General features: G+C 41.2%; 1 protein-coding gene across 1 annotated transcript; it reads left to right on the top strand.

Moving 5' to 3' along the window:
• Positions 1-18,679: 18,679 nt before the first annotated feature.
• tmem101 (transmembrane protein 101) lies at positions 18,680-54,232 on the top strand (the record flags this gene model as incomplete). Its single annotated transcript, XM_084330104.1, has 4 exons — positions 18,680-18,810; positions 30,009-30,189; positions 32,672-32,818; positions 51,718-54,232. The coding sequence occupies 4 exons, from the start codon at positions 18,680-18,682 to the stop codon at positions 52,024-52,026; spliced, it is 768 nt and encodes a 255-aa protein (XP_084186230.1). The 3' UTR covers positions 52,027-54,232.
• Positions 54,233-72,089: the final 17,857 nt, after the last annotated feature.

The raw sequence follows: 72,089 nt of genomic DNA, 5'->3' as shown, positions 1-72,089 counted from the left end.
GCTGTACTGTACTGTACCCATTCTGCAATCTGTTAATAAACTTTTCAATCAATCAATCAACATTTACACCAGGTGTTGCAGAGCCAAGGCTAATAGAATAGTCAAAGACTCTAGCCACCCACTCTAGCCTCTTTGCAATTCTGCGGTCAGGCAAGCACTACCGGAGTCTCATGGCCAGTACAGAGAGACTCAAAAGGAGCTTCTATCCCCAGGACATCAGGATGCTCAATGACTCTATGCAACACTAACACTAACTTTGTTAAAAGATGTGCTCATTTGTTACCACTAAATTCTATCAAACAGGTAATTCAAGCTCTGGTTTTGTCAAATCTTGACTATTGTCCTGCAGTATGGTCGAATGTAACGACGAATAAACTGAAAAAATTGCAAATGGTACAAAACAAAGCAGCACGTATAGCGCTTCGCTGTGAGTACAGAACTAATGTTGCAGCGATGCACAGTTGTTTAACTTGGTTACTTGTCAAACATAAACTACTCTGCTCACTCCTTGTATTCACTAGGAATATTCTTGTTACAAAGATCCCCTCAATTTTATATAACAATTTATCTATAAGTCTTGACAGACACAACCATTCCACCAGACATGCTTCTGCACGAAGTTTTACACTTCTAAAAGTGAGGTCGAATGCAATGAAGCGAACTGTCATGTTCCGTGGTATGCAGGAATGGAACTCTCTTCCCAGACATGTTAAGCAGGAGAATTGTGAGGATTGGTTCTTTCCCCACCACAGGCTTCTTAAGGTACTGTGATGATTGGTCCGTTCCCCGCCACACGCTCCGTTCCTTTAAGGTACTGTGAGGATTCTGTGATGATTGGTCAGTTGCCGAACGCACACTTCTAAGTCAAGTATCAATTACCATCACGCACCTGATGTGTGTTCTAATCAGCGCCCCAGAGGCTTCATATACTCTGACCTTCTGTCATTCGATGCCGGGTCGTTTTGTGTACTACTGTTCTGGAATACAACTGCATATACCTGCTTTCCCCGTCGCTGTTCCTGTCTACTTTCTCTCCAGGACCTTTTGTGGAGAACCGCTGTGGAGAACCTGGTTCCCCTGTTGGAGCTGCGCCTCATTTTCTGGCCGCTTTACGCGTTGCGCTTTGGTGAGTTTTTGGAAACAGTTCCTTTTGGATTATCAGTTTTTTGTGTGTTTGGTTAACACTGAAGAAATACCGTTTTTGTTTTGTACTGGACTCAGCTAATTTTGTGTGTTAGGATAACACTGAAGAATTCCGTTTTGTTTTGCACTGGACTCAGCTATTTTGTGTGTTAGAATAACACTGAAGAATACCGTGTTGTTTTTCACTGGACTCAGCTAACTTGTGTGTGGTACACCGAAGATCAAGTCCCTTGTGATTTATACTGGACTCAGTCACCTCTCTGCCTCTGTGTGTTCGTTGGGCTGTTTCTGATATCTCTCTCTCTCCATTTTTCCACCGTGAGTGAAAGCTGGGAGTATCTGCAGAGCCGCTACAACGTCACATACCAAATTCCCGTTTGTTTGATTACTGTACCTCATCCATCTTTTGACTCTGTAAATAAATACGCCCTAGCATTTGGCTAACTCTGAACTTCCTGTCTGTGCCGTTGCGTTTGAGGTTGGTTACAAACCATAACAAGAATAGTAAATGTCGTTTCAAAATCGTGGTAAAACAACATTTTCAACCAAAGAATTTGACATTCCCTAATGGATAGTGTGCACGTAAATGAAAATGTATGTGTCTGATAAAGAGATAGGTATATATAGATGAAAAGGCATGTGTCTGATAGGGATATATTATTAAAAGATTGTATAATTGGCTGATATGAACATAGATAATGTATGTAAAAGCTAAATGGTATATTATGCTGTATTGTATTATGAATTAATTATGAGTAGGTATTATTGTATTGTATTATGAATTCATAAGGCGTATATATTGTTGTATTGTATTATGAATTTGATTAGGGTTTTTATTGTTGTTTTAATTGTCTGTATGACATGTGAATGTTGTGAGTGTATAAGTCTGTAACTGTATTTTACGTGTTATGGACCCCAGGAAGAATAGCCCCAGCACTGCTGTGGCTAATGAATCCAAATAAACTTAAACTTAAATAAACTTAAACTAACCCATCCATTTACATTTATTGCACTCACCTTTAACATTCACTTTAAACACTTTTTAACACTACACCATATTTTTTATCTATTTATTACTAAAAGTTTTGCACTACATCCCTACCTCATTTTTGCATTTTGTACTTAATTTTGTACTTTAGGTTGTACTTTAGTTTGTATATTGTATATTTTGTATAGTGGTGGTATAGTGTTTGGGCTTTATTCTTTTTACTTTTTTACTGTATGAAGCACATTTTCAGGGGCTCATACAGAACCAAGCATTTCACTGTAATGTACATGTACCTTATATGTGACAAATAAAACAAAACTTGAACTTGAAACTTGATGACGTAAGAAAATCCAACAATACCACAAGACAACCCAGGTCAAAGCTTTATGCAGCTATTCGTGTTTAATTACAAATTGACAAACATACATGATGATATTATTATTATTAGTATTATTATTAATAATAATAATTACAACAACAACAACAACAACAACAACAACAACAACAACAACAACAACAACAACAACAGGTATTTAATCTGGTGATGTTAATAGGATCACCTCTTGTATGTAGAGCAACGTTATCCTAGCCCTCCTGTCTCCCCACAAGGATTCTACCGGAATGATTATTTATAAAAAATAGTGTGAATCTTCCCTGGATGTTACACTGCAGCTGCTCCTTGTCTCCATTGGTGTGTATTATGTTATAGTACAGCTTCTCCTTGTCTCCATTGGTGTGTATTATGTTACAGTGCAGATACTCCTTGTCTACATTGGTGTGTATTATGTTACAGTACAGCTTCTCCTTGTCTCCATTGGTGTGTATTATGTTATAGTGCAGCTACTCCTTGTCTCCATTGGTGTGTATTATGTTATAGTACAGCTTCTCCTTGTCTCCATTGGTGTGTATTATGTTATAGTGCAGCTGCCCCTTGTCTCCATTGGTGTGTATTATGTTACAGTGCAGCTACTCCTTGTCTACATTGGTGTGTATTATGTTACAGTGCAGCTACTCCTTGTCTCCATTGGTGTGTATTATGTTATAGAACAGCCGCCCTTGTCTCCATTGGTGTGTGTTATGTTATAGAACAGCCGCCCTTGTCTCCCTTGTATGGGTTCTTTTCATCGGACACGCCCTTGATCAGAGGATCATCTGCTTCCAGGCCTTGGACAAAAGAGACGGTTTCCTCGCAGTTTGTTTTAGTCTGGACAGGGGGGGGGGGGGGGGGGGTACAAAAAGAACATTTAGAAAGTATCATGGTATTTCTCAAAATGTATCATGGTATTTCTAACAACGCAGTCAGAGGAAATCTAAAACCATTCAATAATAATAATAATAATAATAAATCATTACATTTTATATAGTGCTTTTCTTAGACTCAAAGCGCTCCCCACAATGTGGGGTGGAAATTGCCTCCTTCACCACCACTGGTAGCACCCAACATTGGGCTACGCAGGCTCAATGGCTGCCATACACTGGCACCAAGCACACATCACACATACACAATGGCTGAACGGCTCAGGAGACAGGGATTGATGTCAGCCAATTAAGGGGAAGGGATGATTAGGTGGCCTTGATGTCAGAGAACTGATTGGGAATTTGGCCAGGAACGTACATTCTACACGTACAGGATACAAGATGTTTAAGTTGCATCAAAGAAAGATAGATATTACAATATATAACAGACACTGTGCAGATATCTTTCTTTGATGTAATTTCCCAAAAGATCCTCACAGCATTTCCCTAAAAAGAAGCATGGTATTTTCAAATCATTGTCCACTTTTCGGTCTCTACCATCATAGCTAACCAAAGAAATGATGGGAATGCCATCTGTATCATGGTAAAAACTGGATTATATTTTGGTATTATTTAAGCACAAAAGTGGTACCGTGACAATACGTGACTTTTACTATGGCGGTACCGTGGTAAAGGATTCATACAATGGCCTGTACCTACATGGTAAAACTGGAATGACCATCAAACAGTGTTAATTTAGTCAACAAAAATGATGACTAAATACGGTCATCAACAAAGCTTTTTCCCCTGACGACGAGACGAGACGTCATGTTAATGGAAATCATGTGACGCTAACGTGACTAAATGATTCATGCAATGTCGTTGATTAAAAACGACGACACAAAATGTAGTTTACAAAATAAAATCGACTTCAACGTCAACACTCTGTTTACTTGCTAGCTAACAGGAACTCGTTTGCAGACAGGAAAGTAACAAACATAATTGTCTGTGCGGAACCCTTAACCCCAACACATCGTTCCGTGGGTGAATTATGTTGATTCACCACAATAGAACACATTAAATAGCATACATAAGTCTAACCAGCTAGCACTAACGTTAGCTTTTTTTTGTTTAGAAAAAGCTCACGCCAACTTATGAGACTGTAACTGAGTGGTGAGACTAAACAAAAAAGACAAAATCGAAACTAAACAAAAAAGACTAAAACTAAAATGCTCAGACCTGTAGTTGACTAAAACTTGACTAAACGAAAAATAGATAAAGGTGACTAAATATGATGAAAACGAAAAAGAGCATTTGAGACATGACTAAGACTAAAACAAAAATAAAAAATAGCTGATGAAATTAACACTGCATCAAACAACAGTGAATTGTGAGTAACTGAAGTATATCAGAGTGCACGTCACTACTTTCTTCAAAAAAGAGAAGTGATCAAAATATATTCTACTCTACTCTGTTCTGTCATATTCAACCCCAAAGTATCGTGGTGGTTTGATGGTAATGTCTGTTTTACCATGGTGGTACCAGCCATTGTATGAATCATTTACTGTATAATCCAATACAAATCTGGTATAATCCAATTTCAACCACAATACAGATGGTAATACCATATCATGGTATTTCCGTCATTTCTTTTTGGGTTGCCGCCATCGTCATGGTGACCGGAATATGATGAAGATAGCGTGCTTTTTCCCCCTGGGAGGAATGAATGAATGAAAACTTTATTTAACAGATTGCAGAATGGGTACAATACAGTACGGCTCAATACACACAATTGTTAAGGGGATGCAGACCAGAGAAAGACGTTTGTCTTGTTTACATCAGGGTCCCCCATTTTCAATTCATCAGGACATTTATGACATACACAACATACATGACATTTATGGCATAGGGACATACAGGTATTTAGTACTGATAAATTTGTGACATAAACGGTATTCAAATATACAGTACTGTTACCCATAGATCCTAACAGAGTATATACATATGATGGGGAGGGGACTGTACATTAGGAGGGGGTGGGTGGGTGGGAGAGAAATATACATACGGTGGGGTGGAGACTGTACATTTGGAGGGGGTGGGTGGGCGGGGAGGGAATATATACATGCGGTGGGGAGGAGACTGTCTATTAGGAGGTGGAGGGCGGTTTGGGCATTTACGGTGGCCAGTTTCGAATTGCAGCCTCCCGTAGGTGCTCTTTAAGAGCGGTTTTGAATGTGGGTAGGGATTCACATTCCTTTACAGCTTTGGGTAGGGCGTTCCACATTGATGTGGCATAATTGCGAAACGTGTTTAGTCCCTTGTTTGAGCCGAATCTGGGTTTAACATGATTTGTTGAGCTTCCTCTGGTGTAGTGGTTGTGGTATTCACTGACCTTTGGGAAGTATTTTGACATGTACATGGGTACCTTAGTCGTATAGTGTATCTTGTAGACCAGGCCCATTGCCAGTTGCTGTACTCTGTCGTCTGTCGTCTAAGCCATCCTAGGTTGTCAAAGTGGGCAGGGGTGAGGTGGGTTCTGGGGGTAAAGTCAAGTAGTAGTCTGACCAGTTTGTTTTGTGATGTTTGTAATCTTGTTTTTAGCGCCTTTGAAGTGCTGGCAGAAAAACGACCCACTGATTCGAGCGATGGGAGAGAGAGAGAGGGAGAGAGAGAGAGAGACTCACTGCTGTGCGAGTGATGGGAAGCTCCTTCCTTAGCTGCTCCGCTTCCATTTGTAGGATTTGTAGATCTGACATATCCCTCGCCATATTGCCTGCAGGGGGAGGAGAGAGAGAGAGAAAGAAGGAAGAGAGAGATGAGAGAGATAGAGAGAGAAAGGAGGATATAAAGGAGTGAAGGAGAGAGAGAGTGGAAGAAATATCAGATAGGATGATAGTCAAAGTGCCTCCAGACGGTATCTCCATAGTACAGAATATCTCTCACAATGACACAGAAAAGAAAAGTGTGCCGTCAGTCAAATTATATATACAGTATATATGCCATACAACAAGGTATGGTGGTATATTTACATGATACAGTATGTTGGTCACTATGCTGATGGTAGTGGTGATAACAGGATAGGAACACCACAATATTACCATCAGTATCATGGTTTAGACTGGATTCTTGTATTATTTAAGTGCAAAATGTATAGCATATGACATGTACCTTGGTGTGCTATTTATTTATACAATGGCCCTGGTACCATGGTAAAACTGAAATTATAGATATATTTATTAGTATTATTATTTAGTTCAGACTCAGATCGCTCTGGGCCGTCCTGTATCCCTGCAACCTCTCCCTTCATCTCAATTGTTCTCTCCATTGACATTTCCCACAATTCGTTCAGTAACAAATGATTTAAACTAAAATACTTTTTCGAAACACAAAGCGAACACTATAAGACAGTTGAAATCAAAACAGTGCTTACCTGTTGAATGGTGGGACGGCCAACAATGATAGAAATGTGTCGTCGGCTCCTCAGGGGTTCATGTGCTGTGTGGTGTTTCCTCTGGGTTGATCAGGGCTGTTCTGACTGCTGGCTTGGATCCCTCTGCTCCTGTCTGATCCCTGCTGCTGGCTTTAGGGGAGAAGGTCTGATGTCACCAATCCTCCTTTGATCTGATTAAACAATCAACGGCCATAAACCCCATAGGACTGGAGGAGACAATAGTACGTTAGGTCAGTGTTAGCTCTATGGGGTCATGGCTAGATGGGGGTCATCTCACTCCATTCCTCTTTAAATACCTTGGAGGAGACCTTCAACATCAGAATGACTCCTCCAAGAGAGACCTTCCATCCATTGCAGTGGTTTTGAGTGTAAATGGTATTTTCGAATTTGCTTCATAGCAAGTTCATCACACACACAAAGACTGGACATTGGCCCGATTTAACGTTTTATTTTTGTATTTTATTTTTTGGTTTCACACTCGTCTTTTATTGCAAATGTCTGATGATGCTGTTTCATCTCTTATCCTTTAGTTGTTTTGTTTGTCTTTGGTTGTTCTTAACAAAGACCCCCCCCCCCCTAAAAACAGAAGGATGCCTGTTCAAGACCCTAAAAACAGAGGGATGCCTGTTCAAGACCCTAAAAACAGAGGGATGCCTGTTAAAGACCCTAAAAACAGAAGGATGCCTGTTCAAGACCCTAAAAACAGAGGGATGCCTGTTAAAGACCCTAAAAACAGAAGGATGCCTGTTCAAGACCCTAAAAACAGAGGGATGTCTGTTCATGACCCTGAAAACAGATGGATGCCTGTTCATGACCCTAAAACAGAGGGATGCCTGTTCATGACCCTAAAAACAGAGGGATGCCTGTTCAAGACCCTAAAAACAGAGGGATGCCTGTTCAAGACCCTAAAAACAGAAGGATGCCTGTTCATGACCCTAAACTCACTAATCGGCATCAGTGGTGTAGTGGCTAGAAGGTCCAGGGTTCGATTCCCGCTTGGGGACCAGGTTTCTGCGATGGCATGTACCCAGGTGGGGTATCTCCCAGGCCCAAGTTTGCATGTTCTCCCCGTGCTCGCAAGGGTTCCCCCCTGATAAGAGAAACCCCAATGGAAAAACATGCACAACAGATCGCTGACGCTGTCGCATCCCTGACGAAGACGGGCAGGAGCACTTGTATTGGTCCCCGGGCGTGGTACCTCGCAGACGCCCTGTCTGCTCCTGGCTGCCCTTGGGGGGAAGGACGACGGGATGGGTTAAGCGCAGAGCTCAATCGCATCAGCGACCCTGAGAAAGACAATGCATGTGTGTGTGTGTATTCCTGTGTGTGTGTGCCGCCCATTGCATGTCCCATGTTGTTGCATGCCAAATAAAGACGTCTCTAAAGAGGTCCTGCATTATAAAAACAGAAGGAAGCCTGTTCATGACCCTAAAAACAGAAGGATGCCTGTTCATGACTCTAAAAACAGAAGGAAGCCTGTTCATGACTCTAAAAACAGAAGGAAGCCTGTTCATGACCCTAAAAACAGAAGGATGCCTGTTCATGACCCCCAACATAGTCAAGCATAGACAGAATGGTGAACTTTTACACAAAATAATGACTTTTATTTCCCCTTTTCAGGATATTTGACTCGATTTATCATTTGAGGAGGAGCTTTAAACTTCAAATATTCATTAATTAACTAGAAAGAAAATCGGATCTGTACCAAAACATTATAAACACGATGATGTGTTTGTACATGGAGGGTCCTGATGAGCCCCAGGGCAGGTTAAGCCCCAGGGCAGGTTGAGCCCCAGGGCAGGGTGAGCCCCAGAGCAGGGTGAGCCCCAGGGCAGGGTGAGCCCCAGGGCAGGGTGAGAAGAACCACTGACGTGGAGCCCCAGGGCAGGGTGAGCCCCAGGGCAGGTTGAGCCCCAGGGCAGGGTGAGCCCCAGGGCAGGTTGAGCCCCAGGGAAGGGTGAGCCCCAGGGCAAGGTGAGAAGAACCACTGACGTGGAGCCGCACACCTCACGTCCCACTCAGCCCTGCTGAGGCTTAGTCTGTAACAGGCTATGGCTAGTGATCCCTGGATAAGCTGTCAACGAGATCACCACCGGTCTGGTTTATCTCATCATGTAAGAACCAGGCTAGAATGTCGAGTGAAGTGCAGACGGTATAGACACAGGGGAGCAGATGATGTGGGAAAATAAATAATAATAAAAATAAGGAAAAAGCGCTTACTCAACTCAATGGAGCAGGCAAAAGGCAGGCAGGTAGAGGAGACACGGCACAGAGAGAATACTATATTATGATCTATTATATGACGGGGCAGATGATGTGACACCAGTGGGAAAAACAACACTATTGTACAGTATACATGCAATAGTTCAAGTTCAAGTATATTTGTCACATCTAATCATACTAGACTACAGTGCAGTGAAATACCACCTGGGTGACGAGAAAAAAGAAAGACATAGTAATGAATAATAGTGATAATAATAACGTATAATAAAACCGATAGGACATACAGACCCTCATCTGCACCTTTCTTTACACAGTTTATTTTTCTTGTATGTTTATATTCAGATTTAATTGTATTAACTATATTTATGTATTTATTCTATTACCCTGCTCATACCTGTACCTCCCCTCCCCAGTGCTGCTATGATGCTAGAATTTCCCCCAAGGGGATTCATAAAGGAATATCTTATCTAATAATAATAGTAATGGTAATAATAAAAATTATAAAAATGTGTATAAGAAATTACCAATATCAAGGATTTAGTCATTTATATAGTGTGCAAATGAATGCAGATGCCCTGCAAACTAGTCACATTTTCTTTTTATCCCAAATGAGGGCACATAAGTGAATGATTTCTGAGTGGTTTTGTGTGTCTATCACCATTTTCACTCTCCATGAGTTTGTAGCTATGCAAACAGACATTGTAGTGATTATTCAGAGTCCTTAGCTATCCTATCCTTAGACTTGGGATAGCTGTCCATAAACTGAACAGGCCTCGGTTTTCAGTTTTCTTTACAGTGGAGTTATGGCAGCTCTTGATATCATGATTAGGGTTCAGTTTCCTTTACAATGGAATCATGGCGGTTCTGTGATAGGTAATTATAGTGATATTGTAATTATAGTGATTAGGGTCAACTAATCAGACTTTTTATAGTTTTCTTCTCTGATTTCCTGCTAAACAAATGATGATATTTGATATATACAAAATACACATGTCTTTAATAAACAAGAACGATGATAGTATGGGTAAATGGACTGCATTTATATAGCACTTTTGTCCAAAGCGCTTTACAATTTATGTCTCACATTCACACACTGACGTCAGAGGTGCCAATTGGCTCATCAGGAGCAGATAAGGGTTACAGTAAGTGTCTTGATCAAGGACACTTCGACACGTTGCCAGTAGCCAAAAAAGTAGCCAAAATCGAACATGGAACCTTCTGATTACCAGACGGCCGCTCTACCTCCTGAGCCACAGTCGCTCAGGCTATATGTGTATTAGACCTACTGCTCCACTTAATGAGATGATTAAATTAACGAATAGGATTAGGGAGGTTCTATCAGTTCATCATTACCGCTCTCAATAGCTTCCTCGGCCAGATTAGAAGCTTTTTGGCAACCATTCAGGAACGCCCTCACCTTATGTTCTTCTCTTCTCTTCTCTTCTCTTCTCTTCTCTTCTCTTCTCTTCTCTTCTCTTCTCTTCTCTTCTCTTCTCTTCTCTTCTCTTCTCTTCTTTCTTTCTTTCTTTCTTTCTTTCTTTCTTTCTTTCTTTCTTTCTTTCTTTCTTTCTTTCTTTCTTTCTTTCTTTCTTTCTTTCTTTCTTTCTTTCTTTCTTTCTTTCTTTCTTTCTTTCTTTCTTTCTTTCTTTCTTTCTTTCTTTTAAGAATTAAGATTGTATATCTAAAATGTTGTCTAGGTTTGAGAAGAAATGACTGGATTTAACTAAATCTGACCTACTTTTTGAGCTTCTATCCAAAGTGCTTTACAAATTAAGTCTCACATTCATCCATTCACTGACACATTCACACACAAGGCCCTGCTCTACCTCCTGAGCCACTGTCCCATCCCCTTTCCCCTTCTTGAACCTTCCCAGATTCTCTCCTCTATGCTTCTGAATGTATACTTTTCTAACCTATTCTACTGTTGTTCTTCCTTTGCAGTCTTGCTTTCATAATAATAATAATAATAACACTTTGATTGCCTAAGGCTAAATTCATGATATACCATCCCTTGCCAGCTCTATTTGTCTATGGAGAAGTTCCCCTTCTTTGCAGGGCTATAACTTTTTAAATTCTATTGCTAAATTGCCATTATTAGGGCCCATTCAATGTCCTATATGTATTGTTCAGGGTGTATGAACGTTAAACTTTTTCATTCACATATTCATACTAAAATATGATCTAAAGTATAAGTATGTTTTCATCTCTTTCTGCAGCTTTCTCCAGAACGTGATGTATAGCCCCAAATGCATTATATTGATGATCAAATACAGTTTGATAGCAATCGGCGCGATATAAAAAAATCCAACGGACTTCTGGAAGTTACTACACGTCATCTGATGTTGACCGAATGGGCGAGGGGGCGTTTATAATTCCGTGGGCAGCGTTATACCATTCATCTAATGTGGGTCAAATGTTCATCATAGCAGTTAGTGTCGAACACGGTAATATTACACGCTAAAACTCACCCCAGTCTCCGCGGGCCGTTGGGCGATCAGCGTGGGGTAGACAGTTTTCCATTATGGGATGTCGAAATACCCGGTCCATTTCCAGGTTGTATAATACTATATTCGTCCAAATCATGTTGTTTATCGAGTTATTTGCAACCGATCGATGTCCAGTGTATCAAGATGGAGTCCCGGGACCTATAGCGAGTGCCCGGAAGTAATATGGGTGATCAGCACTTCATCCACATAACTTCCTGTTTGGCGCTTCTGCCGATCGGCCACCAGATGGCGCTCTTGAACCGCTAGAGGATTGAGAGGAGCTCAGAACTGTGTGTGAAGGCTGCGGATGGAAAATATGATTCCGATCACAGATTTTTGAAATATTGATATTAAAGACGAGTTACGGCGTCCTCTGCAACTTGAGCATGGCGGGGAAGGACGCCTAAACACGTTTTCGGCACTTAAAGTGATAATAATAATAATAATAATAATAATAATAATAATAATAATAATAATAATAATAATAATAATAATAATAATAATAATAATAATAATAATAATAATAATAATAATAATAATAATAATAATAATAATAATAATAATAATAATAATAATAAAATAATAACAATAATAATAATAATAATAATAATAATACAAATAATAAACTTTATTTGTATAGCACCCTTCATACATGTCATAATCTGCCCTTTGGACTCAGGAATTCTTTGAACAATAAACATTACCCTCTGGCACCACCTTTCGAACATTACCCTCTGGCACCACCTTGTGGTTTATCGGGGAGTGAACTCCTCCTGTCTACTGTGACCTCAGTCCTTGTGTTGTTTTGTTTACAATGTTTAATTCCTGCCTGGCTCAAGACCCTGCCTATTAGTATGTGTCCCTATTATCCCTGTTAGTCTAGTGTCCTTGTATTAGTGTCTAGTCCCCCCTTGTTGTTTTGTTACTTCATGTTCCTGTCTAGTCCTATCTTCCCCGTGTTGTTATGTTACATTGTATTGGAACCTGGTATTAGTGTCTAGTTTGTTCCCTCTGTATATTCATGCTCCTGTGTGTGTGTTGTCCACTCTATTCCCCGGTCTGGTTTAATGTTGGTGTCACTGTTAATGTCAGCAGGTGTGTCGTGTTAGTAATCAGTGTGATTAGTCCTCCTATATATTCTGTGCTGTCCTGTTACTTCCCTGTCGGTTTGTAAACGTATCTTGTGTCGTCCGTTGTTGTCAGAACATTATTATTATCATTATACCATTGTGGTTGTGATTTCAAGCAGCACCCTTCCGTGCTCTTCACGTTTAAACCCTTTGTTGTATATTCATTATCTGCCAGCTTAGGCTGTGGTACGTTTGTTGTTTTGTTGTTGTAGTTTTACTGTAAAGAGCGAACTTCGAAAAGACATGTTTCGGGGAGTAGAGACCTGCGAGAGTAACACCCCTGCACAAAAAAGGCAATAAATTAGACCCAGGCAACTACCGCCCTGTTTCTATCCTTACCTCCATCTCGAAAGTCATGGAAAAAAATGTATACGAACAGGTCGAAAAATACCTCGCGGGAAAAAAATCTAATCTACGAATTCCAATCTGGCTTCAGAACATCCCACTCCACTGACACATGCCTTCTCTATTTAAACGACCACATCAAACAAGAGGTGGACGCAGGCAAATACTGCGGCATGGTCATGCTGGACCTACAAAAGGCCTTCGACACTGTCAATCACACCATTCTGATTGACAAGCTAAAAGCAATTGGTTTTGATAGTCTATCTAGTGAGCTGGATGCAATCCTACCTGGAGGGGAGAGAGCAGATGGTGGAGGTAAACGGTACCCTATCCCCCCCCCCTCACAGTAAGCTGTGGTGTTCCACAATGAAGCATACTAGGTCCGCTACTGTTCCTAATTTCTGCAAATGACATGTCGTCAGCTTGTGACTGCAACTTGTTCCTGTTTGCGGACGACTCAGCCCTGCTGGTCTCTGACAAGAACAAGTTACAGGTTGAAAAAACCCTCAGCTCAGAACTAGGCAAAATCTGCATATGGCTCGCTGATAACAAACTATCATTACACATGGGCAAAACAGAGTCCATTCTCTTTGGTTCAAATAACAAACTCAGCAAGACCGACGGCTTCTCAGTTACAGTGGGTGACTGACAATATTGTCAAAAGGAAAGAAGATATTACCTACCTGGGTTCCATCCTAGAGGCAAATCTTTCCTGTGACAAAATGGCATCCAATGTAATAAAAAAAGTCAACCAACGAACTCGATTCTTGTACCGGATCTCCTCACTGGTAAACAAGAATACCCTGAAGACTCTGGCAGGAGCACTCATTCAAGGGTACTACAACTATGCTTGCACCTCATGGTACCAAAGCACCTCAAAGGCGCTAAAAACAAAATTACAAACATCTCAAAACGGGTCAGACTACTGCTTGACCTTACTCCTAGAACCCACCTCACCCCTGCCCACTTTGACAACCTAGGATGGCTTAGAGTAGACGACAGAGTACAGCAACTTGCAATGGTCCTGGTCTACAAGATACAATACACGACCAAGGTACCCATGTACATGTCAAAATACTTCCCAAAGGTCAGTGAATACCACGATCACAACACCAGAGGGAGCTCCACAAATCATGTTAAACCCAGATTCGGCTCAAACAAGGGACTAAACACGTTAAGCAATTATGCCACATCAATGTGGAACGCCCTATCCAAAGCTGTAAAGGAATGTGAATCACTACCCACTTTCAAAAACACTCTCAAAAAACACCTACGGGAGACTGCAATTCGAAACTGGCCCCTGTAAATGTCCTAACACAACCCCCTCCAATGTACAGTAAATTACCAAGTATGGTCTTGTCAATATTCCAATGTACAGTTTTGCTTGTACAGTTGTACAGTGTCCCCCACCCACCCTCCCCCCCACTCCTACCCACCCCCCCCCCCCCACCTCCAATGTACAGTCCTCCCCCCCCCCCACCTACCCAACCTCCTCCAATGAACAGTTTCTACGTCAAATGTATATACTATTATTTTTTTCTTTTCGTATCACAAACAGTACTGTATTTGCAAATCTGGTATGTCATAAATGTATAGATGTAGCAGTACTGTCTATCTGTATGTCATGTATGTCATATATGTTACGATTAATTGAAAATGGGGGACCCTGATGTAAACAAGACGAAAGTCTTTCTCTGGTCTGCATCCCCTTAACAATTGTATGTATTGAGCTGTACTGTACTGTACCCATTCTGCAATCTGTTAATAAAGTTTTCAATCAATCAATCAATCAATCAATCAATCAAGTATTAATTTGTTGAAAATGAGTATAATATGGGACCTTTAAACATCTAGAATTGTAGAGAGAAAATGTAGATGGAACATGACAGTCATTAAATTTTCTTTGCAATTCGATGTCATGGGATTGTGTTTTCCTCACTTTGAGTGTTCATAACTCAAAACGCATAGATAGAATAATAAATCTGTCCCAGTGACGCTTGTGATAATTCACTTTCCGCTGTAGATGGCACTGTTGCACTGTATTACTGTTTGACAGAAGCGAGGCACACATTTTTTATTTCATTAATATTTCAGTGCAGTAAATATACAGCAGAAAGAGAGACATTTATGTTGAAATTATCATCATAATAATAATAATAATAATAATAATAATAATAATAATAATAATAATAATAATAATAATAATAATAATAATAATAATAATAATAATAATAATAATAATAATAATAAACGTTATTTGTATAGCACCGTTCATACAAGAAGTGCTTCACAGCAGTACAAGAGACATATAGGCATAAAATGAGCACAAAATGGGCAGATCAAGAGCAATGCATAAAGTCCAGACATTAAATTAGGCATATAATAAGCATAAAATAGACAGCAGCTAAATAGACAAGGTCAAGATAAGGCATAGAACATTAAATCACATACTTTTTCACATCAGGAGAATAGGGATGACATAAGTGAATGTGAAGCTTTTGTTTAGTTAACCATCAGGGAATGTTTTATATAATTATTTAATGACCTCTGACAAGTCCATGATCTCCAGTAAAGGGGTGATAGCATGCGGGTTAAGTGATCATTATATGATTTTCTGTACCCGCAAAAAGCTAAAACAGAAGGCCGGCTGTCACAAAACAGTCACATCTAGAGACCTCAAAACTTACTCTAGAGAGGCCTTTAACCTAGAACTGGGGAGCTTGGACTGGTCAGATGAGCTCAGTGGTACACAGGTTGAAGAAACATGGCTTGGATTCAAAACCAAATTCACAGCAATACTCAACAACATGGCACCGATAAGAACCACCAGGGTTAAAAATCGCGCTGAGGCATGGATGCACACTGAAATACTGGCCGCTATGAAAACCAGAGACAAAAAATGCTCTGAACTTCATAAAAGTCAGACAAAGCTTTCCAAAAGCTCAAACAGTGAACTCCAAGCCCACGTGGTTGAACTAAAAATCCAAAGAAACAGACTAAGAAATGACGTAAACATCATGATCAGAACCGCAAAAAGAAATTTCATCAACGACAAAACGGAGGAAAACAAAAACAAACCCCGCGAACTTTGGAAATTACTCAATAATCAACTAGGCTGCAGTAAAAAACTTAAAACCAGATTCTCAAACATAAACATAAAGACGGACAACACGCTCATCACAGACAAGCTGGATGTAGCCAATTACTTAAACATCTTCTTCACAAACATAGCCACAACACTGGTAAACAAACTACCCTCCCACTCAGGGCATTATGGGGTAGAACACATAGTAGCATACTACAAAAACCTAGGGGTCCACAAAGACGACTTCAAACTTGAAATGGTAACAACCGATGAGGTACTCAAAAAATTTAGCGCCCTCCAACCTAACAAGGCCACTGGCCATGACAACATCCCCTCCAAATTCCTCAGAGACGCAGCAGCCGCCATCACCCCAGTCATCACACACATAATAAACCTCTCTATAAGACAGGGGCACGTCCCCAAGGACTTCAAAATTGCGAGAGTGACCCCTCTACACAAAAAGGGCAGCAAATTAGACCCAGGCAACTACCGCCCTGTTTCTATTCTTACCTCCATCTCGAAAGTCATGGAGAAAATAGTCTACGAACAGGTCGAAAAGTACCTGGCGGAAAAAAACCTAATCTACGAATTCCAATCTGGCTTCAGAACGTCCCACTCCGCTGACACATGCCTCCTCTATTTGAACGACCACATCAAACAAGAGGTGGACGCTGGCAAATACTGCGGCATGGTCATGCTGGACCTACAAAAGGCCTTCGACACTGTCAATCACTCCATTCTAATGGACAAGCTAAAAGCAATTGGTTTTGATAGCCTATCAGTGAGCTGGATGCAATCCTACCTGGAGGGGAGAGAACAGATGGTAGAGGTAAACGGTACTCTATCCCCCCCCCTCACAGTGAGCTGTGGTGTTCCACAAGGAAGCATACTAGGACCGCTACTCTTCCTAATTTATGCAAATGACATGTCGTCAGCCTGTGACTGCAACTTGTTCCTGTTTGCGGACGACTCAGCCCTGCTGGTCTCTGACAAGAACAAATTGCAGGTTGAAAAAACCCTCAGCACGGAACTAGGCAAAATCTGCATATGGCTCGCTGATAACAAACTATCATTACACATGGGCAAAACAGAGTCCATTCTCTTCGGTTCAAATAACAAACTCAGCAAGACCGACGGTTTCTCAGTTACAGTGGGTGACAATATTGTCACAAGGAAAGACGAAATTACCTACCTGGGTTCCATCCTAGAGGCAAATCTTTCCTGTGACAAAATGGCATCCAATGTAATAAAAAAAGTCAACCAACGAACTAGATTCTTGTACCGGATCTCCTCTCTGGTAAACAAGAATACCCTGAAGACTCTGGCAGGAGCACTCATTCAAGGGTACTATGACTATGCGTGCACCTCATGGTACCAAAGCACCTCAAAGGCGCTTAAAACAAAATTACAAACATCACAAAACAAACTGGTCAGACTACTACTTGACCTGAACCCCAGAACCCACCTCACCCCTGCCCACTTTGCCAACCTAGGATGGCTTAGAGTAGACGACAGAGTACAGCAACTTGCAATGGGCCTGGTCTACAAGATACACTATACGACCGGGGTGCCCATGTACATGTCAAAATACTTCCCAAAGGTCAGTGAATACCACAACCACTACACCAGAGGAAGCTCAACAAATCATGTTAAACCCAGATTCGGCTCAAACAAGGGACTAAACACGTTCCGCAATTATGCCACAACAATGTGGAACGCCCTACCCAAAGCTGTAAAGGAATGTGAATCCCTGCCCACATTCAAAACCGCCCTTAAAGAGCACCTACGGGAGGCTGCAATTCGAAACTGGCCACCGTAAATGCCCAAAACCCCCACCACCTCCTAATAGACAGTCTCCTCCCCACCGCATGTATATATTCCCTCCCCGCCGTATGTATATTTCCCTCCCACCCACCCACCCCCTCCTAATGTACAGTCCCCTCCCCATCATATGTATATACTCTGTCAGGATCTAGGGGTAACAGTACTGTATATTTGAATACCGCCTATGTCACAAATGTATCAGTACTAAATACCTATATGTCCCTATGCCATAAATGTCATGTATGTTGTGTATGTCATAAATGTCTATATGAATTGAAAATGGGGGACCCTGATGGAAACAAGACAAACGTCTTTCTCAGGTCTGCATCCCCTTAACAATTGTATGTATTGAGCCGTACTGTATTGTACCCATTCTGCAATCTGTTAAATAAAGTTTTCATTCATTCATTCATTCATTCATTCATCTCTTTAGATATATATATATATTTGTTTTCAATAATAATAATAATAATAATAAATAGAATACACCAAATCCTACTCACTAATTATGTATCTGGCATGTGTATATTTTATTCATCATATTATTAAATGTATTTCATCTCATAGTTTTCTTTTGTTTCCTTATTTATTGGGTATAGAAAACGCAGAAGCACACTCCAACACAGTAGGTGGCGGTAATGTAACGTATTAGATGCCAACCGCCGAAAGAGAAGAAAATAAAATAAGACCAATTAAAACGAAGAAGAAGAAGAACTGTTGGCGTCGGTTGGTCGACGCGGCACGTCGCCAGACAGCAGTGCAGTCATCATGGCGGCCCCCAGTAGGAAGCAGGTACTGAGGTTCATCTGCCAATTCGGGGCGTTTATTTTGACCCGGTTCGGTTTCTGGAACTGCTTCAGCATGTTGATGTTGTTTGCTGAGCGAGCGGATGCGAAAAGGTAAGAAGAGCAACGATGGAAGATAAAAAATAAAATAAAAAGAGAGAACACGAAGGAGACTTGGAAGTGCTAACAGGGGGCTTGGCCTACTCACTTTAAACTAACGTAGTAGAGCTGTATTATGTACAGTTGCAATGGAAGTTTTAACACCGAACGTTACCAGTGATATCATTCTCCACAGGTGGACTGTATTGTAGTGACCCGGTGCTGGAAACGTAGCTGTTGGCCCCTAGTTTGAATGTTGGGAAATGATTCAAATGAAGCTACCTGGGGGCGGGCACTGCAGTTGAACACAAAGACTCATGGGGATGTTAACCCTTTCACTGTCGTGTGGCAGTGAAATAGTTAACCTGCTGTCGCGAGCCAGTGAAAGGGTTAACCCTCTGTGTGTTGTCGCAGTGAAAGGGTTAACCGTTTTGGTAATGCGGCAGTGAAAGGGTTAATGTTCCAGGTTGAATCCTTGTTTTAGTGATGCTGTCTTCATGTTTTGATTGTCCTGAATTGAATTTGAATTGAAAATGGGGGACCCTGATGGAAACAAGACGAAAGTCTTTCTCTGGTCTGCATCCCCTTAACAATTGTGTGTATTGAGCCGGCCCGTACTGTATTGTACCCATTCTGCAATCTGTTAAATAAAGTTTTCATTCATTCATTCTGGTTATGCTATCTGTTAACCCAGTGTATGGCAGGATTTGTGTTGTATACAACAGTTTAACTCTTAAAAAAAAATGTAATGTATCTGTTGATTCCTGTTCACGTATTCTTTTTACTGTGAATAAACAAGTATTTCCTGAAGTCGTGAGATGTAAGGGGCACAGGATTTGCATATACATTGAGATGTCTGCCTCACGACTCATTATTCCACGCCAGCTCGCCACATTAAGAACAAAATATGTTCTAATTAATCCTCAAATGATTATTCGTTCATTTGTATTGAATCCAACGTTAGGCAGCGGTGCAGCTGCTAGCAAGGCGTCCAGTCTCGGATGCCACAGGCTTTGTTGCTACATATGGATTTGTTTTAACTTGGAAGGTTATGTGTGGTCTGTAATTATGGCGGAGGAGTGAGCTACTCTGTAATTTATCAGGTGGACTCGCCCGAAACTTGATGCAATCCTGTAAGTTTGTCGAGCTGTGTGTGTGAGTGATTTCACTGAGTTGGGGCGAGGAGACATGGGCAGGGCATACTGTGACCCTCGCCCTGCGACCAATTAGCTTTTTTCATACCTTTATCATGTCTGTGTGAGTTGAGCTAAAGAGGTTTTATCCCCTTTACCTCCAGAAAAAAATATGCTTATGTTCAGGCAACACTGTGGTGTGAAATTAGAATTGTAGTTTCTGAAACAGTTAGTAACTAGGGGTGAGAAATATCGACACCAGTGGCAGGTGGTTTTAGCTCCATCAAGCCTTATTGAATCAAATACAATGTAATTATCAAGTTTCTTTATTAGTTGTCATACAGAAGTACAGAATACTTGTATACAAAATGCTTCTTTCTGTTACGCTCCAGAGACTGTGCTAGACAAAAATAGATAAGTATAAAATAAGTATAGCAAGTATAAAATAGAAGTCAAGTACGTAGACACAAGTGTTCAGTATACAATGTTCAATGCAGAGTAGAAGTAACCATAGTTACCATACAATATACTATACAATATAATAATATACAATATACTATACAGTGCTAAGCAGAAATGGGATGAGGTACAATTTACAGTAAGGTGTAATGAGGTATGGGTTGTAGTGCAAATTCTTTACCAATAAATATAAAGTGTGTTTAGGTGTTCTAAAGTGGGTGCTGCAGTGAGTTGTTTGTTTAAAGTGAGTGTGTGGATGTGTGTGCTGTGAGTGCATTTGATGGTTGTTACATAGTGTTATTGTTCGTTGAGCATCCTGATGGCCTGGGGATAGAAGCTTCTTCTGAGTCTCTCTGTGCTTGCCATGAGACTCCGGTATCGCTTGCCTGACCGCAGCAGTTCAAAGAGGCAGTTGTTTGGGTGGCTGGAGTCTTTGATAATTCTCTTAGCCTTACCCATGCACCGCTTGTTGTAAATGTCCTGGAGAGTGGGAAGCCCCCCTCCAATTGTGCGTTCGGCTGAATGGGCCACTCTCTGTAGTCTGCTACGGTCTTGTGCGGTGCTATTCCCAAACCAGGAGGTGATATTGCCAGTCAGGATGCTCTCTATTGTACATGAGTAGAAGTTCTTAAGGATCTTCTGACTGACTTGGAACTTCCTTAGGCGCCTGAGGAAGTAGAGGCGTTGCCGTGCCTTCTTTACAACACTGTCAATGTGTCAAGATTCACATCACCATGTGAATCTAAATTAAATCGGATAGTCAGTGCTCTACTGATAACTACCATTTGGGTAAACCTGTATTATTATTAATAATATTTACTCTGGAAAGGTTAACAGATAGATCTCTGCTGTCAGAAGTCGCATAGTACTGTTTTCCCCCAGTGTTGAACTTCTTAATTCTGTAATGTTGGGGCTGTGTCCCATCCAGGTCATATCCAAATCTAGATACTTTCTAGACCTAAGCACAAACTCTGTGTGCAAACCCAGAACATTTTTGGAAAGCGGTACATTTAAGCAAAAACAAAACTACCCTGCCTTGCCTCCACATATTGATTATGGTGGCTGTTTGTTTTCTGATCAAAATGAGATATGCCTTGCATTCAACAAACCTTTTGCTCTTGCAAAATCAGAAAAAAACAAAAAAAAACAATAGCGGCCAGGGTGTAATGATCATGATGAATGTGTGTAAACTATGCACCGTGCTTCTCAGTTTGAAATCCATCCTTTCTCTCCTGGTGATGTTCTTGAGGCATTATGGTCCATTGATTCCAGGTGTTCTGCTGACGAGGATGGATTAGATGCTATTTTTTTTATTTTCTAAAAGTAGCCTCCCCAGTTAGGTTACTGAGCAGTTGGCACATTTATTTCATACTTCTATTTCAACTGGTATATTTCATTGTATTTGGAAATAGGACCACGTGACTCCTCTTCATGGGTGGTGATGGAGGTTATTTAAAAATAATTTACCACCCAATGTCCAACCTACCAAGTTTCTATATACACAAGATTCAAGTCTTTTCTCTCAACTCACTCTGTTTTAAGTCTACACCAATCTGGATTTAGAGCTTATTACAGCACTATTTCAGCTGTTACATTAGTTACAAATTACATTATATCTGCATTAAATGATAAAAAGCACTGTGCTGCCCTTTTTGTGGATCTGTCAAAAGTATTTGACACAGTTCATCATTATTTGCTCTTACTAAAATGGTGAAATATCGTTATAGGTAGAAACGGCAGTTGTGTCTGGTTTTAGGATTATTTGTTCGTCCGAAAATGCCAAATCAGAGTTTGCGCAGATGCATTTTAATTTTCATATATAAGATATTGTCTCCTCGTTGAGAGGTTGTCAGACCCATCAATATGCACACAACACAATTGTGTATTGTATAGCATACGGCTGGCCACGGAGGACCTGCAGCTTTCTTTGAACACCCTCCAAAAAGCTGGATTTTTGCATAGAAGCAACGCTACTTTCCCTTCTGGTCTGTAGAAAAGGATTGTTGAATCAACTTTCCTGGCAATTTTAGACCATGGGGATGTAATATACTACAGACACGCTGCTGCCTCCACACACTCGGGCCCAAGGACTCTGTTCATCACTCAACTCTGATGCAGTTGCTACAACACTCGCCATGTGTTTTCTAATATAAGGTTTGTTGGTCTTCTCTGGTTGAGAGGCGCAGTAATCATTGTTATCTGTATATTTATAAATAAAGCCCTACTCTGTATATTACCCCTTATATCTCATCTATGCTGCTCTGGAACACTGGCCCACTCTTTATTTAATTTTTTATGATCTTTTTCCCCCTTCTTTTTCCGTTTTTCTCCCCTCCCAATGTTAGTCGTTATGCCAATTCCCAATCCCTTTCCTGGTCGTTGCGCACTCTACCCCCTACCGGCGGTCTGGGAGGGCGGGCTTGGCGATATGGCCAAAAATGATATCGATAACAATATCATATCACTCGATATCGATAATTATAAGTTAAGTATTAAGTATAAAAAATTTAAAAAATAAAAATGTAAACAACAGATGTATGTACATTTTGCAGCAATTCTTTGTCGTTGCCGCCATCTTTAGTGTTACAGCCCCTCACACTCCAGTTCTCAGGCTACAGCTGGTTTGAAAGTAAACCGGCTTCTCTGCCAGTTTCTTTTCTATCTTTTGCCGCTTTTTTGGTGGACAAACCACCGCACATGTGCACCGTGACTCGTGACTGGAGACTAGCTCTGCTAGCACACATAGCCTACTGTGTACAGACGGTTTCAAACTGTATTTTAAATTAGAAAGCAAACTAAATAAATGGACAAGAGAAAAATAAATCTCAATTTGGTCAGTATTGTCATTTGGACAAGCAAAGCCATAAAGCCATTACTTTAAGTTGCAGGCAAGAAAGACAAGTCTGTCCACTGTCTCTGATTTTAAAACTGCCCTTTTGCAGGTAAAAAAAAAATTGTTATATCGCCCAGCCCTAGCCGGAGACTATCACATGCTTCCTCCGACACATGTGTACCCAGCCCACCACTTCTTTTCATCTGGCAGCGCGGACTCTCACTGGGAGAGTAACATGTGGAAGGTCACACTACCTCCGTCCAGATCCTTCCCTCGCTGTGCAGGCGCCCCGACCAAACTGTATAGTCGGCGGTCGCTGTTTACAACGACCCGGACCCACCCACCGGCTTCCCTCCCGCTGACTCTGCCAATCGAGCCAGTATGACGGCCGGCCAAGCCGGAGGCAACGCTGACAGCCGGATTCGATACCAGTGTCTCTTGCGTTGGTGACGAGCGCTTAGTCCGCTGTGCCAACCAGCCTCAAACACTGGTCCTGATACAAGATCTCCTTTGCAAGTTGTTGTAGGAACGGTTTGGAAGAGGGAGGTAAAGGGGTTTTAGATTGTGTGTTGTGAAGTTTAGACTTCAGAGAGGGAGAGTAAAGTACAGAAAAAAGGTACCGTTGGGTACCGGTGTCGATTCCCAGGTAAAAAGAAAAAATGTCAGGCTTGGTGTCCCGAACAGACCCACGTGTAGGCCAGATGCAAGCCGCATTTTACAATAAACCTCTGTGGGGCTGCTTAAAAAAAAATATTATTATAACTGCAAATTTAATCGCAATTGCAATATCTGTCCGAAAAATCGCAATTCGATTATTTCCCAAAATCGTGCAGCCCTAGTGTATAGGAACGAAACGCCCTATAATATGCGTCTGGGCCTATAACTCGCGTTTTGGGAATTACTGTTCTACACTCCAAAAACATACTTATATTCACGACGGTACTAACACGACAATGTATGAATGGAAAAATATAACGTTCCCACATCCGGAACGATAGATAACCGATGTTGAATGGGCCATAGTAATGTCGATATAGCTATAATATTTAAAAAGTTATAGCCCTGCAAAGAAGGTGAGCGACTCCATAGGCTTACAGCACTGGCAGAGAGTGGTATAAGATGGGCAAACTGCGTGGCACAGAATGTGTTAACGAGCTCCAGTGATTGTCTAGTTCCTCAGGAACACTGGTCCACTCTTAACGAGCTCCAGTGATTGTCTAGTTCCTCAGGAACACTGGTCCACTCTTAACGAGCTCCAGTGATTGTCTAGTTCCTCAGGAACACTGGTCCACTCTTAACGAGCTCCAGTGATGGTCTAGTAGTTCCTCAGGAACACTGGTCCACTCTTAACGAGCTCCAGTGATGGTCTAGTTCCTCAGGAACACTGGTCCACTCTTAACGAGCTCCAGTGATGGTCTAGTTCCTCAGGAACACTGGTCCACTCTTAACGAGCTCCAGTGATTGTCTAGTTCCTCAGGAACACTGGTCCACTTTTAACGAGCTCCAGTGATCGTCTAGTTCAGGGGTAGGCAACCGCGTGCCTGCATAGGCACGCGGGGGCATTTTCATAGGCACAGGGGGCAGCATTAAAAAAAAAATTATATATATATATATATTTTTTTTTTAATAAATATTATAGTGAAATATTTTGCTCTTTTTACTACCACATATTTAATTGAGACCCTTTATTTGTTTATTATTTCAATTTAGCTGGAAATACATTGCTACATCATTCAGTAACATTTGCAGAGCCTTATAACAAAAACATTATTACGGTCACCATTGTGACCAGTGGGATTAATCAACACATTTTATAATTAATTTTTCTATTTCATTGAACATTGCACATGTTAAAAGTAGTGCTGTCAGGCGATTAAAAAAATTAATCTAATTAATTACAGGATTTGTAATTAATTAATCTAATTAATCGCATTTTAATCGCATAACCATTTTATGCCTGATATTCTATATTATATAATCATATTTCAAATTGCATGTGTCCGGATGGCAGAATTCAGTACTGTATCTACAAAACCTTCTGTTTAATCATCTTCCATCTATTAATTTGCTTAGATTTTTCAGGTCTGGTCAATTTGAGCATGGTGTTATTCACAGTCAAAGATACAAAAAAATGTATTGATATTCTCATTTGGTTCATTACAATTTACTCAAAATAAAATTTTCTTTCAATCAATCACCGCGCAGATTGATTGATTGAATGAAAATGTTATTAACAGATTGCAGAATGGGTACAATACAGTACGGCACACAATTGTTAAGGGGATGCAGACCAGGGAATCCATTCTTTGTGGATCTAGCCCACAGTATTTCTGACACTGGGAATACATTCCCTGAGATAGATCTCCCTAGAATCAGATACCAAGAACATGCAAATGGACCATATTAAAAAATAAAAAAAGTCTGTAAATGTGTATTCTACATTATTATGGAATGAATGAGATACAAAAAAAATATTATATTAAAAAAAAAAAAAAAAAAAAACTTTTTTTTTTGTAATTAATTTTGAGTTAATTTTCATAACGCGATAATTTGCTGTGTAATTAATTAATCTAATTAACGCGATAAACTGACAGCCCTAGTTAAAAGCCTTTTTTTTTTTTTACTCAAAATGTGAGTATTACCAAGTCAACTTCTTAAAACAATGACAATAAACATAGTTTTATTAGGTTGAAATAATGTGGTTGTGTACTTATTTTTCTGTTAACTTATGGATTGAAAACTGAACCTTAATGCACAGTAACTGAACTCAATATTTGTAAGTTCTGGTAACTTATTATTCTTATCTTTTTTTACAGTGTAGTCTTGCGATCAATCAAAACTTATTTACACGATATACCTCACATTAGGGCTGGGCGATATGGCCAAAAACGTTATCGCGAGAAAATTATAAAATTATTTTCATATAACTCGATATCGATAATTATCGTCGATATAATGTCTGTCAAGTTTAATTAACTTCTTATGCCCGGCGGCGATGGACGGGCTATTAATAGCATAGATATATATAATAGACTTGTTTTGCTGCTGCGAATGTTGATGTCGTCATCAGTCCGCGCACGTTAGCAGTTAGCCGACAAGCGGAGTATCTCATGACAGACAATGTACTAAATATTACCCTAAAATACTCTCTTCCGCCCCAATATATTGAAACGACGTCCACTGTATACCCCACACTACTATAAACGTGGCCTCAGAATTCACGACACACACATACTCGGCACGTAATTATATAAAATAGTGCCGCGCAAGCTAGTTATCCTAGCCAGCCTGTTGTGTCTAAGCGGTGTATTCCATGACAATGTAATAAATATTACCCTAAAATACTCTCTTCCGCCCCAATATATTGAAACGACGTCCACTGTATACCCCACACTACTATAAACGTGGCCTCAGAATTCACGACACACACATACTCGGCACGTAATTATATAAAATAGTGCCGCGCAAGCTAGTTATCCTAGCCAGCCTGTTGTGTCTAAGCGGTGTATTCCATGACAATGTAATAAATATTACCCTAAAATACTCTCTTCCGCCCCAATATATTGAAACGACGTCCACTGTATACCCCACACTACTATAAACGTGGCCTCAGAATTCACGCCACACACATACTCGGCGCGTAAATATATAAAATAGTGCCGTGCAAGCTAGTTATCCTAGCCAGCCTTGTTTACTACTAGAGTCCTACCTCTCTACCCAGAGGTGCACCGCGGGTCTCCTTCACTGTCGGCCATCTCCTTCACTGATTGGTTGTTAGTTCGTGTGCTGATATCCAAGCTTGGAAAATCGATATCGAAACTTTGCGACCACGTTTCATGTTTATTTCGAGGAAATAATTTATTGCAATAGTTATCGTTATCATTTTATCGCCCAGCCCTACCTCACATTCACCCTCCATTCACATCCTGGTGTTCTCCTGGTGTTCTCCATTAGGCCTGTAGGTGGAGCTATGACAGCACACGTATAGTACACACACCGATGGTGTGTGATGTGTCCAAAAATGAATGGGCAAATGTGAGTGAAATGGTCGCACTGTATGCAGCTGTTTGTCTGCATTGCATCCCCCCCCCCCCAACTCAGATTTAGGGTTGATACAACCATCATAATAATATTGTTAACACTTTAATCGCCATGGGTTAAATTCATAATTTACCATCCCTCGCCAGCTCTATTTGTCTATGGAGAAGTTCCCCTTCTTTGCAGGGCTATAACTTTTTAAATTCTATTGCTAAATTGCCATTATTATGGCCCATTCAATGTCCTATATGTATTGTTCAGGGTGTAGCAACGTTAAACTTTTTCATTCACATATTTATACTAAAATATGGTCTAAAGTATAAGTATGTTATCGTTAGGGATGGGTACCGAATTCGGTACTTTTGAGGTACCGAACCGAAACACGTCGGTACTACCGAGTATCGAATCAAGTGAGAAACCGAAAAAAAAATAAAAAAAAAATAAAAGAAAATATTTTTTATTAATTTTTTTTTTTTTTACCTTTTTTTTTTTTTTTACCTTTTTTCTTTTCATGTCAACGTTCACACGCACAATATATGCTTACCTAGGATTTGACTTGATTCAACAACAAAGCAGTCGGAGCAATGACAAGCCGAAAACTGTCGAAATTGTAGTTATTTGAAGTTTGGATTTTTTTTTACGACTGAGGTAGGTAAATAAAATTTCGACAGTTTTCGGCTTGTCATTGCTCCGACTGCTTTGTTGTTGAATCAAGTCAAATCCTAGGTAAGCATATATTGTGCGTGTGAACGTTGACATGAAAAAAAAAAAGTAAAAAAAAAAAGTAAAAAAAAAAAATTAATAAAAAATATTTTTTTTTATTTTTATTTTATTTTTTTTTAAGTACCGAAAAAAGGTACCGTTGGGTACCGGTATCGATTCACAGGTACCGGTACCGGTACCGGTATCGGTTCAAATGTGAAAGGTACCCATCCCTAGTTATCGTTTTCTGCAGCTTTCTTCAGAACGTGATTTATAGCCCTAAATGCATTATATTGATGATCAAATACAGTTTGGTAGGAATCTGTGCGAGATAAAAAAAAATTTCAACTGGACGTGGTTCTAGAAGTTTCTACGCATCATCTGATGATGACCGGATGGGCGGGGGATCGTTTATAATTCCGTGGGCAGCGTTAGATGATTCATCTAGTGTGGGTCATATGTTCATCAGATCAGTTAGTATAGAAGACGTTAGAATATAACGCTGAATCTTACCGTGGCTTCCTCGCGCCGCTGGCAGATGAGCGTGGAACAGAATTTTTTCTATTATGGGATGGAGAAATGCCCGATCCATTTCCAGGTTGTATAATAGTATATACGTCCAAATCATGTTGTTTTTTCGAGTTATTTGCACCGATCGATGTTCACTGTGTCAATACGGAGTCTCTCTAACGATAGCGAGTGCCTGGACCACATATGGATGAGCACTACCGATTCAAAGGTTAATTTCCGGCTGGCGATCGGCCACCAGATGGCGCTCTTGAACCGCTAGAGAGTTGAGTGGATCTTTGCAGTGTGTCTCAGGGCTCCGGAAAGGAAATATGATTTCGGTGACAGATTTTTTAAATATTGACATCAAAGACGAGTTACGGCGTCTTCGGCAGAATGAGCATGGCTAGGAATGACGTGTAAACTCGTCCACGGCGATCATAGTGTTAATAATAACAATAACAATAATGATGTAATAATGTAAAAATTATCATTAAAAAGACCTGATTATGAGAAAAAAAAATACGATTCATGGAATATTGTTGAGGCACACTAGTTACAACTATATTTCAAACAGGCACTCCATGTCAAAAAGGTTGCTGACCCCTGGTCTAGTTCTTCAGGTTCTTCTAGAACTAATCTTGGAAGGACTGCTTTTTGTATTGACAATATATATATGCTACAATGTGACCTAAAACTGAGTAATCTTGTCTCTTTTGGACGGTTTAGATTCTTAATTAATAACCATCCTACTTCGACTTCTAATTGCTTTCTCTGGTGTGATATTGCATATTGAGCAGTATTTATTTTTGACGCTGTGTTTGTGACTTAGTTTGTGTTTTTAAATTCATTGTGTGTTTTGTAATCTCATAGGCCATATACACTCTGAGGCTCTGAGCCATTGCAAATTTGGGTTTCCCTCAACGACTCCAGAGTTTAAATAAAGTATAAATAAATAAATATTCACACAACCACCCACACAGAACAGATCTTGGAATTAGATTTTCAGTACTAATGCACCGATCCGACTTTTTCAGTCCCAATACAGATACCTGGGCTTTTGGTATATAGGCCGATACCGAGTACCGATCCGATACCCATTGTTCAATTAATAAACTGTATGCCTGATGCCTCACTGTGTGGAAGAGACTGGGATCATTCTTTTGTGCAAGGCAACATCAGGCTTGACATAAAACATTACTTTCCTAACTTAGTGAAACAAAATGTAACATGATTAATCCAATACAATCCAACTTTATTTGTATAGCAATAGCACATTTAAAAACAACATGGTTGACCAAAGTGCTTCACAGTAAAAACCATAATATAGATAATATACATTTTTTTATTGTCTCCGATACCCGATCTAGCTATTTTAGTAATCGGGGGCCGATATCAATATCGAATCGGTGCATCCCTATAATTTTCAGGTTCTTGATGCCATTGACCACGCAGGGTGGGAAGGAATCCCAACCTGAGCATGTCATAAAGAGCAAAATGGCTTGCCGTGTGATGATGACCATGGTGAATTGTGGTTCCAGGAAGCCGGACATCCCGGTGCCCTATCTGTACGTGGACATGGGAGCGGCGGTGCTGTGTGCCAGCTTCATGTCCTTCGGGGTGAAGAGGAGGTGGTTCGCGACGGCCGCCGCCGTGCAGCTGGCCCTCAGCACCTACGCACAGTATGTCGGTGAACAGGTGCATTATGGGGACTGGCTGAAGGTGAGTAGGACGACAGTGGGGATTGTTGTTTTTTGAATGAGGTGGGTGGGCAATTAACACTTTGGTTGCCTAAGGTTAAATTCATGATATACCATAGATTGCCAGCGCTATTTGTCTATGGAGAAAGTCCCCTTCTTTGCAGGGCTATAACTTTTTAAATTCTATTGCTACATTGCCATTATTAGGGCCCATTCAAAGTCCTATATGTATTGTTCATTGTGTAGCAACGTTAAACTTTTTCATTCACATATTCATAGTAAAGTATGGTCTAATGTATAAGTATGTTTTCATCTCTTTCTGCAGCTTTCTCCAGAATGTGATCTATAGCCCCAAATACATTATATTGATGATGCAATACAGTTTTATGGCAATCAGCGCGATATAAAAAATTACAACTAGACGTACTTCTAGAAGTTACTACACGTCATCTGATGTTGACCGGATGGGCTAGGGGCCGTTTATAATTCCGTGGGCAGCGTTATACCAATCATCTAATGTGGGTCAAATGTTGATAATAGCAGTTAGTATCGAAGACTGTAACGTTACACGCTGAAACTCACCCCAGTCTCCGCGCGCCGTTGGGCGATCATCGTAGAGTTGAAATCTTATCATTATGGGATGTAAATTTACCCGGTCCATCTCCAGCTTGTATAATGGTATATACGTCCAAATCATGTTGTTTATCGAGTTATTGGCAATCGATCACTGTGTAGCGTGACGAGCCAGAGTCGCGGGACCTATAGCGAGCACCCGGAAGTACTACGGACGTAGCACAACCTCTATGCCACTTCCTGTTAAAGCGATTGCGCCGATCTGCCACCAGATGGCGCTCCTGAACCGCCAGAGAGCTCAGTGGGTCCTGCTGGTGGATCTCAGGCCAGCGGAGGGGACATATGAATCCGATCGCAGATTTTTGAAATATTGATATAAGGACGCTGTACAGCGTCCCCCGGCAACTTGAGCATGGCCAGCAATGACGTCAAAACACGTTTCATGGCAGTCAAAGTGTTAAAGCTGTCCCCGAAACCTGTGTTTGGGATTCGAACTTCGTCAGGGTTTTTCGAACGGACGTTCGAACCTTCGTTTTTAATAATAAATAATAATAATAATAAAATAAATAAAAAATCCTCAATTTGAATAAAGTGATTAATCTGATTAAATTTGTATTTTTTTCTTTTATTAAATCAACTTTCTTTAATGAATATAACTCATCAGTTTTTTTTAATACTATAATATTAGTGTAGCCTAATCTTTATCTGCAACTTAAACCCCATTGGTTTAAACAGAATGAATAGACTCATAAAAGTAAAACATATATATATTTTTTTTTATAAAAAATGAAAAATTCTAATGTTGATTTAGAATTTGAATGCCAATTTAACGAACGAAGGTCCAAGCGTTTGGGCTCAGCCCTATGGGCAATTATGGCCAAATCATCGTATCGTGTTTATCGGCCGAGCAGCAGCATTGCGATACCGGGGATATGTACTGATAGTAAAGTACATTTTCATATAACAAACACATTTGCAATAGCTGCGATAGGCCATGAATTTATATTATGAATCATATATATGAATTGTATAGCATGAAGGCTATCTACACTAGTGTAGCGTGAAGGCTATATACACTGATCACCAGGGCTAATACACTCTCATAAAAGCTATATATACACTACTGTAGCATGAAGGCTATACACTGTAGCATGAAGGCTATATACACTGTATCACCAGGGCTATATACACTAGCATAAAAGCTATATATACACTACTGTAGCATGAAGGCTATACACTGTAGCATGAAGGCTATATACACTGTATCACCAGGGCTATATACACTAGCATAAAAGCTATATACACTACTGTAGCTAGCATGAAGGCTATACACTGTGTAGCATGAAGGCTATATACACTGTATCATCATGGCTATATACACTAGCATAAAAGCTATATACTGTAGCATGAAGGGCAGGCTATACACTGTAGCATGAATGCTATATACACTAGAATAAAAGCTATATACACTGTAGAATAAAAGCTATATACACTAGCATGAAGGCTATACACTAGCATACAAACTATACACTGTAGCATCAAGGTTATATACACTGTAGCATGAAGGCTATACACTGCAGCATCAAGGCTGTATACACTAGCATCAATGCTATATACATTATAGCATGAATGCTACACTCAATCCTTTTCAGAGCTTACTGATGGCTTTTGTGTTCTGTATAAGGTCTGGTTACACTTTCCATGGTATTGGTAATATTCAAAATATCCTGCAAACAAGCTCAGTTATGATTGGGAGACGAGGATGTCTAAACAGTTCATCCCGTATAAGACCTTAAATGGGATATGAGCTGTTATCAGGAATACTTACTTACGTATGTAAACACATTGGCTGTAACATTTCCCTGGAGGTGATGCTGTGAGAGGAATTTGCCTCAGAGCTGTGTTTCTCTTATCTCTCTCTCTCTCTGCAGGTGCGGATGTATTCCAGAGCGCTGGCCATTATTGGAAGCTTCCTGGTTCTGGCTAGCGGGGCGGGGGAAGTGTACAGGCAGAAGCCTCGCGTCCGGTCCCTGCAGTCCACCGGACAGGTCTTCCTGGGCGTCTACCTCATCTGCATGGTAAGACGTTCGTTTTTTTTTATTCACTTTTTCTCCCATTTTCAATTTTTTTTCTCCCATCCCAATTTTCGTATCGTCCAATTCAACCCTCCCCTGTCTTTGAACGTTGTTTCATGCCTCCCACAAGCCGGCTGCAATGTTTGTGGACTAAGTCATACATAGCACGAGTCCCCTCCGATACTCGAGGTAACAGCAGTCGCATCTTTTCACCTGCGCGGCTCGATCTTTCAGCGTCAGGGGTCTGGGCTTTGGAGGGGCCCCGCCCCCCTCGCTTCCTGATTCTACTGCGCAGGCGCACCAACCGACCTGTAGGAGTCGCTGTCCACAACGCCCGATCCCCACCCATCAGTTTCCCTCCCCCTAATACGGCCAATGTGTATTAGTGCGGACGACCAGCTAAACTGAAAGCAATGTGGAGCGCTGGGCTCGAACAGGGAGGCTTACCTGTTTGAGCCCAGTCTCCAGTATTCGTGGTGAGCGCCTTGCCCACTGCACCACGTAGCCGCCCTGAGCATCCCTACTTTTAACCCTTTCACTGCCGCACTACCAAACGGTTAACCCTTTAGTTTCACTGCGACAATACACAGAAGGTTAACCCGTTCACTGCCACACGACAGCCGGTTAACCCTCTGTAGTGTGGCAGTGAAAGGGTTAACCACAATGGTTCAAAGCGGGAAGACAAAACGGTGCGTTTCAACCAAAGGAAACTATAATAGAAGGAAGGGTCATCATGTCACCGTGTGGCACGTGAAGCAGGAAACCTTCAGTTTGGCCGACATTGAGTTGAATGGGATCATCGGCCATCTCCTTGTTTATGACCCATAATTTAAACGGGTTACTAACTTACAGGGTTCGCACAAGGTCATTGAAGTGCTTTTTCTTTTTTTACCAAAAAAAGTCAAGGCCTGGAATTTTAACAAGGTGCTTAAAAAGTCCTTGACATTCAAATAAACCATTCGCATTGAATGTTTTGTTCATCCATGATAAAATTGTTCTGAATCAAGACATTTAATCTTTTTATTTAAAGTGTAACCAATTGTCGGAAATTGGTTTTAAGCCATAAATATTGGATCATAAATATCTTTTCTATAAAAAAAAACAGTGAAACAGTTGAAAAGTACATTGTATGCTTTTAATGCCCTTTTTCAAATGAAAAATAAGTGCTTAGAAAAGTACTTGAAAGTCCTTGAATTTCATTTTGCAATGTCTGTGGGAACCCTGAGGTTATTACCTCGGATGTCAAGAATCATCTGCAATCTGTTGCATTGTTAACTAGCTAACGTTTGATATATTGGTTGATGTATATTTCCTCAGATAGCTGGTATATTTTAATAAAGGCTTCAATAGAACTGGCACCAAAAGTCTGACACCAAGTAGAGCATAGAACGCTGGTATTCTGACATGATGACCCTTTTTATAGTTTCCTTGGGTTCACCATACATTTTATCACAGAGTATGGAACATGATTGCCTTTAAAACATGGTAGTTTGAAACGTTATTTAGGCACTGGGGGGGAAATTACATAACTCCTTGGCATTTGGCCAGGGTTTGAAGTCTTCAGATTCGTTTTTCTCAAAATTCCACAAATTTCAGGCGGTTAGGTGGTCGAGCGGAGATTGCGTTCGTCACCAGCCCCGGAGCTGTGAGCTTGATTCGCCTGTTCGAATCCAGCTCACAGCTCCGGGGTTGTCACCAGCTTGGCTGGCCGTCTGCACTGATACAATTGGCTGTATCAGAGGGTGGGAGAAGCTGGCGGGGTGGGTCCGGGTCGTTGTAAACAGCGACTCCTACAGTTCGGTCGGGGCGCCTGCTAAGCGCGGATTGGACGTGAGGGGGATAGTGTGGTCCTCCCACACGCTACGCCCTCTCAATGAGAATCCGCGCTGCCAGGTGAAAAGAAGCGGTGATTGGCTGGACGTGTGTCGGAGGAAGCACGTGGTAGCCTCCACTCTCCCAAATGATCTGACTGTGGGGGGTAAAGCGCAGCGACCAGGAAGGGACTGGGAATTGGCATACGACTAACATTGGGATGGGAGAAAATCGGAGGAAAATGGAGGGGGTAAAGGCCAAAAAAAAAAAAATCCACAAATTTCTTGCAAAATAAAACGCTGCAAACCATGTTCTCCCTTCTCAAAACTTCATCAGGAATGTAATGATGAAATCACAAATGGAAACGGGCAAAAAACGTTTCAAAAGTGTTTTGCCAATTGTGATTGAACTGGTGACAAGTGAGTGAAACTAATTGGTAATTAGGTTGTGTCGTTTTGAAGGCCAGTGTTTTCCAGGTGAACAAAGTGTGCAAATGATGCAATTTGTTTGACATTTGAGTGAAAACAAATGAATTGTGCTTTTAGAGTTTTGCAAAAATAGTCATTGATGCTGTGTTTTGAGAAATTGAGCTATAGTTTCAGGAAAAACCTAAGAATTACTCCACTTTGTGATGTCACAAGGGGGACAAGCAATGAATCGGCTTTAATTAATCTGTTAGCTGTGAGCCTTTTGGAGCCAGAAATATTGCTTACCTAATCTACTGCCCAGTTTGTAAATAACATTTTACTCTTGGGTGTGGTGTAGGTCAGGGGTTCCCAAAGTCGGGGTCGCGACCCACAGGAGGGTCGCGAGCCGCCGCAGGGGGGTCGTCAGATGATTTTCAAAAAAATAATAATAATAATTTGCAGTCAGGCCACTGAACTTAGAAGCAGGCCAGGACAGTGTTTCTAGTTGCAGCAGCGCAATAGTTAGATAATCTACAGTAGGTGGGGAACAACCAGGAGATCACTACAACTCACACAAGTTGGAGAACTATCTCTCTCTCTCTCTCTCTTGCTCTCACACACACACACAAAAGGAGCCGCATGTGATTGGTGGAGGCGGGACTAGAGCTGCCGCGATTACCGCATTACCGCGGTATCGCTGTTACATCACGGCCACCGCAGAGTAGGCTGAATACCGCGTCACCGCTGTTTTTTTATAATAATAATAATAATTTACCCTCCTCTCGTTGGGCTTGCGGCTCTGCAGATATACCCTACTCGTCTATCGAGGTTCCAAGCGACCCTATTGGGTACCAGAAAAGTCACGTGAAACATTGCAGACCACTGATTGGTCAGAAGAGAGACGCGTCACACGTTTTTACGTCCTGAATGTCAGTTCATCACAACAGCTAATAACGTTAGCTTTAACTCTCCGCCGGAGTGGACTATCATCGCTCTTCAGGAGTACTAAACGAGACATAATGATTTTACTGTCTGCAACGAATGTTATAATAAAAGCCCTTCGTTCTATACACTTGTCTGATTGAAAACTTTATTAACAGACCGCAGAATGGGACAACTCAGCACGCTCTGAGCAAAGAAAGGAACTGAGATATGAATAGAGTATTGCTTGCTATGGTCCGGTAAATACGCTGATGTTATTGAACGCATAACTATATAATGTCAATGCCACAAAACGAATGCCTTTATTATAAAGTAGTAACTTTATAGTAATAATAATAAGAAAGGGTCGGGGGGGTGCCCGCGACACCGAGTGAACTGCGCATCCGTGTTTCACTTTCAATAACTAATGCGTGCTTGCCGAATCCCAAACAATATTCATGCTGCAAAGTCATCCTCTAAAGATAGACATTTAGACTAGAGGCAGGCTATATGCTATAAAGAGTAGACTACTACTAAAAAAAAAAAATGCATTCAAACTTTTTTTTAAATTTTTTGTGTGCGTGCGGTAAAAACCGCGGCGGTAGGAAATATTTTGCAAATTTGTGCGATAAGGAAATAATCAATACCGCGGCAGCTCTAGGCGGGACCCTTACAAAAAACTGTTGTTGCTAATCATTGACACATGCTAGCCTGTAATAATCCCCCCCAGAAAAATCTACTTTGCATTTGATATATTGCAAATATATGCCATCACACACACTGGCATTTAAAGGGTTAGAATTATAAAATTAATATGTGGTGTTATGATCAGGGCTGAAGTTGAATAAAAGATTGTATTATTTTCAATCCGACATCCATCAAAATCAGTGTTGTTGCTAATCATACATATGCTAGCCTGTTTTTTAACAATAATTTGTGATGCCATCACAAACACTGGCATTTAAAGGGTACAAATAAAAAAAATGCCTGCACCAGAATGCAGGAAATTAAGTCTTTGTAACAAGAAATGTCCTGGTGGGGAACCCCCTGCTTAAAAAGTGGCCTGACTGGGGCTATATTTTGCACTATATTTCCTGGCCTGAATGATTTCCCCAGTCCGGTCTTGGTTAAAAGCCTCCAATGCGTTTGAACGTGTGCATGTTTCAACCATACATTTCCATTTATAAATTTTTTTTTGTAAAAATTTTTAACCTCCTATAATAGTGGGGGTTGCGGCTCTCTGACCCCGTTATTTTTGGGCCTGAAAAGTTTGGGAACCCCTGGTGTAGGTAGCCAGGCAGGGAAGGAAATAATATTAATAAAAAATTGTGTTGTGTCCAATACAAGGGAAAAAATAAGTGCTTAAAAATAAATAATTCCTATTAGATTTAGACTAGTTTAAAAAAATAATAATAATAATTTAATCCAACAGATTCAAGGAAGTCGTTTAAGGTTGCTGAAAAGATGCAAAATATGTCACCTTTTAATTAATTGAGGTGTTGAAACGGCTGTGGGTGTTTATTATTATTATATTATTATTATATTATTTAATTTTCTATAAAGTTTGTACATTAAAAAAGTGTTACATTGGCAGAGCCTGCAATTGGTTAACAAAACATGTACCATCATTTTTGGAATTAGTCCATCTTTTTAATCAAAACAAAGTCATTTTGCGTCAAACGTGAGTGCAGAAGATGCGTGTTTGAATAGACGTCAAAGCTAAGCTGTCAACACACCCATCTGTACTCATGACCTGGATAAAAGACATGTTCTGTGTCGAATGAGTCTCCCCTCCCCCACACCCTGGTGGAAGAGACCTCCTTTGAATCCATTCATGTAAACCAGAGCAAAGGAGTCATCTTGCAGCGTGAAATAAGGTTTCTCATTAACTGAATTGCGTGTGTCCCATTTATAAGGAGAATACTAGCTACATTCAGACTTAAAAGAATGGGTTATTTTTTCTTTTTTTAACCCAGGCCCTATTTAAACATTGAGCCTCATTCATGAAATGTTAGAATAGAAGTACTTTATTGATCCAGAGGGAAATTCAGCACCACAGATTGCTCACAATGAACATTCAGATAGTCAATAATAAGTACAGTCAGAGATATACATTCTAAAATATACAGTACAAATTTACAGTAAAATGTGAAATGTGCAGGAAGATATACTGGGATTTATACTGTTGCTCAGTGAGGCACAGTGACACGTTGTACAGCAGGGTTCCCACAGTACCTGGAAAACATGGAAACATGGGATTAATTTTTTCATTTTCCAGGTATGGAAAGGCATGGAAACTGAGCAAAAGTGACCAATTACATGGAAATAGAAACAGTTGTCCTGGAAAATTTTATTGGATGATGTGTAATAAAATTTAACTATTGAGCACAGAATTAACATGAGTTTATAAAAACCCTTTACATGTGAACAGCTTTTACTAGGGATGCCCCGATCGATCGGCCACCGATCGTTATCGGCCGATAATCAGTATAAATATGCGATCGGTGATCGGTAATGCTTATAGTAATGCTTTATAATTACTAATGCTTTATTTTCGCCGATCGTCAAAACCGATCTCACTCGCTGTCGCTGAGTTCTGTCTCAGACACCGGGTGGTGCGGCGTCTGCTCATCCCTCCAGCCCCTCCCGCACGCATGTAAACACGGGTCTACTCTAGTCTAGTGGGACGGGACACAGGAGGACGGCGTCTCCCTGAGCTAACCCAGTCAACTATTCACTTTTAGTTTAATACATGATGAGGCATTGTCTAACCGAACGGTATCTAGCCGACCAGCTACCGATAGCTCCTGACATCAACAAACGCTCCATCAAGTCTAGTAGAGACGTGTATGATACCTGTTAGCTGTTAGCTGTTAGCTCACGTTAGCGCAAGTTAGTTCACTGTTCAAAACGAAATGTCCCATTGAACTAAATAATTCACTGAGGTGTTGTATTAACGTTATATATCCGGCTAGCAGTAGCTACAGATAGCTCCTGATATCAATGTCTTATAACACTGATTCGATGCGTATTCGAGCTGAGGGCATGTTGAATGTGATATGACCACAGTAACGTTATACCATTAGGGCCCAGCTGCAGCGCAGGAGAATCCTGGCCGTATCTCGAGGCTACTCGAGTATAGGTCCAGCTGCAGCTCCGGAGAATCCTGGCCGTAGCTGGAGGCTACTAGAGTACACACAGACAGTGGAGCTTGTTGCGTGGTGGCCATGTCTCGCAGATAATACAAGTACAAGTCTAATTATATAATATATATATTTTATAAAAAAAAAATATATATATATATATATATATATATATATATAAAATAAATTTTAATTTTTTGTAATCAAAAACGATCGGTATCTGTATCGGCCGATATGGCTCACGACGATCGGTGATTGGTATCGGTGGCAAAAAACGTGATCGGGGCATCCCTAGCTTTTACTGTAGATAGAAATGGATGATCCCATGTTGTAGAGCATGCTCTTGGCATTATGGTATATTGGATGTTGGAATTTGATGCAGGCAACTTGGTGAGCCAAGGGAGCCTTGGCATCTACAGTGAAACTTCTTATGCAAGTTTATCCTCAAATGTAAGTAGCTGTGTTTTAACTGTGGTAAACCTGGGTTTATCAACGTTAGTTAGTAAGCAGTGCAATCTTTCAGCAGTCAGTCTGGAATTAATGTATGCATTCAAAAGTGCTGAATAAATGTTTTATGGGCCCATAATAGTGATTATTAATATTATTTAAGTTAAGTTTTGCCATAATCATGTCTTTTGCCATAATCAGGTAGCTGAAAAAAAAAGAAATACATTATATATATATTTATATTAATCATTTTCGGCCTTTCGGCATTCGGTTTTCGGCCAACTGTTTCCTATTTTCGGTATCAGTTTCGGCCAATAATTTCCCTTCGGTGCGTCGGAAACCCATTGGGGGGTGCGTCAGCTAGGTCGGGAGGTGACAGGGGGTGCACGGCCAAAAAAGTTTGGGAACCGCTGCTATAGATCATCACTTAATATGGTACCTGGAAAATCAGGAGGTAGTATGGAAAAAAATGTCAAGGCAAGCGTGGGAACCCTGTACAGTCTGATGGCTGTTGGTACGAAGGACTTCCTGTGACGTTCAGTGCTGCGTCTTGGAATCCAACACTGAACGTGCTCCTTCTATCGGCCAAGTCTGTATAGTGGGTGGGAGGGGTTGTCCATGATGGCGTGGAGCTTAGCAAGGCTCCTCCTCTCTTGACACCACCGCCAGAGAGTCCAGCTCCACCCCTACCACGTTACTGGCCTTCCTGACCAGCTTATCCAGCCTGTTCACGTCCCTCGCTCTCAGTCCGCTGCCCCAGTAGGTCACTGCGTACAAGAAGACGCCCGCCACCACTGACTTGTAGAACATCCTTGTACAGACGTTGAAGGATCTCAGCTTTCGGAGGAAGTAGAGGCGGCTCTGGCCCTTCTTGTAGAGTGCCTCAGCGTGTTTTGACCCGTTCAGTTTCAGTGTTTCCCCTAGGATTTTTTTCAGGGGGGGTGGTAGGCCCTCCGAAACTACTAGTGTTGTCGCGGGCGCGTGTGTCACAGGAGTCAACCAACCAGTTCGTTTTTATAGTGTAACGTTGAGAGAGAGAGAGAGAGAGAGAGCCCTCTCCCTCTCCCTGCGGGGCCTCAGTGTTGCTGACCAGTCTGTCCGACACAGCCTTGTAGGCGCACATGCATAAAAAAAATTAAAACATGACACTCACAGTGCTCGCAGGTTTGTCTAGGTGAGTGTAGGCTCTGTTCAGCAGGTAGATGACAGCATTGAGTTGCTCTGGGACCAACCTCTCCATGGTCTTTATTTTATGTGAGAGGTTAGAGCCACCGGCCTGTAGTCCTTGGACGTGCTGGAACGCGAGCACTTAGGGACAGGGACCACACAGGAGGTTTACCACAGTGTCTGGACTTCAGGCAGCCTCAGGCTCATATTGAATAATGTGCTGGAGCACATCACACAGCTGAGAGGCACAGGCTTTGAGTACCCTTGGGCTAACGCCATCAGGACCCGCAGCCTTGCCTGCATGGATTTTATTCAGCTGTTCTTCAAGTCGAGCGTTCCTTTATTAATCCCCTTGGGGAAAATTCTGATGTCATAGCAGGTACAAGCAGGAAATTTTTTTGTGCAGTGTTTAGTAGTTGGGAGTCTAACAGTTCTCCAGCCGTTAGTTCTCCAACTATTGGCAGCAGTCTGGAGCCTGATTGCTACTGGCTTACAATTTGTTCTTACACACTATCGTTTTTTTTAGCCTTGGACAGGAAGCAAAGTCTGGTGGCTATTTGTAACTCCTTGCCCTCAACGTCAGATTCAGATTCAGATTCCTTTATTGAGCCATTTGTGTAAAACACATTGGTAATTGTTGCAGCAATACAGTGTATGCATTCTTTCTTTTTTCACAGTAAACAAACACCAACACAGACAAGAAACGAAAACAGTGCAGTGGGGGATTAATCAATAAATAAAATACATATATATATATATAAAGTGAAGTGTGCAGAGATCCAGTACGGACTAGTGCAGTGCAGTCAATGTCATTGTGCCAGTGTCACTTGGGGGCAGAGGGGGGGGGGGGGGTACCGAGGGGGGGGGGGCCTGAGGCATTGATCAGCCTGGCGGCTGAGGGGAAGAAGCTCAGTCTGTGTCGAGCTTTCACAGCCTTTGGGATCCTCAGCCTTCTCCCAGAGGGGAGCAGGGTGAAGAGGCTGTGACCGGGGTGGGATGGGTCGGCCATGATCTTTCTCGCCCTCTTCAGCGCCCTGGAGTCGTGCAGGGACCTGAGGGAGGGCAGGGGACAGCCGACAACGTCTATTGCGTACCTCTTGTAACCGGCGATCCCCCAGGCTTGCAAAGACGCCAGTGTTATTCTTTAGTGCTGTGATATGGTTTCATGTTTGAGGATAAGCTTCTGTGCTGCGAGTGCTTTTTACATAACGCTTGAGAGAGATTAAAGAGTAACGTACAGACGAAGGCTTACGGAATAGATGTAAACAACAAGGTCTGTCTGGGATTTACTCTTCACTGAGTACATATCTTCCACCTCGACTCAGAAGACAAACCATTCATGTATTTGTAGATTAGTATAGATATTATGAACACTATTTTGTGTTTTCACTGGCCTTTCATCTTATCTTTTGTTGTAGTGCCGTGTTTGCACTGAAGAACCATATGACTCGGTTTTGATATTTCTATGGGCAGCTCATGTATTTGCAGTTGTAAAGTCAATCTAAATCGCTTCGAGTGTAAATGTGATATATTATCGATTCAGAACGTATTCAACCTCTACTGACTTTAACTATGAATGAACACAACACTCTTAACTTACCATCTTTAGATAATAAAGTACTCAACCTCCACTGTCTTTAACTATGAATGAACACACAGCACTCTAACTTGCCATCTTTAGATAATAAAGTACTCAACCTCTACTGTCAAAACAGATATGACTTTAATGCCATTTGTCAGCCTTGCTGTAAAATCAGCTGTTCCAACATTTACCCCGGGACAGATGTAGTCTTAACCTGACATTGAAAAACATAATTTAAAGTCTTGTCATGCATTTATTGCTGCATATCTGTACAGCCGGTCATCAGAAATTCTCACTCCTTAGAATTATGATATTATCCAGTGTTATTGCATAATAACATAATATGACATAGTTATTACATAGTAATAATATAGTTCTTACATGGTTATTACAAAGTTGTTATTACATTATCTGGCAAGTTGTAGTGGCCTCTCACCAGCAGGACAAGTAAGATATAATTCACAGCAATCTAGCCCAGGTGGTTGGACTACGTTACCCACAAACCCTAGTGGGGTGATGACGGAACTTAAAGCACGACTGTTTTGTGTGTGTTGTGGTTGTGAGGAGTGAATGCAGAGTGCGTAATAAATACGAGCTCAGGGATGTGATATATTTCTTTTTTTTTTATAATTTTTTTTTTCTTTTTTTTTTTTTTTATTGCAAAACAAAATTGTTAAAAGTCAGTACTCAACACACAATGCATAATGAAACTAACAATTAAGGTGGCTAAAATGACATGCAAGTACAGTAACAGAAAACTAAAAAAAGTATATAATAATATTTTACCGTATACAGTGTATATCCAACGAAATTACCAATTGTACCAATGTCTTATACAGGATATACTCCTAATACCTATTATCTAAAACCCTACACACATATGCTCCAGCTCGAACCCCCCCCCTCCCGGACCCCTCCTTGGATAGTACCTCCATTATCCCTCACTCCTAACCAGACACCACCATTATAAGCTAGCTTTTATTCTCTCCACCACTTCTAACCACATTGACATTTTGGATTCGTTGAGTCCCAGAATTCTTGCTGTAGATATTTCTTGATAAATCACATCGAGATATGTATGTAGGGATGTGATTTCTCAGTTTTTAAACGGATTTACGGTTTTTCGGACCTAAAATCACGATTAAAAAGAAATTAATACAAATTTATATTTAATATTGAGCGCTATGTATTTTTTTTGTATCCACTTTTTCTCCTATTTTTCTCCCATCCCAATTTAGCCCTCCCCTGTCTTGAACGTTGCTCGCATGTGCCCCCCACTGGCCGGTTGTAGGGAGGATAGAAGCCCGTCACATGTCCCCTCCGATACATGTGCAGGCAGCCAGTCGCATCTTTTCACCTGCCAGCGCGGACTCTCATTTGGCGAGGAGTAACGTGTAGGAGGCTCACACTGCCCCTGCCATTTTCCTGTCTCTGCTGTGCAGGCGCCCCAACCGACCTGTAGGAGTCGCTGTTTACAACGTCCAGATTACCACCCATCGACTTCCCACCCATTAACTCTGCCAATTGAGTGAGTATGACGGCCGGCCCAAGCCGGAGGCAACACCGACAGCCGGATTCGAACCCGGTGTCTCTTGCGTTGGTGACGAGCGCAATGTCCGCTGCGCCACCCAGCCGCCTAGCTCTATGGTCTAAGCTAAACGCGAAAGCAACATTTATCAGACCTGCTATTCTTGCATAACAGATTTTCATTGGCTATCGATAATGTTAGCAGTTTTGTTGAGTGGCGCGAGATGCTGTAAAGATGTCAACACACTAGGGAACACACCAACACTGGATTGCTTTTGTAAAACTGACCAACCAGGGAAGGTTACTTGCAAGCAGTGCAGCAGTCTGCCACTCAACACTACTCAAGGGAGAGCAAGCATTGTCCAGTTAATGTGAAGCTCAGTAGAAACATCAAACTCCATGAGGTACAGAAGCCAACCTAGACATAACCAAGAAGCTGAGATGGAGAAATGTCACCACCTTCATTCTCAAAATCCACCTTTTCAGAAAATCATAACCCTGAAGGCATTTTGTGTTTATTTTTGGTACACAACATTTCTAGGGGTATTCAGGGGTGCTGAATCCAAATCTGCTGTATACCAAGCTCAAAAATTTCAAATAAGGCCTCAAAATGGAGAAATCCAACATGGCCGCCAGCGCCATGCTGAAATCTAGTTAAGTGCATATCTTTTTGACTAAACAAGGTAGAAACATGAATGAAATGTGTTTTTATATGTTTGCATACATGAGAAATTTAAAATGATATCCTGATCAGTTGTGAAAATGTTGCTTGAAACTATTTATAGCAGAAACGGTGGTCGTTATTGATGCATAACTCATCAACCAAATAAGAAAGAAAGCAGGATGATCCCAGGCCAACTCTTTTCTCTTGAATTTTTTTAATCAACATGCCATTTATGCGAATTAGATAGTCCTTAATATGCGTACAGTAGCTTAGGTACAGTAATTTATTGTCAGTCATCAATCGTATTCAGGCAGGTGTCGCAGGTGTCTTGCAGTTGCATGATTCATCCAATGCCACTTTTCCTGAATAGAATAGAATAGATTATAATATAATAAAATAAAAAGATTATAATATAATAAAATAAAAATATTATTTTACCATATCAATATAAGTGAATGTTCAAGTTTCTTTATTAGTTGTCATACAGAATACAGAATACTTTGCATGAAATGTTTCTTTCTGTGTTGCTCCTGAGAGTGTGCTAGATAATAACAAGATAGTATAAAATAAGTATAAAATAGAAAGTCAAGAAGTCAAGTACGTAAACAAGTGTAAACAACAAAATTGTTCAGTGTATCTATATATACAGTATGTACAGCTGGTACAAAAATGGTGAGGTATAGCTTAGCTTGTGGTGCCACCTTGTAGTGGTGAGGTGCAATAAGGAATGAGAATGATGTGCAATTTCCTTACCAATAATAGAAATAGAAAGTGTAAAGTGTGTCTAAAGTGGGTGCTACAGTGTGTTGTTTATTTAAGTGAGTGTATGTGCGCTGTGGGTGTGTTTAGGCCTGCCGCGATAAGCAATAATTCAATTCAATTATCTTTAATGACCACCCAGCCAGGCTGGTGGAATTTGATTTCAGTGCAGCATGTTACAGCATTGTTCCAACATAGAACATATAACATTACGTACATACTACATGCAGTTAAATACATACCGGTAAATACACAATTACAAGACCTCAATATCAAAGTTCAGAGTTTATGTCCATGTCCATAGCAACAGATAAATCGATTAATCGGCGCGATAATTAAAATGAATGCAATGATTTTGACGGGCGCGATTAATTGCTATTTGCGCGTTTGTTTTAATGAGGCGGAACCAGTACCTCTTGTCAGTCACTCTCCGTGTGGGGAGGCGGGCCGCTGGCGTTACTAGAGCACAGCATGGGAGCTCCTGTGAGTACATAGCTTAACACTTTGAGCGCCACGCCTGGTTTTCCGTTTTACCGGCTGAATGCCACCATCGGCGCCAATGTTAACGTTAATATCGCCTAATCTATGTTTTAAATTATGGCTATGTGTCTAATCTGCCCATCGCATTATCAAAGACTATTTTCCAGTCAGTGCTGTCAAGGCAGATTGTTTTTTTATCGCGTCGTTTCCGTTTCAGAGCAGTTAGAAAAGCCCCCGTTTTGATATAAAAAAACAGCTCATTCTGGAGCATTCTATGAAAATCGTCTTTTAGTGGAATATTCCACAACGTTGATATTCGTCTGCCTTTTTATGAATCGTTTTCAAATAAACGCTAGATGATCAATATTATACGTGCACGCAAGCACATTACGGCCGCGCACGGATAATCGCTCCGTTGATTTCCTCACGGAGTTTTACAGTGAAACCGAAAGAAGACATTTCACAAAACAGCTTATAACTTCATCAAACTTACTCTGATTATCCTAACACTGATAACATAGAGTCCTTACCTGACATCAGATGGTATCCAACTGGTATATTCCAATTCCTGATCACCATTCGAAAAAATCGATACGTGTATGGATCCAACGCGATACTGTAGATCTCCATGATCAGCGGGGATCTGAGGTTCCAGAATGAACTGTGGTAACCCCGGCTGGATCAGTGAACTGGAAAATGTGGAGTACCGGATTTTTTTCCCCAATTTTCATTGAGTCCATTCCAAAATCACTTATGTCATCTGGGAGACGACAGGGGGCGCTTTTTTCCACAGTGATCGCCGGCGCCGCTCGGCTATACTCGGGTAGGCTCGGGTGATGCAATAATTTTTCAGATCGCAAAAAAAAAAAAAAAAAATCCGAGAAATCTCGTGAGTGGCTAGCAACCACCTATAAAAAAAACCCGAGAAATCTCGTGAGTGGCACTCAAAGTGTTAACTACATTTCTCAATAGTGTTGCTCCTTTTAACAAAGTAGCGTTCTTTGTAGTGTAGCTATTTTTAGACCCAAGTAGTTACTCGCTACTGCCCGGAGAAACTGGACTGCTAAATAAAGATTAAAGATCTAGCGTTGATGCTATTCAATATTAGCTAAATAGCTAACAAACGAAATACAATGTATAGCATAGCTGCCTACGACACACAATAACGTTAATACAATTACATGCATCATTGTTTACAATGAACGGGTGGGGCTAGTCAAAGGACTGGACACAGGGACAAGTTAAACATGAATTAATTTATTATAACAGGTAGTTTCGAGTCGTGCGGACGCACCACAGGGCTATTCTATACGGCTTCGACGCTTCCTCCTCATTGTTGATTGCCTGTAGTAGCTGCATCTAACGTTAGTAGCTAATGTTAAAACTAACCTAAAGTTAGTTGTTCACCAACAATCTCAACATTTGTTTTATCATTAGCTCAAAAACACAGAACCGGACGAGACAAGTTGGCCACTCATACGTTCTGCTAGGATAATAACAACAATACTTCCGCTCCGGACCGGTCGGTTGGTTTCAAAATAAAAGTCTAAAACACCAGAAAAGACGTTTATTTTGTACAGCGTTTTCCTCCACGAGTACTCGAGTAAATGATCACATCATGTGATCAATCGATCTGGATTATTTTTGCCCATCCCTAGTTTATCCTGTGCTAAGTCTCTATTCCAATAGAGATAGTATATATTTTGGTGTTTATTTGATTATTGTTTCACTGCCTTTTTATTTATTATGTTTCCACAGTTTTTTCCTCATACTTTATTAACATTTTGTACATGGTACCGCAAGGTACATTAATAATACATGTACATGTTAAAAGGATGACACAAAAAGCCAGACAGAGGGCTTGTTTCCAGTTTTAGTTTGTTTATAATAAACAATCAAACTGAGAATATTTTTATTTAGGATATTTAAAATGTCTTCCAATGTTAAATAAAGGTTTATTGCACTTTGAAACGGTTTCCTTGCATTATTATGCTATTATTATATTAGTAAAAAAAAAAAGTTAATTGCAAACTTTTGGGGATATACATTTCTCAAAAAAAAATCTCTCAAAACCGCAATAATATCGCTTATAGCAATAATTTATGGGACAATTAATCGCCCAGCAAAATGTGTTATCGTGACAGGCCTAGGTGTGTTGATGGTTTGCTTATTGTTCATTTATTGAGCATCCTGATGGCCTGGGGATAGAAGCTCCTTCTGAGTCTCTGTGCTTGCCATGAGACTCCGGTATCGCTTGCCTGACCGCAGCAGTTCAAAGAGGCAGTTGTTTGAGTGGCTGGAGTCTTTGATTATTCTCTTAGCCTTGCCCATGCACCGCTTGTTGTAAATGTCTTGGAGTGGGAAGCCCACCTTCAATTGTGCGTTCGGCTGAACGGGCCACTCTGTAGTCTGCTGCGGTCTTGTCCAGTGCCAAACCAGGAGGTGATATTGCCAGTCAGGATGCTCTCTTTTGTGCATGAGTAGAAGTTCTTGAGGATCTTCTGACTCACGTTGAACTTCCTTAAGCGCCTAAGGAAGTAGAGACGTTGTCGTGCCTTCTTGATAACACTGTCAATGTGTGTGGTCCATGTCAAGTCCTCGTATATGTAGACTCCGAGGTACTTAAAACTGTTCACTCTCTCAACCGGTGCCCCGTCGATGCTGAGGGGGCTGTAGTCCCTGACCCCGACCTCCTAAAGTCCACAATCATCTTCTTTGTTTTGCTGACGTTCAGGGAGAGGCTGTTCTCTTGACACCATCCCGCTAGAACCTTAACCTCTTCCAGGTAGGCCCTCTCGTAGTTTGCAGAGATCAGGCCCACCACTACTGTGTCGTCAGCAAATTTGATGATTGTGTTGTGGTTCCGCTGTGCCACACAGTCATGTGTGTACAGGGAGTGGAGGAGGGGACTCAGGACACAGCCCTGGGGGGGCCCCTATGTTGAGAGTGATGGATGAGGAGGTGCAGTTGCCTGCTCTCACCACCTGGGGTCTGCCCGTCACTGGCAGAGGTCATAGTTCAAGCCCAGGTCCCTGAGCTTGGCTATGAGTTTGGAGGGGACTATGGTATTGAATGCTGAGCTGTAGTCGATGAATAGCATTCTCACATAGTTCCCCTGCCTCTTGTCCAGGTGTGATGCTGCTGTGTGCAGCACATGGGCTATGGCGTCCTCCGTGGACCTGTTTCCACTGGAGCCTGGATGAGAAAATCATACGTGTATCAGCTTCCTCATGGTCAGCACTCAGAGAGGAGACTTCAAGATCTGGATCTGTTGACTTGACAGTTGTCGCTTCAGCAAACCTCCCTGATACTACAACTACAGGTTCATCATCCGGGCTGTGTTCCATCAGGTGGTTTGAGAGTAGTTGAGCGATATCTGATTTGTTGTCTTCAAGGGCCATGAAGCTCGACCACCAATCGGCAGGAAGTGGAACAGACTTGTTTTTGATTTCACGACGTACTGGTCTGTGGCGCTGTTTGCGTTTCACCCTTGTGCCTGTTTTGATGGATTGGTCATGGTATCTGTCAAAGACGACATCTACCCTCTGGTATTTTGCTCCCATCTTCAACACGGTGTCAGTGAACTTGTTGGCATAGTCACCAAATGTTGTAGTGTCAGGTGGCTTTCCGATTACCAGAGCTTGGCCATCAATGACCAGGCAGCTGGGTCCCTGAAGGGTAAGATCTGCAGGGGTTTTAACTTGTTTCGTCAGTATATTTGCTAACACAGACTTGTTGGTGGAATGTAGACTCCCGTTAGTTGTGGCCAGAGATGGCGGGATGGGCATGAGCTCATGCTGGAGGATATTGTCAAGGTCTACCTTACGACCTGCTCTGTAAGCTGTTATGAGCCTTTGTAGAATCTGCCTGTCCACTTTGATGGTGTTTTGCTTGTTCTTGGAAAGTTGCACAACTTCATACAAAGAGGCAAATGTCTTGGCTTTGTTCTTTCGAATGGGTGATTCCAGGTTCAGGTGCTGGTCACTATCTGGAGGTTCACACAAACGTTTGTCCACAAACATGTTCAGTTGTGCCTGTCCAAGGTGTTCTGCGCCAAGTATGGATTCTTGAATCTCCGGTGTGACTACGTCCTTGTTGATGTATGTAAGAAAACTTACAAAAGCACATTTAATTCAGGTTTGTACCTTGTGTAGTCACACTTAACTCATTAAGCCCCACCATTTATTTTTAGAAAATTCGCCTAAAACGGCATGCTTACATTAAAATGCTTATATATCCAGATTTATAAGAGCTACTTGCATAAACTTGGTACCTGAAGAAAGCTAAGACTTGGGGGATTCTAATGTTCGTGTCCAACACTGTACAGTTATTACCAAATTACTGTAGTATTGCTGCAAACACTGAAGAAATGTATTTTTTTATATCCTCGCCTATACAAATATTACAGTTAGACAGTCAAAAACACCCTGTTACTCATGGTTGCACCCCAGCTATATTCCTAATTTCTTCCTCCATAGGTGCAGATGTTCTGTGCAATGTTTCATGTCAGTAGAATAAAAACTGTGGGTTTAGCACCTGTTTTTGTGGAGAGAGGACCTGGTGCTGGCGGCCATTTCTCAATTCTGAGGCCTTATTTGACATTTTTGAGCTTGGTATACAGCAGATTTGGATTCAGCACCCATTAATACCCCTAAAATGTTGTGTACCAAAAATAAACACGAAATGCCTTCAGCACTTTATACAAGCACATTTTCTGAAATTCTGCCTAGTCTATTACAGGTGTTGCACAATCTGGTTGCAAAGAAGAAAAGATAAGGTCCGAACGTTAGTGTTTGAGCCAGGATGACTTGGGAGGGGTCAAGATGACCCCCTTTAAATTCTTTAAGGGGACACAGATATTTGATTCATTTTCTTTGTCCCTTTCCTCTCCCACCTTCCTCTTCCCTGTGAACAGTTCAATCTATACAAATAAAATGTGTTCATTCATTCAAATGGAGTGTTTATAAAAAAATAAAAGATTGTTTAGAAAATGTTCAGGTTTTTTCCTTAAGGCGCAATCACATCCCTGGACTTGCCTTTGAAATCGCAAAACGTATCGCTGTTCCTTTTGTTCTCTGCGACTCCTACATTTTAGTACAAAATAATTTTACTCTGTCTATTTTATTCCATTTTACTCTTTTATTACAGGTTTTAAACTGTCAGGTTTTGAACTGTGTGTGTATCAAACGGGAGGAAAAACTGTTTAAAACAGTCATTCAGAACCGATGCATTATTTTACTCAAACATGCTTTGAAGATACACCATTCTACTGACGGCTACAGTGTAATAAGAGACAGACAACATTGTAACATATATCATTGTTTGATAGTAGATCCTAAATCCATTTTCGACATCCCTAATTATTACAATAAATAATGATACCAGATGTTATATTATCCAGTATTGTTACATTATACAGTATTAACATTATCCTGATCCTGACGGGCCACAAAATACAACAAAATATTATTATATATTGTAACTATTTATTGTAGGGCAAATATAACTGAGAGGGCATACATACCCTCATCTCGCACCTTGTTTCCCATAATGCACATGTCCATAGTTAATTATATTGATTTGTTATGTTGTTTAGACTGCTTTTTTATTCTATTTAATTTTTTACTTCTCCACTGTACTATAATTATGTCACGTGTACCATGTCTTATACTACCTGTACCCCCCCCCCCCTCCCCATGCTGCTATGATGCCTGAATTTCCCCAAGGGGATCAATAAAGGAATATCTTATCTTAACCCTTTCACTACCACACTACAGAAGGTTAACCCTTTACTATCACACTACAGACGTTAACCGTCTGTAGTGTGATAGTAAAGGGTTAACCTGCTGTCCTGTGGCAGTGAAAGGGTTAACCTTTTGTGTATTGTCACAGTGAAAGGGTTAACCGTTTGGTAGTGTGTGTGGCAGTGAAAGGGTTTAAAATACAATTACAATTAACTCCAACTTGTTGTACCACCCCGGCCCGGCCACCAGGTGTACTCCCTGCAACACAGCAAGGAGGACCGGCTGGCCTACCTGGACCACATCCCCGGGGGGGAGGTCACCCTCACGCTCCTGGTGGTGTTGTTCGGGGCCCTGGCGCTGGCCTACCTGTCGGGCTGCTACGTGCGCCTGGCCTCCCAGGTCCTGGCCGTCCTGCTGCCCCTCCTGGTGCTCCTGGTCGACGGCAACCTGGGCTACTGGCACACCGACCGGCGGGTGGAGTTCTGGAACCAGATGAAACTGATGGGACACCAGGTGGGGATCTTCGGGGCCGTGCTGATCCTCGCGACGGACGGGTGACGGGAACTCTTTATATATATATACCTCATCATCATGGACACAACTCGACGGAGAAGGAGGTGCCTCTGCAGGGGACGAGAGATTGTGGCGCTTTTTCATTTGTGAGTCTGGCTTTGTACTCGAGCGCCACTGTCTCTCAATAAGACCACCGCAACACTATCCGGTATTCTGAAACCATGGGGGAGAGAGAGCGGGGGGAGAACATTTATGAATGGATGAGAGCCTTCACATTAAGCGGTTGTAGCTACGGCTGTGGGGGGGGGCGGGAGACTATGCATGCGCAGATTGCCCACGTCTAGTCTAGGTTGATCAATCTGCGCATGCGTAGTTTGGGGAGTAGGTGCGGAAAAGTGACTATAGCTCGGCCGAGAAAGTGTCAATCGGACTTGGAATTGGTCTCCTGTGTTCAGGAGACTCAGGCGTATATAAAGTATTGGATCATGTCTCCCGCACCCCCACAGCTGTAGCTACAACCACTTAATGTCGAGGCTCTCATCCACATTCATACATCCCTCCCCCCCCCGCTCTCTCCTCCATGAGCTCAATGTAACGCATAAGTGCAGTGGTCTATAAGACCCGGGGCTTAATGGTATTTGCAAATAAATAATAATAATAGTAATAATAGATTAAATTTATATAGCGCCTTTCATAGATCGCTTCACAATCCGGACAAAAAATAGGGCTAGGGAAGTAGGGGGGGGGAAAGGGGGATGAGGGCAGGTAAGGGATAATGGACCTAATCTAATCTAATTGATGGGGAAAAGCCTTAGTGAAGAGGTGTGTTTTAAGAGCAGTTTTGAAGGTGTCCAGGGTTGGGGCGTTGTGGATTTCGGGGGGGGAGATAGTTCTAGAGGGTAGGGGACGCCACGCTGAAGGCTTTGTCCCCGAAAGTCCGTAACCTGGTGCGAGGGATGGAGAGGAGACCTAGATCAGAGGATCGTAGGTTCTGGGATGGAGTGTGCTGGTGGAGGAGATCAGACGGGTATCGGGGGGCGAGGGCATGGAGGGACTTGTAGGTGAGGAGCAGGAGCGAAATAAGATTCTTTGCATTTGTTTTCACCCGCCTGTAAAACCCGGTGGACTGGGTTTTTTTCCCAACATGAGCATGATTCGGCTCTAATCTTGGGTAAGTTGTTTCTTTCCCCGAGAAGTATCCTAAATTCACTTTCAAATGTTTTTTAAACATTTCCCCAGCAAACTCGACCCAAATCGGTTATAAAAAAAACGAGGGCAAAGAATTCCATCCAGATACTATTGGGCTCCGGCGTGCTGTCTGTGGCTTCTTCTCAGGACTGTTGACAGTTGGATGCTTGCCACAGTGTCGGCCATGTCGGTTATCATCGTCATACACCACCGGCTGGCGCACTTTCTTTTGCATAAAAAGAAAGATCACATGCTTATTTTAGCAGTTTTAATAATAACTTATTTAGAATACTGTTTACATTTTGTCTAATCTTTCTTTTTTTAACGTTACGCTCTGAAAACTGACACTGAGTATAGGTGTAAGGCAACAGTCTCATCCGAAAAAACGTACTAATCGACCACCGGAAAATAGGTACGTTATGTTATAGCCCTAACTTAAGTTATATATTTATGTAATCTATCGTCAAAAGTCCAAAACAAACGCCACAGCCAGGAGTTGAACCAACAGTCATTGCAGTCATGGGCGAGTGCTCCCACCACTACAGTATCTACCGGTAACTATGATTATAGTTAGAGTTGAGGTTAGTTTTAACATTTCTGCAACGGTTATGGTTAAGACACAACGTTATGGTTAATGTTTTTTTAATATGTAATATTATGTAGGCTACTTATTTGTAATATGTACATTTTCGATACAATATGTAAATATATTACTTATGGCTATAACATTATGTACCTTTTTTCCTGTGGTCCATTTAGTACTTTATTTACATATTTTAAGAGATTGGGCTGTGTAAGGCTATGGAGGAGATGCTTTTTTTGTTGTATTGCTTTGATAAATGCTTGTGGTCTGATTGTCAAATGTTTAATGGCGGAAAGACATAAAGGGAATCTTTACCATCTGTAGTATTACCTATGAAATAGGAGGGCTACAGTTATGACCGTTTTGTATTAAAAGCTTTTTTTGTACCGGTATATCATATTTACTTGTTTTTATGTCATGTTGTTCCTATGAATGTAGGGGTTGTCGTATAAATTAATAAAAATCGGCGCAGCTTTCGTATATTCTGTGTACTTTATTTGCCCCCCTTTTTAAAAAATATAATTATTTTTATTAAAGTTTGTTTAAATTGCTTCAGTTTGTTAAATGACACTGTCAGAAATGGTATGTCACTTTCTTTGCATCGACCTGACTAATGCTTTTGACTTCTGACTGTAAATCCAGGGCATTTTAATCCTGTCAGATGTACAGATTTTCTTTTTTTAAATTTTCTTTCTTTTCTTTCTACCACTAAAGCTTTCACGGGCCAGTAGCCATTGGCATGTGACATGTTCTTAAAATTCTAATCTTGTATGTGAGATTAGTACACTTTTTTTGTTTTGTAACCTTATAGTTTCTGTTTCACTGCACATTATGAACAAAACGTGACATCAAGGTCTGTTTCAGAATCAGAAAGGTCTTTATTGCCAAGTATACTTTTCACATACAAGGAATTTGCTTTGGACGTTACTGTTGCAACATTAGCGGGCAGACATTAACAGACAGATAATACAATAAAGAAGTAAAAATAAAATGGAAATAGGCCACTGCACATTATGAACAACGTGACATCAAGGTCTGTTTCACTGCATATTATGAACATGGCGTGGAAGTTCAGAGGGCACGTTTGGCTTGGTATCAATGTTACAGTCAGGCCACTATTAGGCTCAATGTTACAGTCAGGCCACTATTGGGCTCAATGTTACAGTCAGGCCACTATTAGGCTCAATGTTACAGTCAGGCCACTGTTAGGTTCAATATTACTGTTAGGCTCAATGTACAGTCAGGCCACTGTTAAGCTCAATGTACGGTCAGGCCACTATAAGCTGAAACCTAGGAGTTAGTAAGCAAGTAGCACTTCTGTCATCAGTGTTTTTGAAAAGAAAGTCGATCCAGAGGAGTCTCAAGATTAGAAAGGAATTCAAGATTAAGCATTTCCGACATACAATATATGTTATTACAATATAAATATTCATACAACAAGCAATATAGCAGTGAGAGGGGCACCATGACAGACAGGGGGTTTGGGATGTTACTGGGTTGAGAAACAGTTGCAGGAATCAGTGAGAATGTTCATCAGAGAGTGCTTGAATGTTGACTTAGGCATAAAGGTGACCAGTATGAGAGATTTTTGTAGGTTGTTCCAGTCACTGGCAGCAGCTCTCTGAATGACGTTTGACCAAGTGCAGTGTATGTTTCTGTCTCTATGTCCCTCTTAATCACATGCACAATCGCATACACATCCTTCACTCCCAGACACACATTACCCCTCCTCGCTCTTTCTCTCTCTACATATCAACTTGCACACACAGCTGTCTCATAAGTACATCATTATCTATAATTCATATTATGTACGTCAATGCTCCACTCTATGGTTTCTTTCTGAGCTGGGCACTGGAATGCATATAGAGGTTATTATTGCAATTTATCAACGGATATTTCGACCTCCCGACTTTGAATGGAATGTAGTGTGATTCCTCTGCATCTATCGTTATGTAAATCGGCAGTGTGACATCACGTAGGATTAACAAGTCGTCTTTCCTCGAAGCTTTGATCACCGACGCTGACCTGGGACCAGTGTTCTAAAGTGGGCTGCTTGGTCAATTGTCTTCAGTGTCTTGACCTTTCTGTGGTTTTGGGTACTGGTGGAATCACTGTTGTTACATCAACTGCCGATATAGTAGCAAAACAGACATCTATTAATTTATGTGAAAATCGTACTCACATTGTCTGCCACGCCCCTTCCGGGAAGTGCATAGGCCTTGCCATCCATTAACCCCATGTAAGCGCTCACCTTATTTGTAGAGCTAAACCTATATTTTATATTATAGCTATGGATCTAATAACGCCGTCGATTGTCAGTGGGTTTCTTCCGGTCAACGTGCAAAAAACATAATTTTTTCATCTATACATTTCCGTTTTATACCGTGGTGAATATGAGTATAGTTGTAGAGTGATCCTGTTTAATCCCAGGCAACTCCGTCAAACAGCCCTTGAGTGAAATCCACTTATCACGTTGCCATTTTTCGCCTGATTATCGAATCATCCTGAAATCAACGCTAGATTGTCGGTATTATATGTCATCATACATGCACAAAAGGGGACGGGAGAAAACCGCCCCTCCGTGCGTCTATCGCAGCCAACGCCACACACACACAGACTGCAATCGCGGGAAAATTGATAATATATAGTCCTTACCTTGTATATGATGTACTGCAAAAAGAATAATCCAATTATCTGATCGCCATTCCAAATACTGGTCGCGGTAGTCTGTCCCACGTTTACCACCAAAGAAAATTAACGGGCGGGCAGTGGAGCCTAGTCGATGCATCGATATAAGCCGGAGTCTTGCCGGAGTGTATAGACCCCGCCTGCACGGCTCAGCTCGGCCGAGAAAATAAACCACATCGTTTCAAATGGGGTGCAATAGTGGCCGCAAGGCGTTAGGCGACGGTATCGCACCGTTACGGTCTCAGACAGAGTGCCACTGAGTCCTACAGCACAGCAGGATGAATTATGAATGGAAATAGCGAATAAAAGAAAAACGGATCCAATAATGAGTTTACTCGTTGGCGGCGGCCAACGATTGTCGGGCTATAACGAGTTAATTCGTTTTTGCCGCAGAAACGGTTAAGCCACGTAGCACCCGATAATGTACTAACTCCTGAAAAGAACTTAACGAATAATGTAATAAAATGTCCTGACTGATATTGTAATAACATTTTATGGATCATGTAATAATAACTTATTATTACATTACTGGAAAATGTATAATATTTTCCAAACGGATGATGTAATGATTTTGACTGATAATGTAATACTATGTTTATTTCCAATCCAGAGTTCTACATGTTGTGTTTTATCACCTGTTAACACATTGTGCGCCAAAAACGAGTATACTCGTTATTGCCCGCCATGCGTTGTGCGCCAGAAACGAGTTAACTCGTTTTTGGGATCAATATTTAATTTTTTCGCCATGGCATTCATAATTCATCCAGCCTCCCTCCGCTGCTGCAGCTGGACCCTGTTCTGATATTGCAACGCCTCAATACCGCCGTCTGGTGGATGTCGGGCGAGTTACACTCCAAGCCAAACCGGAAGTGGCGCTCTGTGCATCTGGGAGAATCCTCCGGCAGTAATATCTTGTAGCGTGGATCTAGATACACACTTGAGTGCATTGGGATCGCTTTTGAAATGCAATAATCAATATGATTTCGGCGTTTATTGCGTCATACAAACGGGAAATGGATCTAGCAGATCGACGTCAAATAATTTGAATATTTTTCCTCCAGTCTCATCGGCGAACGGTAAGAGGAATCTAATGTTATTTTCAGCCCGATTGTTTATTCATTTCACGGCAATCCATCTGATCAACGTATCAACCCATAGTAAAAAAAGACGCTACTGACGATCACGGAATTATAAACGACCACCCCCCCCCCTTTCCTTCACGCATGATGAAGCATAATGTATACCGATCATATACATTTGAATTTTTTAATATAGCGTGTATAGGAAAGAAACGCCAATCGATAATCTATCATGCGTCAGGGCCTATAACTCGTGTTTTAGGAATTACTGCAGAAAACCTTAAAAACATACTTATATTCATGACGGTATTAACACGACAATGTATGAATGGAAACATTTTACGTTCCCACATCCGGAACGATAGATACCCGATGTTGAATGGGCCATAGTAATGTCGATATAGATATAATATTTAAAAAGTTATAGCCCTGCAAAGAAGGTAAACATCTCCATAGGGTTACAGCACTGGCAGACTGGGCCCAAGGATGGGTACAATGCATGGCGGACAATGTGTTAACATCAAGACTGGCTGGCTTGATACCTCAAACCCTTGATGGCTTACAGCCATTTAATCAACAAATGTGTTCCATACTGTACCAGTGTTATTTACAGCTGAATCTAGTCCGCCCCCCCCCAACACACACACACTGCCGGTGTTAGTACATGTGTATTAGAGTCACGTGTTGCCAGTCCATGTGCTCCAACATCTTGAATTTCCAACACAACACTGCCTTCTGTCATCTACAGACATTCTCAGAATACTACTCAAGATGTAGGAAATGGATCATGCAAGTATGTCAGTTGTGATGGCGGAGACTACGTGGAACTGGTAGCAGAGTTTGTGGAGTGGAATTAGTAGAACTGTTTACAGATTAGCATCACTAATACCAAGGAACCTTTAGTAAACTTCAGTAGTATTTATTGAAGCTCAAAATGTATTCCTTTTAAAATGCGTTTTAAAATCTCAGTTGGAGCAGTTATATCATTTCCATTTGGTAATGCACAGCATCAGTCATATCTAACACACAGCAGCAGTCATATCTAACACACAGCATCATATCTAACACACAGCATCTTGACACACTCTTCTGGATGTGATGGAGGAGTGCATTGCATATTTAATACACAGTGAGTGCAGAGTTGCAATTCAACTGAATTTACATGAAATGGGGATGTTTTAACTAAAACATGCCACAAGACCTAGTATTTTAGTATACTATAAGGTATTTAAAAAATATATATCTTTCTTTACATATGCAAATATATCGATATGTGACGCCACTTATCGATATCACGCAGTTATCGATAAGTGGTCTCAGCCTTATATCTAACACACAGCATCAATCAGATCTAACACATAGCATCAGTCATATCTAACACTTACTTTAAAATGGGACCTTTAAACAACCACAACCCAACAAGACACATTTCTTAACAATTGTGTGTGTGGGGGGGGGGGGGGGGGGGGTATTACATTATCGGGTACTACAAGCCCCATATAAATCGTATTTCAAAATAGCTGATTGTATCTTTATATATTTATATATATATCAATGAAAAAGGTCTATATAAATCAGATTTATTGTGTGCCTGTGTAAACCAGCCATAGACCAGTAAAAACTATTTTTGTTAATTATCTGTTCATGACATGATGCATACAATCATACAAAGAAACACACAAAGAAATCAACATGGCACATGCAGGTACAGTATTATGCACATACATCTAGTTCATTAAGTACAGTATTATACACGTACATCTAGTTCATTAAGTACAGTATTGTGCACATACATCTAGTTCATTAAGTACAGTATTATACACATACATCTAGTTCATTAAGTACAGTATTGTGCACATACATCTAGTTCATTAGGTACAGTATTATACACATACATCTAGTTCATTAAGTACAGTATTGTGCACATACATCTAGTTCATTAGGTACAGTATTATACACATACATCTAGTTCATTAAGTACAGTATTGTGCACATACATCTAGTTCATTAGGTACAGTATTATACACATACATCTAGTTAATTAAGTACAGTATTTTGCACATACATCTAGTTCATTAGGTACAGTATTATACACATACATCTAGTTGTAGCCTATTGGTACTGCCCCTTTAAGGCAGGCAGTCTAATTGCCATATAGGACTCAGCTGAGTTGATTGCAGCATGGGCAGAAGAGCAAGTGGAGCAGAGCAAGAAACCAGGGTGGAGTGAGAACAAGCAAAGACAGAGACCAAGCTTGATGAAGAAAACAAAGAAAGCAACATAAATAAGTCAATTTGGAGGAATTACAAAATGGAGTTCTCAAGGATCCAGTGGCCCAGGATATGGCCGATCATAGGTTCCAAGACACCAGTGGAGAGAAGGCACCAGTGAAACAGACTGATAAGTTATCACCGTCCTTTTCATTTCACTACTTCAGTGAACTGTCACCCGTCTTCAAAACCCCAAATAACCCGGACTTGACCACGTTGCACTTTGACACTCAAGGTCTCCATTGTCCCTGTTCTCCCAGCTCCCTCCTACAACCCCCAAGCTCTCCTCAGCCACCACTTCAGCCTACCCCAGCCTGCTACCCCCCCCCCCCCCCCCCCACACACACACACTGAGCACACACCCAATCCCCAATCTGGACTGTTTATTTATTTTACTCATTACCCCTTTTCACTTGTATTCTATGTATCTGTTTTGCACTTGATTATTTTGAATACAGTATATATTATTTCCCTGAATACTGTTTGCCTGCCTCTTATTTCAATATTTCAAACCTTATCACATGCTGTTTTTTGTAGTGGAGGTTACCTGGAGCTAGTCGGTAACGACAGTAAGCTTTAATTTTGCTTATTTAATTTATTGACAGGTTTTAGCCTGTCTGGCGCCCAATGCACCACTGTAACATTTACACTTTGATTATATTGGGCTGACCACCGCTACAAGTATTATACACATACATCTAGTTCATTAAGTACAGTATTGTGCACATACATCTAGTTCATTAAGTACAGTATTGTGCACATACATCTAGTTCATTAAGTACAGTATTGTGCACATACATCTAGTTCATTGGGTACAGTATTATACACATACATCTAGTTCATTAAGTACAGTATTTTGCACATACATCTAGTTCATTAGGTACAGTATTATACACATACATCTAGTTAATTAGGTACAGTATTATACACATACATCTAGTTAATTAGGTAGAGTATTATACACATACATCTAGTCCATTAAGTACAGTATTATGCACATACATCTAGTTAATTAAGTACAGTATTTTGCACATACATCTAGTTCATTAGGTACAGTATTATACACATACATCTAGTTAATTAGGTACAGTATTATACACATACATCTAGTTCATTAAGTACAGTATTTTGCACATACATCTAGTTCATTAGGTACAGTATTATACACATACATCTAGTTAATTAGGTACAGTATTATACACATACATCTAGTTAATTAGGTAGAGTATTATACACATACATCTAGTCCATTAAGTAGTTCAAGTTTCTTTAATAGTTGTCATACAGAAGTACAGAATACTTTCATACAAAATGCTTCTTACTGTTACGCTCCAGAGACTGTGCTAGACAAGATAGTATCAAATAACATAGTATAGCATGTAATTTAGAAGAAGAAAATGAGGTCACAGTGTTCGGTATAGACATATGTACAATGTTCTGAGTTACCATATAATATACAATACTATGCAGTGTACTAATGTACAGTACTATCTAGTGCAAAGCAGAAATGGGATGAGGTACAATTTAGGTACAATTTACAGTAAGGTGTACGAGTTGTAGTGCAATCCTTCATCAATAAATATAAAGTGTGGGGAGTGGGTGCTACAGTGTGTTTGTTTAAAGTGGGTGTGTGCTATAAAGTGTGTGGAGTGGGTGCTACAGTGTGTTTGTTTAAAGTGAGTGTGTGCATGTGGATGTGTGTGCTATGTGCGTTTGGTGGTTGTTGTTGTGTAGTGTTCATTCATTGTTCGTTTAGCAGCCTGATGGCCTGGGGATAGAAGCTTCTTCTGAGTCTTTCTGTGCTCGCCTTGAGACTCCGGTATCGCTTGCCTGACCGCAGCAGTTCAAAGAGGCAGTTGTTCGGGTGACTGGAGTCTTTAATGATTCTCTTAGCCTTGCCCTTGCAACGCTTGTTGTAAATGTTCTGGAGGGTGGGGAGCCCCCCTCCAATTGTGCGTTCGGCTGAACGTGTCACTCTTTGTAGTCTGCTTCGGTCTTGTGCAGTGCTATTCCCAAACCAGGAGGTGATGTTGCCGGTCAAGATGCTCTCTATTGTACATGAGTAGAAGTTCTTAAGGATCTTCTGACTGACTTGGAACTTCCTTAGGCGCCTGAGGAAGTAGAGGCGTTGTCGTGCCTTCTTCACAACACTGTCAATGTGTGTGGTCCATGTCAAGTCCTCGGATATGTAGGCTCCGAGGTACTTAAAGCTGTTGACTCTCTCAACCGGTGCCCCGTCGATGCTGAGGGGGCTGTAGTCCTTGACCCCCGACCTCCTGAAGTCCACAATCATCTCCTTTGTTTTGCTGACGTTCAGGGAGAGGCTGTTTTCCTGGCACCATCCCGCCAGGACCTTGACCTTTTCCAGGTAGGCCCTCTCGTCGTTGGCAGAGATCAGGCCCACCACCACTGTGTCGTCAGCCAATTTGATGATTGTATTGCTACTCCGCTGAGCCACACAGTCGTGTGTGTACAGGGAGTAGAGGAGGGGACTCAGAACACAGCCCTGGGGGGCCCCTATGTTGAGGGTGATGGATGAGGAGGTGCAGTTGCCTGCTCTCACCACCTGGGGTCTGCCAGTCAGGAAGTCCAAGACCCACTGGCAGAGGTCATAGTTCAAGCCCAGGTCCCTGAGCTTGGCTATGAGTATGGAGGGGACTATGGTATTGAATGCCGAGCTGTAGTCGATGAATAGCATTCTCACATAGTTCCCCTGCCTCTTGTCCAGGTGTGATGCTGCTGTGTGCACATACATCTAGTTCATTAGGTAAAGTATTATACACATACATCTAGTTAATTAGGTACAGTATTATACACATACATCTAGTAGTTAATTAGGTACAGTATTATACACATACATCTAGTTAATTAGGTACAGTATTATACACATACATCTAGTTAATTAGGTATACAGTATTGTGCACATACATCTAGTTCATTAGGTACAGTATTATGCACATACATCACAAATATCATTATTATCATCATTATTATTATTAGGTACAGTATTATGCACATACATCTCCAATATCATTATTATCATCATTATTATTATTATTATTAGGCACAGTATTATGCACATACATCTAGTTCATTAGGTACAGTATTATGCACATACATCTAGTGCCTGCCTGGCTGGACCCCCCATCTGCTTCAGAGAGGCCTTAATTATTTGTGCATTATGTAGCTGCTGGGTATCAGAACCAGGCAGTCCGTGGGTCATGTCTGTTTCCAGTGACGCACGCTGAACAGAACAAAGCTCTTTCCACCGGCGGGAGGAAATGACCTAATTCCTCATTAGAAGAACGCAGGCTGCAGTCTCTGATTTCAGAGCAGAAAAGCCACAGGGGCGACATAGCTGCGGTGGACAGGGAGGACAGCGCGCAGACAGCAGGGATCTCTCTTTACACGTTGCATGACAGGAGTGTGTAAGACAAGAAGCCGCTGGTCCAGGTGATGAAAATGGGACTTGATTGTCTCATAGGCCAGGGTGGTGAGACTGAGTGTGTGTGTGCAATGATGATTCTGTGTTCTCTAATATTACAGCTAACACCCCTGATGGCTTTGTTGTAAATGAACACCTTAGGGAGGTGTCCATTCTTGAGGTTGGCTGTACTTTTGATTACAGCTTATTAGAAGAAGCCTTTCTAACCAAAGTGTTGAAATACCAACAGCTACAGCAGACCATCTCACAGCTATAGGCTACAGATGTAAACTTATAGTTTTTATCTTTGGCAGCCTAGGGCATGTGCACAAGTTGGTTGTGAGGGGCCTACAAATAACCGGTCTCCCCAAAAGGAAGGACAACCTGTTAACAAGGTACTGCTCAGTATCAGCTATTATAGGAAGCCGCTCAATTTGGAGGAGGTGTTGTTTCCATGATTCGTGTCCGATGTGTCTGACATAGTTCAGCCATACTGTATGTAACAGCGTTCTGCCGTCCATGCACTTTGTAACTGGCTGTTCTTTCATACTTTTTGACTGCACTGACAGTGTTTATGTCCTTTGTATGAGGCTTCCTTGTACTTCTGTTCATGTGGACATAAATAAACATTTCACGTGTGTGTGTGTGTGTGTGTGTGTGTGTGTGTGTGTGTGTGTGTGTGTGTGTGTGTGTGTGTGTGTGTGTGTGTGTGTGTGTGTGTGCGTGCGTGGGTCTGGTACAGTGCGATGTGGTAGGTTTGATTTGAACTTTGGTAAGTACACTTACATTTGTTTGCACTAATTTGAGCGTAAATACAGTTTATTGAGCTACAAAGAGATGACCAGAGCCTTTTTGAGGTGCAGGTATTGGCAGCAAAATGTAATAGCCTCAATGTTCCTCAAGTTTGTTCTGATCTAGGGAAGTCAGCTTTTTCCTTTGATGCCTCTAACTCATGGAATGTCCTTCAACTCTCTCTGAATTGGAGGTTCTCCCTTCCCTTGGTATGTTTAAACGTATGATTTCAGACCATTGTGTGACTACCTGTAACTGTTTTAGCTGATCTTTTTTAATTATTTGAAAAAAAAATTATTTTTACTCTGGTGTTTACATTTCTGTGAGTATTGTTTGTATTATGTACTGTTTACATTTTGTACAATCGTCGTTTCTGTAAATGAGGGAAACCTCACAGGCTTACGATTTTAAATAAAGGTTGAAATTAAATGAAAAAATAGGAGGAGGTACTGCACACTCAACACGGCTCCATTTTAGTTATTTTATTCACCGACGTTTCCACAGTGAACTGTCTTCATCAGGGTGATCTGTCATACAAACATTTTGCACTGAATTTCGAAGTGTTGGGCCCACATGGGTGTGGTTACTAAGGTCACGTGGGTGTGGTTACTAAGGTCACGTGGGTGTGGTTACTAAGGTCATGTGGGTGTGGTTACTAAGGTCACATGGGTGTGGTTACTAAGGTCACGTGGGTGTGGTTACTAAGGTCACATGGGTGTGGTTACTAAGGTCACATGGGTGTGGTTACTAATCTGTGGTTACTAATGTAGGAGTTATACTGTATATAGTGTCCTGGTACTACGGATTAACATGTAGGGGTTATATAGAGTGTTTTGGGCCATATAAGGGCCGTTGAACGCTTAAATAAAGTAAAACCAGTGCAGCAGCACAGCAGTCAAATCAGATCGCCACTTCATATACAGTACAAGGCATACCTTCAAACGTAAATTAGACACGGTGGTCTTAAATGAATAAAGTATAACCAGTTGTTGACATCACACAGCCACACACCATTACACAGTGCAGCACACCAGTTAACTCAGATCGCCATCACCATCGCCACCACTTTGACAACCTAGGATGGCTTAGAGTAGACGACAGAGTACAGCAACTTGCAATGGGCCTGGTCTACAAGATACACTATACGACTAAGGTAACCCAGGTACATGTCAAAATACTTCCCAAAGGTCAGTGAACACCACAACCACTACACCAGAGGAAGCTCAACAAATCATATTAAACCCAGATTCGGCTCAAACAAGGGACTAAATACGTTTCGCAATTATGCCACATCAATGTGGAACGCCCTACCCAAAGCTGTAAAGGAATGTGAATCCCTACCCACATTCAAAACCGCTCTTAAAGAGCACCTACGGGAGGCTGCAATTCGAAACTGGCCACCGTAAATGCCCAAAACCCCCACCACCTCCTAATAGACAGTCTCCTCCCCACTGCATGTATATATTATTCCCTCCCCGCCGTATGTATATTTCTCTCCCACCCACCCACCCCCTCCTAATGTACAGTCCCCTCCCCATCATATGTATATACTCTGTCAGGATCTGGGGGTAACAGTACTGTATATTTGAATACCGTTTATGTCACAAATGTATCAGTACTAAATACCTATATGTCCCTATGCCATAAATGTCATGTATGTTGTGTATGTCATAAATGTCTATATGAATTGAAAATGGGGGACCCTGATGGAAACAAGACAAACGTCTTTCTCAGGTCTGCCGTACTGTATTGTACCCATTCTGCAATCTGTTAAATAAAGTTTTCATTCATTCATTCATTCACCATATTAACCAGCAGCCATAACTGCTGAAATATAATAATATAAATATGTTATCTTACCTTTACTTGAACACAAAATCCATGCGTCCCTCCTTGCAATTGAACACCTCTGTGACTTTACTGTAAAAGTCGCCCGCTTGTCTCAGCATGATGACGTTGATAAAAAAAAAGACATCCTAATTTACCTAGTAACAGATAACATACCGGAACGAAAGTGCTAGTGATTGGTTTGTAAGTTACCCTGGGCAGATTAGTAGCGGGCTGAAGGAACAAATTCAATGCCCGTGGTGGAAATGCATTCTTATCATGCTTTCGAATCGACGCTCGAAAAAGCAGAGAGAGTGCTTATACCTGTGGGTGGGTGGCGCCAAAAAACTAAAACAAAATTAATGACTGCTGGTGTACTGGGACCACAGATGATGACTTTTTATGAAAACTAACAAACAGTTATTTATTTATATTTATTTTAATATTTCAGTGTTATTATTCCCCCCATCCTTGGGTAAACACTGCATACCTTGCTTATATGGAAGGCACATCCCTGGTTCATATATAAAAAAGAATTTGGATGGGCACTTGGGGCAAAAGGACAGGGGCTCAAGCCCCCCTTCGGCCCCATCTGTGCACGCCACTGCGTACTGTATATGTGAGTAATGAATTGTTCCAGCAAAAGTAGGCTTCTATTATTCAACTGACTTTTTTATTCACGGGTATGCGCTGGCCCCCTGGTTCATGACCACACTCACAACATACAGATATATATCATACAGTACTGTTACATTTATGACATACAAGATATACAAATATACAGTACTGTTTACCAGAGATCCTAACAGAAACTATATACATTCGAGGGGGAGGAAACTGTACATTAGGAGGAGGTTGAGTGGGTGGGTGGGGGTGGCATGTATATTTTCCCTAACGGAGTTGCACTTCCGCGTTCGGTTTGCGTGATCTGATTGGCCACTGACGTACGCTCTCTCTATGCCCAAACAGCGCGTTACGCTAGTTCTGCCTCTAACCTCTAACAGCCTGCAGCCTGCAGCCTGCTAGCATTATCCAATTCATATCAATCGAAATAACGTATTGTTTTCATCTCTCTATATTAACGTGATTCCATCAACACAACATAAATGTTCAAAACACGACAAGACAGTTTGCATCACTTCCCACGGTTCTCGGCACTTATTCTACCGGTAGTGCGGTAGTTGTTGCCACGGTATTGGCTCTTTGGGTGAATACTTCATTGGCGGGGAAGAAGAACACTGATAGCGGTGTGTGGACCATCCTGCGAGGCCTAGGCCACCGTCCCGGGCCTGGGGCTCGCGGGACGGTGGTCTGGGGCTCGCGGGACGGTGGCCTGGGGCTCGCAGGATGGTCCACACACCGCTATCAGTGTTCTTCTTTTACGGGAGCTTCGAATTGCAGCCTCCCATAGGTGCTCTTTGAGGGAGGTTTTGAAGGTGGGTAGGGTTCACATTATTTTACGGCTGTGAGTAGGGTGTTCTACATTGTTGTGGCATAATTGCGAAACGTGTTTAGTCCCTTGTTTGAGCCGAATCTGGCTTGAACATGATTTGTGGAACTCCCTCTGGTGTTGTGGTTGTGGAAGTATTTCGACATGTACAAACAAACTTGAACTTAATGCTGAAATATGCATTGTTTCGTCTTGGCATGATCATCGTAGGCATCAATGATCTCTTCTGCTAAAAAGTTTCCACGATTAGGGCGGCTGGGTAGCGCAGCGGACTAAGCGTCTGTCTACCACCACAGAGACAGTGGGATCGAATACAGCTGTGGTGCCTCCGGCTTGGCCGACGGTCCATACTAACACAATTGGCAGTGTTAGCGGGTGGGAAGCCGGCGAGGATGGGTCCTGGTCATTGTAAAAACAGTGACTCCTACAGATCGGTCAGGGCGCCTGCACAGCAAGGTCGGTCCTGGGAGAGGTAGTGTGATCCTTCCACACGTTACAATCCCCCAGTGAGAGTCTGCGCTGCCAAGTGAAAAGAAGTGGGGATTGGCTACACATGTGTCGGAGGAAGCATGTGATAGTCTCCGTCCTCCCAGACCGACGGTAGGGGGCAGAGCACGCAACGTCCAGGTAGGGGATTGGGAATTGGGAATTGGCATAACGACTAACATCGGGATGAGAGAAAGATGGAAAAAGAAAGGGGGAAAAAAGATAAAGTAAAAAATAAATAAAAATTAAAAAGAAGTTTCCACGATTTGATTAACTTTGACTCTCATCATGCCCTTGTAGAGAAAGCTCTTGTTTGACAAGATAAAGCAACATCTCAACAATAGGTTGTGATCCGGTGGTATGCCCAGGGGCAGCCCGGGCAGGGCTCGCTGCAGGTGCAGGGTGCGGCCGCTGCTGCTGGCAGCTTCTGAATGACTTTGTTTATCTTTTGCCTTGAAAAAAGACTATATCCATTTAGCTTTTAGAAATTTTACTCAAAATAGCGTGCTGGTGTTCACTACAAAGCGATTGGTGGGCAGAAATTCGGAATGCGGATGTTTACAAAAAATAAATGATGCTTTGCGGCGTGATTGGTTTCTGACTGTACATGGAATGCTTTTTATTTATTTTTACCTAAACCTACCCATAATCGCCTTGCTGAAGTGTCACCAGGGGACTGCAGCACAACACACACTATAATACTACACTACACTACAATATAGTAGCCTATATAATGCTGCGCACATATATTATATATAATTTTCAAAATTCCCAGCATAACATTTGGGTAGGCTTAGCCTACCCTAGCCTTCATTACAGGCCGCCTATGACTACTAGTTTTTTTTATGATTGCTTTGACTCATTTTGCACAGCAGAATTTCAATGTACAAAACAAAAAATGCTAATTGCCAAACTGACTTTCAAAATTCATACTCTAAGATACTAAATGCTATGCTGAAATTCAAAGTGCAAAACTGTTGATACAAAGTGCCAAATTAAAATCATATGCTCCATTCTCCGAATACAGCCACCTAGTATTACAACAATGTTCAATTGCTTATTGCTACAAATGCAGATCACTAAATCAATTCAACAGGTGTTTATACTAATGTCTCATTACCTTTAAAAACAATCTTGCCCAGGTGAGTAGCATTGCAACACAATTGACACAACTCTTCACCACTACATAAAGGCTGCTTAGAAACCTGAATGGCAGTTTCTGACAACATGGAGCGAGTCTGTGCAGCTGAGGTTGGCAACTAAGGACGGGGTCGTTTTTGTGGTCGTGGTTCATGGAGGCAGAAGAACATGAAATTAAATTAGAGACACAATTGTTGACCACCAACCGAGGTCTAACAATGGCTGAAGCTGGCAGGGTGGTGCAGCTAAACCTGAACAGTGAGCAAGTATCCATTATGGCGGCATCCATTATAAGAATATTTTACTGGGGCGGCTGAGTGGCGCAGTGGGCAAGGCGCTCGCCACTAACGCAGGATATGCTGGGTTCGAGGCCAGCTCTCGGCGTTGCTACCAGCTTGGCTGATCGTTCATACTAACACAATTGGCAATGTTAGGGGTGGGAAAGCCGGTGGGTGGGGATTGGACGTTGTAGACAGCGACTCCTACAGGTCGGTTGGTGCGCCTGTACAGCAGAATCAGGAAGTATCGGGGGCAGCGTGAGCCTCCCACGTGTTACTCCTCGCCCCTGAGAGATCATGCTGTCTCCTCGTGTACCGGAGGGGACACGTGATGCAAGGCTTGGTCCTCACTGCAGCCGACTAGTGGGAGGCATAGTCTAGCAACGTTCGAGACAGGGGAGGGGAGAATTGAAGGGAGAATTGGCTAGGCAAAATTGGGATGGGAGAAAAATAGAAAAATAAGGAGAAAAAGTGGATACAAATAAATAAATAAAAAATTGGGATTTGGACCTTCCTTCATGAAATGGGTTGGGATCATTTATTCTCACCCAACTACCAATTATAACCAAAATATAATAATCCAAAATATCTCCAGTCCTTTTGCAATTCATCAAGGGACACACCAAGGTTGTCCTCTTTCTCTATTTTTGTTTGCAGTTACCATTGAACCACTGGCTGGCTACTAGCATCAGACCGAACCCTCTAATATCTCCCATAGACATGTATGGACATAAACATCACCTTTCGTTATATGCCGAGGACATTCTTTATACATCTCAAAACCGCAAGCATCAATACCCGCCCTGTTGACTCTAATGAATAACTTTGGCAATCTTTCAATATTTTCAATCAACTGGGACAAAAGTTAATTAATGCTCATTTGATTAATATGACTTAGTTGGAAAATGAGTTCCTTAAAAAAAGCAGCCTACAAAAATGTTTATATCTTGGCGTGGCTAACTACAAATCCAGAGGATCTTCAATGGGTGAATTGGCAAAACAGAATTGAGTCTCCTCCAGGCAATTCCTTATTTTGGGGCTGTCAGTTTATCACGTTAATTAGAATAATTAGTTACACAGCAAATTATGACGTTATGAAAATTAACTCAAAATTTAAAATATTTTATATATATTTCTTTATCTTATTCATTCCACAAGAACATAGAATACACATTTACAGACTTTTTTTTAATATGGTCAATTTGCATGTTCTTGCTATCTGATTCTAGGGACATCTATGGATCTCAGGGAATGTATTCTCAGTGTCAGAAATACTGTGGCTGTTACTAGGCTTGAGTAAATTGTAATGAACCAAATGAGAATATCAATTACATTTTTTTTATCTTAGACTGTGAATAACACCATGCTCAAATTGACCAGACCTGAAAAATCTAAGCAAATTAATAGATGGAAGATGATTAAACAGAATGTTTTGTAGATACAGTACTGAATTCTGCCATCGGGACACATGCCATTTGAAATATGATTATAGAATACAGGCATAAAATGGTTATGCGATTAAAATGCGATTAATTAGATTAATTTATTACAAATCCTGTAATTAATTAGATTAAAAAATGCAATCGCCTGACAGCACTATTTGCGCAGTCTTACTTTAAACAGTTGGATTCAATTATTCTACCTTTCATATGAATAGAATAGAATAGAAATACTTTTATTATCCCATGGGAAATTTGACACTGCAAATCACTCAACATTTAAACATTTAGACAGGACAGGTCACGAATTAGAATAATAACACAAATCAATCAAGTTGCCTAGGATAAGAGTAGAGTAAAATAGAATAAAAATGAAATAAAATATACAGAAATAAATACAGTAAAAATAAAAAAAATACACTGAGCATGGGGGAAGGGGGGGGGGTACGGGTAGTAAAAAAAACAACACAGCCGTGTAAACAATTTGGTCAATATAATTTAACTATCTTTGTAATGGAATTATAAAGTCCTCAAAATGTCTCTAAGAAATGAGAAAAAAAAGGCTTAGGTCCCATTGTTTGTTGTATGCAATATAGGTTATTCTGAAGTAGTAATATCTAGGTTACAGAAGTAACATGACAGTAAAATGTCAGTATAAATCCCCACTCTGTTCGCTAGATGAATATTTATTTATTCAAAGCCAAAGATGGACAATAAATATTTTAGTGTTGATCATGTGAAGCTGTATTCTACTGCTAGAGCCCAACTTTCCACACATCAACCTGTTACTGTCACAAACTAATCTTGCACAGCAGCTGGCTTCCTGAGATCGCAAGAATCCATCTCGTCAGGCTTCAAGTTATGCGCTTGTACCCTATATATGTTCCCATATTTGTTCAGAACAATCAGCAATTGTGAGGATTTACCTTCATCCATAACAAGGAAAATAACTATAAATGAAGGAAGGGTCTTCGCGTCGCGGTGTAGCGCCTGAACTCACATTGGTGCCAGGTGTGGGAACTTTAAGTTCAGCTGACAGAGTTAAATTGTATCGCCATCTCCTCGTTATGACCTGCCATTTAAACAGGTTATTACCTTGGATGTCAGAATCATCAACAATTTGTTGCATTGTTCTAGCAGAGCAAACACACAAGCTTCCAATAATGGTGACTGTACTGTTCCCATGTGCAAGAGTTTGTTTGGTCAGTCTGCCTTCTCTGTTAAAGGGGCAAACGTATGGAACTCTCTGCCTACTGGCTTAAAATTGGAGTCCAATGCCAATGTCTTCAAAAGAGGACTAAAAGTATGGCTGAAATCAAAGCAGCAGTGCTCACATGTAGACGCGGACTGGTTTTGTTGTTTTGATCATGGACTCTTGTTCTGGTAACCATTTGTTCAGATTTTCTTATTCTGTATTATACTGTTAATTTTATTCTATCTTTTAGAAAATCCTCAATGGACTAG

Source organism: Notolepis coatsorum (genome assembly GCF_963971535.1).
Source record: "Notolepis coatsorum genome assembly, chromosome: 15".
Classification (NCBI taxonomy): domain Eukaryota; kingdom Metazoa; phylum Chordata; class Actinopteri; order Aulopiformes; family Paralepididae; genus Notolepis; species Notolepis coatsorum.
The sequence above is the reverse complement of the archived record's forward strand: the minus strand, read 5'-3'. Positions and strand labels throughout refer to the sequence as shown.